The sequence below is a fragment of the Haplochromis burtoni genome, unplaced genomic scaffold (genome assembly GCF_018398535.1).
Source record: "Haplochromis burtoni strain Fernald_Lab_line unplaced genomic scaffold, NCSU_Asbu1 Contig_111, whole genome shotgun sequence".
NCBI classification, from domain to species: Eukaryota; Metazoa; Chordata; class Actinopteri; order Cichliformes; family Cichlidae; genus Haplochromis; species Haplochromis burtoni.
In genome coordinates, this window is record NW_024582472.1 from 709,751 (window position 1) to 781,839 (window position 72,089).

Below are 72,089 nucleotides of genomic sequence, written 5' to 3' on the forward strand. Positions count from 1 at the left end.
GAGATCTCACACAACTTTTGCAAGATCCCGAGTCACTTTTGTGAGATCTCCCAAAACGTAAAACCTTTGCGAGATCTCGGTACAAAATGAAGACTTTACAGCAGAAACACGTCTATGTGTCTATAGTTTTTTGGTCTCTGTAGATGTAAGATGAAAACTGGAACTGTCTACACTGACAAGCCCAATCAAGTGGCTGGGATAGTGAACAGGAACATCTGTGCTGCATATGGACTAGAAGTCTCCCAAAACTGATAAAAGACACCACCAAAAGTAGTTGAGAAAAACAGGGCTAAGGTCCTTTAGGACTTCAAGTTTCAACCAGACATAGTGGTGGCTGAGCCAAGGAGCAGAAGAACAGTTTTGATATATGTGGCAGGAGTGACATCAGGAAGAAGGACAGAGAAAATGCAAAAGTACTAAGAGCTGAAGGAATAACTGGAGCAGATGTGAAGGGTAAAGTGGCCCCAGTGGTATAGTAGGATTAGGAGCTGTAACCCTGAAGTGGCTCCAGTAAATTCCAGGCATAACAGAAGTCTCTATTCAGATGATCACAGTCCTAGGAACAGCTAAGATACTCCTATAAGCCCTCAAACTCCCAGACCTCTGGTAGAGGACCCAAGCCTGAGGAACAGGAGTGAGAGGGAGATATATTTTTAGCTTAACATCCCAACTAAAATCATACTGAATTATTGATACGCCTTGCTAACAAGCTAGCAATCCACTGCTAACCTTAGGTGATAACTGTTGTGTGTTAATTTCTCTTTTTAAAGGTTATGTCTAATCTAAAACCTAGCAAACAACCAAAACAAAATAGTGGTGGCATTTTCAAAGTTAATTTTTCTAAACTTTCTGATTGACCGTAGCTCACTACTGATTAGCCTGAGTTTAATACCTGCAGCAATTATTTTGCAGAGGGTGTATAAATGGTAATGGTAAAGCAACAAAGAGCCTCGGGTGCAGGGTTTTGCAGCAGATGCAACACACTAAAATACACAAACTATACATAAAACCAGCTTTTAAATTTTCAAATAAACATTTATCTATCATCCTTATAACAGTTATGTTAAAATAAAAATGGAAGTGGTTTTCAGAGGTTTTAAAACATGACGATAATGTTAAAAATGAACTAAATAATGGCATTAGGATGTCATTTTACACCATGTTCTTACAGAAATTCAGAACCCATTATGCTTGTTTGCCACAACTACATCAACTGTTTAACATCATTGCACTACAGAACAGAATTCACACTCATGCTCATTTGGAACATGTTCTTGGAATTAAAAGTTTCAAAGATCAATTGCACCAGTGGGCTCATGCTCTGACTTATAGATTATGCATTTGAAATTATTGCCACCCCCATAGAGCCCACTATAATGCCTTAGTGGAATTTTGGAAAACAATTTCAACCTACAATTGAATGAAGTTCTAGATTTGTAATGGGTGAAAGCACACTCATATGGACAACAATGTATCTGGCCATATTGTTTTCACTGTGGCAGTCAAAAAAACAAATGTTTAAAACCAGAGTTTTTAACTTGACCTCATCAGTTTCCACAGCTAAAGGGTTCCTTTCTACATTTTCGTCATGTCCAGCCATGTCAAAGATAAGAACATTTCACAGTCTTTGCTCAAAGTGTTACATTTGAATTTGTAAAGAAGCACTCTAAAGGGTTCAAGAGGCCAGTGTGATTAATGAATGCCCCTTCACTCTTTTAACACATTTCTTTGAAAGGTCATGTAGAATGCTTCTGTTTTCATGGTAAAAAAAAAAAAAACCCTGTAAATTTATCATGTGGTGTCATATTTAATATCTTTATTCTCCACTTTTAGCTAAAGAAGAGACTAAAAAATACATGAAAAAGTTATAAGGAATACATTTCCAACAAAGTTTTTGGAATGCTGTGCTTCAGGAACTACATTAAATACATCTGAAATGGGTGTAAAATACAGAAAGAAAAGAAAAAATCAAAGTAATGAAATAGTGCTTCAGATTTAAACCCATGCTCCATATAATAAAATATTTCTAAATGTCAAGAGGAAAGCAGCAAAATATGATATGGTTTGGATAAAAGACTTCCCACATATAAAACACTGCAAGCTTTTGCATAACACCTACAAGCATTTTCAGAAGTGAGGGTACTGTTAACATCCTCAACACTCTGATATGAAGCTGAAAAATAAGAAACAAAGTGGAGCTCATCTGTGTTGATAATGATTTTGCCCAATGACCTTGACAAACTGCAAACAGCCCATTTCCATGTGCAACGTTGCCCTGGGCTCTTTTTAATCCTCTGTCTTTGGCTCTATAGTGTTGACCCTTTTAGCTGCGCTCAATTTGTTGGTTACAAGGCAATCTCGATCCCCAAAAAGAGTGGGTGTTTTCTTTTCAAGTGAGATATTTTGCATGAAATGTCGCAGCTGAGGTTTTGCCTCACACTGACCAACTGCTCTTTACATATTTTCACTTTCACCCAGGAGCTATGAGGAATCAACCTGAATTTTATGTTGCAGATCACATCAAAAAGAAGGCACTCTTCACATCATAGCCAGTAGGAAAACCCTGGACTTACCTTTCACATATTCAGGCCTTCTTATTTTGATCACCATTTTGCCTGCCCTGCCCACTTCATTTTAAATTCTCTATCATCACTGCACAAGCCACAAAAATGGCACCGTCTGAACTACTAATATTCAACTTAAGTCAGATCTTGTTTTGCCCCCTCAGTTTTATTTTACCCCCTTCCAAATGTAGGTTTTTAGTAACCTATAAAAAACAGGAAAAGCAAAGCACACTAATAAACAAAAAACTGATCAAACAAAAATGAGACACAGTATTGAAGACCTTTTTATGGTCACATATGAAATATATCATGGCTTAACCTAATCAGCTCTCAGATCCTGATGTTGCTAACCTTTTATTTTATTGTTTTCCATTATGTAGTGCCAAAAAAAATTTCCCACCTGTTTGACTAAATTCTTTTTCTTTTGAAATGTGGATTTTGCACATTTGAAGTAATAACATCTCAAGCTTTGAGCAAGCATAAGTTATAGATTAGCATCTCAGATTGTCTGTCTAATTATAATGATCATTTTTTTCGCCTGTCGCCTGTCATTATTCATATAGTGTAGTTGATATTTGCTGAAGAGGTTATGTTTCCAATAACCCTCAGAGAACAACACAAAATGCAGTCAAGCAAATCAAGCAAGAAAGCGTTTTTGTCATGCTTGCATTAAAGTGCAAGCTGAGCTTCAAGGAACAACGTGTCAGGTTTGATTAATTAGCTTTCAGAGATACAACATTAAGTTTGTTATGATAGGAAGTGTGATATGCTTCCACAATGTTTTTTGTCTTTTTTTAAATGAATCTTGTAAAAGAAATACATGATATTTTGACTTCTCAGTGGGCATCACTTTACATTACATGGTTTAAGGTTAGTTTAGTAATTTTTGTTGTAATTTAGGGTTAAAATTCGTTTAAATATCATATTTTGCAGTGTAGTGCTTTTAAACCAACTCTGAAGTCTGTCACTTCTTATAACACAAGATCATCATTTTATTAATTTCCCCTGTAATTTCATAAAACTGCATTTAGAATGGACAAATATCCCCTTATTGATTCTCATTTTGTGAAGCCGCATTCTTTTATGCCAGATTGGTGGACAGCATTAAGAGTCGTGTCCACTTTTTCCTTGACCACACCTAGACACCTCCAGTGTGCTTCCTGAAGAAGCAGCTTGAGGGTAAATCGTGAGTTGCTTGGAAAAGACATATACATTAAACATGCCATCTGTCCTGTCAGTCTCTTCAGTTTGTAATGAAATGTAACACTGACAAGCAGTCAGAGCCAAAGTATAAAAAGAGTGGAGTACATGTGCCTCAAGCAGGGGTGGAAATAATAAAGTCATGATTGTCATTACATTAACAAGCAGAGATGTATATTTCAAAATGTGTATATGCACACTGCCTAAAGAAGTCTCCCCTTTAACCTGAAAACTGTTATTATTAAATATTCTGTGAGTTCTTTTTGTAGCGTTTTAGTAGTGTTAGTGTTTCACAAAAACGTCATGTGTAAATTTAAACATGAAAATTGAAAAAAAGAAACAAGACGAGGAGCTACAAGAACGCACGAGGCGTATCAAGAAGGAACATAATGACAACTGGTTCATGCGGAGATTCCATGAATACATTGCAAAAACAGATTTACTGTAGTAACAAGATAACAAAAAGTATGAAATACTTACTTAATACTTAAACTAAACTAAATTACTTGGTTCCTCTTCCAGTTTTGAATCAGGAGATGGACACTATCTCTACTTTTAAGATTAGGCTTAAAACGTTCCTTTCTGGATCAGGTGACCCTGAATCCTCCTTAGTTATGCTGCAATAGGCATAGGCTGCTGAGGGATTCCCACGATGCTTTGAGTTTTTCTTCTCAGTCACCTTTCTCACTCATCTATAAATGGTATGATTAATTTGTACCATTGATTGTGGGTGTGTTACCCAGCCAAATCTCTTATTATTATGAGTCGTGTATGTATGTGGTAATTTGTGTTGATAGGCCTCTCTGCATTAAATCATACTTGTTATTAATCCCTGTCTCTCTTCCACAGCATGTCTTTTGTCCTGTCTTCCATCTCTTACGCCGACTGGTCACGGCAGATGGCCGCCCCTCCCTGAGCCTGGTTCTGCTGGTGGTTTCTTCCTGTTAAAAGGCAGTTTTTCCTTCCCACTGTCACCAAAGTGCTTGCTCATAGGGGGTCATATGATTGTTGGGTTTTTCTCTGTATGTTTTATTGTAGGGTCTACCTTACAATATAAAGTGCCTTGAAGCGACTGTTGTTGTGATTTGGCGCTGTATAAATAAAATTTAATTTAATTTAACTGAAAAAACACAACTCTGTGATGTTTCCATATGTCTTTTGACATAGGCCTCTACAGCTAACAGTAAGAGGAGCATGGCATGTCAAAATAGCTTACACATTAATGAGAGGCTGAACACTGCTTTGTTATAAGATGATAGATATTATTCACATTACCAGTTTTGTTCTGGTTGATCAGTATATACAGGCCATGGATCAATATAAAGAACTCTACATAGTGACTCTCTGATATTGAACTGTGAATATCTTGATAGAAAACACAAATATTTTAATTAATGTAAGGTTTGGTGATCAAGCAGCTTCCAAAAATGTGTTTCTCAGCAAGAAGTAGACACTACTAAAAATATTGCTATACAAGCAAAAGACAGAGTTCTTGTTTTAAACAAGATTCAAAATGTTGAAAGGATTGGGAGGAACTATGGAAAAACTACAAGACATCCCACATAATTCAACTCAAAACAGCTAGGCTGGAAATGTTGCTCGGGCATCCTAATAGCTTTCTGTGTGACAAACGCTGTGTAAGATTCTATTTGAACCACTATCCACGATCTTATCTAGTGTTTTTCTCGACTTATTGACCACTCAGTGTGCTTTAGATGCAACCCATAATACACCATATTTCGTAAATTTCACCAAGTAGTTTTGATGCCTGGGGCCAATTGAATATTTTGATTGTTTAAAGCCTAATTAAAGCGCATATTTAAAACAAAAGTGTTAAAATGAAATGATTCCAGCTTTTTTAATTAATGGGTTTAAAATTATGGAATACTTGTGTTCATAAACCAATGGATTCAATTATGTGACTATTTCATAAACTGCCGCAGGCTTTTTGTGTGCATGTGTATCTAACTGAGTCATCATACTGTATGCTCACTATACATTGACAAATGTGGCTGCACTCTTCCATGATAATACTCCAACTTCCTCTAAATAGATAGTAAATAGATTCAAATCCTCAGCTCAGGGGATGAATCCACCGCTGTATAATTTCTCAATCAAGTAAAAGGCTGGTTGTTGTTTCAACAGCCCTAAAGAAAGGAGAACATCCCATGGAAAACACAGAATTAAAATCTAAGAGATGTGAATTACAGTTTAGGATTATGCATGCTAAGAACATTGTTACACATGCTTATCTGAGCATAAAAATATTGAAAAATCTACAAAATCTTACACACACATGCAAAGAATAGAATTCTTTCTTTGTGAAGTAAAAGGCTAAGCATCTAAGGATAAGCAGAGGGGGATATATAAAAAGCAACAAATGTAATTTTAACCAGGGAGTCTTAACTCTGGGCAATGTGCTATGTAACTGGGCTAAGCAGGGGCTTTGTACAGTGATCCACATGGTGTGTGGCTTTATAAGAGGGCAGATGGTACCACTCAAGCAGGAAGTGATTGACATAATGACATGGCCGAGCATGGAATGTGGGTGTATGTGTGCACTAAATAAGTGTATGCGTGCCTGTGTATTTCTAAAGATACACCCTTAAAATGAATTCAAAGACATCTCTCTTTTTCTTTACTCAAACCCTGCTGTTCTTGTGTGCGCTTGTGCAGATGCATGCAACATCGAGGCACTTTTTGTTTTGCATGTCGTATGCGTGTCTTATCTACTAATAGGTGATGCAAGGCACAGGCTTGCGTAATGATTGTGCAGTGATCATAACACAAATTACCACATACATACATACACGACTCATAATAATAAGAGATCTGGCTGGGCAACACACACACAATCACAATGATACAAATTAATCATATCATTTATGGCTAGTATTGAAAAATGCAATACAGATGATATTCAACTTAAATAACTTAAACTTCATTTATCTCATTCATCTATAGTCTCATCTTTATCTACTAATGAGTTACACTATGCCTTAAACCAAAAGCTTAATGGCAAGACAACAGGCGGTGATGGATTCCTTTGCTGAATTTACTAAAAACTCTCCATGCTGGTACCACTATTCATCAGAACTGTGACAGAGATCAAAAACAATGGTCTAGTTCCTTCCTATATGAGCACGGATGCAATAAAATTATTTCTAAAACCAGATTAAGATCCTACTCTTCCATTAATAACAGAGTTACTTGCCTCCACCATGAATTAATACTGACATTAAAATTATTGGTAAGGCACGTGCATCTAGATAGGAAACAGTACTCCCCTCCATCGTTCATAATCACCAACAGGATTCATCAAAGGCTGGCATCATAACAACAATGTCAGAAAGCTACTCAATCGCATTAGCCTGTCACAGCTTGTCAATAATGGCGTAGATGGGGAACGTCTGTCATCCATCGGCACTTGTGTGTGTGTATTTGGACTGGTTACCTCGTCTTTCTCTTTTAGCACCCAGTGTTCTTCTTGATGCTTTGGAGGACTCTGGAAGGTGGGGAATGCCTGTCAGTGCATGATGACTGATGATGATAACTCAAGTAATGTCAGCTATATGTCATAAGTTTTTAGTTTTCCTTTCTCTCATTTTGCATCCTTTTCTTTTTCAGTGAAATGTATATCAGGTGAGTGATGCAATATGAACATGTTCAGTATAATCAATACCTACACATGCATGTTGTTTTTATAATTCACGTAAACGTCTGTTATGCTACCCTTTTATAATTTTTGCTGCACTATAGACTTCTTAACATATCTTTAAAAAAATAAAGAAAATTATATTAAAATATCCCAAACACAATTCCTTTAAAAGTAAATACTGAGCTGCCTTGGCAGAAATTTGCCCTCTTGGAGTACTTCTTGTTACTATTATTATTATTTGGATCTTCACTCATAATTCATTGACAAGTGTTGTACTGTGAATATGCTCAGCAATTAAAGCTGGGATATTCTTTCAGTAATATGACTTTATTCCAAATGTTGAAAGAGGTGGCTGAGTGCCCACTGTTCTTCTTGGCATTTGGAAGACTTTGGAGGACTCTGCATGGTGGGGAATGTCTGTTAGTACATGATGACTGATGATGACAAAAGAAGGTAATGTCAGTTATTTTTCATAAGTTTAAGTCTTCTTTTCTCTCATTTTGTATACGTTTTGAAGTGAAATGTATGACAGGTGGTAAAAAATAATATGAACATGTTCCCTTGTAAAGATGCTTGGCTAAGATCTGCAGAAAAGAAGGTGGATTCAAAAAGCAGGAGTTAGAAACTAAGAAACCTCCAAAACTTAAATCAAATCCTATTTTCGTACAGCCTTTACACTAAAACCCAGGAACATTAAAGAAATAATTTGAAAACATTGGCAAATACTTCAAAGAGATCCAAATTTACAAGGGATTTTTAAAGAACCACCAATGATAACTTATAAGAGAAGTAAAAACATTAGAGATAGGTTTGTTAGAGCTTTCTGGGACCCTAAAACTCCAGAAAAAATCTTGATAACTCATAATCTACCAGGTAATTTCAAATGTGGGTTTTTAAAGACCCTATTAGTGGCAACATCATTGACATAAAAGGCTCTATCACCTGCAAAACTAAAAACTCATCTACATGATACAGTGCCCATGCAATAAAATATATATAGGAGAAACATCCCACCCTCTAAAAGAACGAATTATTGAACACAGAAATTCTACTAAGAGGAATGATTTAACCAGTCCTGTTGCAGTCCTTATTGTTGGTAATCATAGTTTTCTCCATTTGTTCACAGTTTAAACCACATTAGCCAGAGGGACACTATTTACAACCCAGTGCCAGAAAAGTAGGTGTGGTAACCTACCTGGCACTGTGTATACTGTCAGCAACTTGAAAAGGCAGCTACACCTTGAATATCTGCCTTTTTTTTAGTAAGTTAACCAGCTAAAAAGTAAAACATGGAGATGGGCTCATGTTAGGATGGTGAGTCCCCGAGAAGTCAATCAGAGGCAAAAACAATAAAGCCCAGGTTTTCCATAGTCAAATCAAAGACAGTGCATCCATCCATCCATCTTCATCCGCTTTATCTGGCACCAGGTCACGGGGGCAGCAGCCTAAGCAGAGAAGCCTAGACCTCCCTCTCCCCAGCCAACTCCTCCAGCTTATCCGGGGGAACACCAAGGCGTTCCCAGGCCAGCCGAGAGATATAATCTCTCCAGTGTGTCCTGGGTCTGCCTCCTCCTGGTGAGACACCTCACCCAGGAGGCACCCAGGAGGCATCCTTGTCAGATGCCCGAACCACCTCAGCTGGCTCCTTTCGATGTGGAGGAGCAGCGGCTCTACTCTGAGCCCCTCCCGGATGGCTGAACTTCTAGTAATGATGAACAGAAGGAGGAGGACACAAGTGGAAGGTTTTGTGAAGTGGTCTGGGAGAAATTATCTGCTTTCTGAATGTGAATAAGTCCAAAGAGATTAACTTTTGAAGGAAGATGGCAGCTACACAAACTGCGTCTATCATGGGACAGCATGTGATGGAGGCTCCTGGGTATCCACATTGACAACAGATTGAAATGGAAGACCAACACTGAGGCTATGGAATGCAGTCTACTTAGATGTGGTCTGCTGAAGGAGCAGCTTGGTACTTGTAACTGATTCCTGTCAGTCACATGATTTATGACATTGCATGCAAACAGTGTTTCCTTATGTGATGCAATCATAATTCATTCAAAGGCCAAAGGATATCAGTGACAAACCTTTATTAATTTTAACGCCTACTGTTATTCTTGCATTTTTGAGTACTCTAGAAGATGGGAATGCCTGCCAACACATGATGAGAGACAATAATAACCCAGGTACTGTCAGTTATGCAAATTATTTATGCAAATGTACCATTTATAAGATTGGGGAAACCTGCAGTCAGCGGAGACTGAAGAAGTCACTTGGGTGAATGACGAAACGTTTCTTCCACAAAACGCTACGTCCAGATGAACAGAATCAACTTTTGGAGATAATGTCAGTTATCTGTCATTCGATTTTAATTATCTTTTCACTCATTTTAAATTATACTCTCCCTTGTAGGTGAAAGTTGTGTTAGGTGGATGACACAATACATAGTCTTCAGTCATTGAATGAGCTTTTTGAGCAGGCAGATTGTAAAGGGAATTTCACAAGAGTACCTCTTTCCTTTAAATATTATTAATCCCACTATACAGTGCTGTGCAACAGTCTCATCCCTCACTTCTTTTAGATTCTGCTTCCAGAGAGCTAGACTTGAGCAGTCTTGAGCAACTCTTCTTCCGGCTTTCTGAAAGTCATTTTTTCTGTGGACATTGACTGCTTTTTCACTCATTTTCAGGTTTGGACAATATGACCTCAAATCAAAATCATGATTAACTTAACATTTTACTTTGATACAATTAATGAACAATTATTATTATTACTGTTATCATCATTTGGCTCTTGTCCTTATATTTGATTGACAAGGCTTGTGCCGTAAATTTGGGACAATATTGACAGAATTTAACGAGATAAAAAAAAAATCAAGAAATAACTAAGATGAGCAGGTTTATGTCATTTATAAGTTGCGAATGTCACTTTTGATTAGTATTTGATTAATTCCGCTCTATTTTTCTTTCAAGCATTGGTTATTGGCCATTTTCACAGGAATTTTCTTTTGATTTCTGCATTTGTTGAGCCACTTAAGTTTGTTTGTTTGTTTATTAAGCCATCCAAGGGATGAACCAGTGTAGTGTCTTCACAAAACAAACAACATAGCAAATTTTAAATTGCATCTTTAGACAGTTTGTTACTTGCAGGTTGTCACAAAAACATCTATTTTGTTCCCATTTCTTTGAATCCACAAAAAATATAAATAATTAGACAGTTTGATAGTGGGAACATTACCATGTTGTATTAAATTAACTGATTTTGCGATTTTAAGGAAAACCGTGGCAATACAATTAGAAGTATTGTCAATGTGTAAGTTAAAGTCAACGACCTAAATGAGCTGAATTCTCCGATTGGAGAATTTATTTTGGAATTCTGCAGGGAATTTAGGAGTTTGGCTGATCGCAATATAACTAACTGAATTTTTGCATACAATTATGAATGATAATTCAAAGAAATGAAATAAACCGGAAGCAGATAATGTTATATATATAATATTTCCAGTTTGGTGCTTTAAACATGGATTTAAGTGCAGAAATACAGTACAAGATAACATGACAATGTGCAGGCAAGTTCTTTTGGTAGGAGACCTCAGGAGAGGTGGAGAGTTTATGTCTCTCAGCTGGCTTCATAGTGCGTCTACCTGAAAGTGCTGGAAGAGGTGGCTGGGAAGAGCGGCATCTGGGAATCTCTGCTTAGATTAGTGTCTCAAAAAAGTCTCAATGATAAGCCTGCAATGTGTTGGTGTTGCAATTGTTTTTTTTTTGTGTTTCAGTCCCCATCATTGCTCATTTTGGTATAAAACTATTTTTGTAAATTATAACTAGTCAGATTTTTCTCATAAAGACAATGTATGATACATTTATTAGCATGTAGACTATGTTTTTTTCAGATGTTGAAACCTGTTAAGTTCAAGATTTCAGGGATAACCATGTTTAGTTTTTGTGTTTCAGTGGCCACTGTAGTTCCTGGAGAAGCATGGGCTGTGGGGAGTTTCTGCAGGATCATGATGAGTCATGATACTTGAGGCAATGCCAAATATATGCCATGAGTTTTTAATGTCATTTTCATTTTAGGGTGACTGTGGCTCAGGTGGTAAAGTGAGTGGTCTACCAACTGGAACTTTGGTAGATTGATCTCTAACTCCCACAGTCCACATGCCAAAGTATCCTTGGGCAAGATACTGAACCACTTTTGTTCCCAATGCATCAATCGGCATTCGAGTGAATGGATATTTGCATGTTTTAGCTTGTTGTTCTCTTTTAGTGCCCACTGTTCTTCTCAGCTCTTTGAGGAGTGGATTGCTGGTATTTAAACTGTTGACAATGGTTTGTTGATCTATCTATCTTTCAAACATATCTCTTATGAATAATATAAAGCCATTTAAAGTCAGTAAGAAAATGTCCATCACAAGGTCGAAGCTGCAATCATTGTATGGCAAACTGATTTTTATATTTATGTGTCTCATTGAGATTAAATATCTCTTTTTCAAGAGAGACCTGATCAAGATGGCAGCAGAAATTGCAACAAATGTAACAGGACAGCTCTATAAAGGCATTTCAAGTAGGACACACATGTACAATAATGCAGAGTTACAAGTACATATGCAAAACAGAACATTTCTTTATTTTATATATAAATTCCTGTTAACCACTGTGTATTTATCAAAAAAGAGGATATTAGACACTGAAAAAAGGAAAGAAAAAAGCACGAAACCCTGGGAATCACTTTTTGGCACATGACCACTTGCATGCTGAGTGATGACGATATCCGAGATAACTAAACCCACCTACAGTTCATTTAAATGCCCGCGCACGGTTCTCTCCGAGCTCGTCACAGTGTCTCCCGTTGCTCTGTATTTATAAAGAGCCCCGGTGAGCAGAAAGGCACAAGCGTGCCTCGTCTCTAGAGAGGCAGAGCGCGTTTCAGCGACTTGGAGACGTCTTTGGATGAAAGAGCTGGGTAGCCGCTGCTGAAGCCGAGAAGCAGGAGCGCAGGAGTTTTAGCCCAAGTTCACCGCAGCAGGTCGTTGTGCCGGCGACCTTAACTCAGGGGTGAGTTCTTGTTTTACTTCACTGTCCTCCCTTTATTTTTTCTTCTGTCTCCGTGGAAAATGGGGCTGTGCATTCCGCTGGTGGACGAAGAGCTTAAGAATAAATGAAGCGCTCTTTAACTAATGTGCAAACCAGTTTTATTTCAATATTATTTGTCATGCACAGCAGTAGATTTGGCAGCCCTTTGCTGCTGTTTTTTATTTTATTTTATTTTTATTTCTGGTAGCAAAAGTGTCACCAGAACTTGTTGCTGAGAAAAATAAACACTATATCCGCGGTCTATGTGAACATTTTACGATTTTCTGTCGAATGTATTCAGTGAGAGGAGCAGTGCAAAATAAAATTATTCTATAGTTTTGAATTTATTCGCCCTTAGATTTTTCAAAAAGTAATAAAGGGCATTTTTAAGCTAGATGTCGCTCTATATTTAATCGATGTCATTTGGTCGTCTTTCCCAGTTAATCTTTGTTTCCCGAGCATTGGCAAGTGTTTTTCTTAGCAACACGCAGTTTCGCTTTTGGACTTGACAACAGAAATCAGACATTCTTGCTTTCACAGCTAGGGGGTATTGGAAAAATGTGTAATTTCGTTCTCGGTTTTTTGTTTTTATTTGTTATTTTTATTTATCTATTAATATTTTACATTAGTATAGGTGTTTTTAATAAACTTCTCATTTGTTCGTTTTGTTGCTTCTGCAAGCAGAGTGGGGACAGTTCCCGAAATAAATCTCACCTGTGTGTTTGTTTGACGCCTTGCCGGATAATCTCTTAATCCGCTAAAACAATGCTGTTCGGTCCATATTATCACCCTAACATTATTTATTATGTGCAGCCTCGATGTTCCCTTTAACAACATGGCACTGAGGTATAAGGGGCCGACCTGTTAAACTAATGCTGCCAGCTACCCAGTTCATTCATTTTCTTCGTGGCAACTAATATGAGCAACATGTGAGCACAACATAAACATTAGTAAAGTTTTTAATACTGTCACTGGCTCCTTGAGAGGAGACGACCTCCGATCCCCCTTTTCTCCCATTGGTTCACGCCATATTGAAAACTTTGGTGTAAAAATGAGTTATAAGTGGGAAGTTTATCCCTTTAAACGGTAAATTATTAGAAATGAGTTATTAAAAATGAAAACATACATGCAAACTTTGCAGAAACAAACTCAACCAGGAGTTACCAAAACATTAAGAATTAAGGAATACCTAACAAGTACTTAATAACTCTGGAATATTATAGTAGATCGTGATTTGAGTCAGATATATGTACGTACACATTTGTCAACGAATACGGGCAAGCTATATGCCACATTGCATACAGCTTAGTAAACAGTTGTTTGCCCACTCTAGATAATAGCATTGTAACCTAGTTAACATTTAGACGACTATGACCACTATGTTGCCTAACAGATAATCGTTCTACCCAAACCAGACAGAGCGGCAATCTCAAAAAAGATTTTAATCCTCATATTCGGAGCACATTTCCATCACTTTCCACGTCTGTTATTGGCAATTTCCTATCTTCGTGGGGTGCAGCTACAAAGGAGGATTAAAGGGCCGCCCAGCCTATAAAAGTTACTCCAGCACCTCAGGAGAGCTAAGCTAATATTTATGGATTAGTGGCAGTTTTTCCCAAGGCTATGAACTGAAGCCATGACCCCGCCCCCCGGAATGTGTGATTTCACTTGTACGGGAGTGGTTGTTTGATGAACTGATTCAACTAAAAGGTTTACATGCCTTTAGTACGGTAAATATTGGGAAACGTGCATATTGTCATGAGAGCTTTGGAGAAGTTGATTTTCTGTCAAGTGGATTTCTGAAAAGTAGGCAAGAGTTCAAAAAACCCTCTCTAGATTTTTTTTAAAGATTTTGTTTTTACCTTCTTTTTTTTTTTGGAATAACCAAAACTGGAATGTGAAGACCGTCAGCGTTCAGAGGGGCGCTGACCTTGGTGCTGAATTATTTCTGCTATGCAGCAGCATGCCTGCCCTTCTTTACTGTCTGCGTAGCGGGCGCACTGAGCAGCTTTACTTGAGTGCCTACTGTACATTTGCAGGCGCCATCACCCACGCGACCAGATGTAACGATTTCAAAGAACAAATGTAGTGGCGTTGTATTAAAGAGGTAAACGCATTATTGTAGCGTCGTGAAGACTGACACGTTTTTTTTAATCATCTGTAAAGTTCATTGGAAGTGCAGAGGCTTAAGCATGTGGTGAAAGACAATGCACTCCAGACTGGTGTGTGTGTGTGTGTGTGTGTGTGTGTGTGTGTGTGTGTGTGTGTGTGTGTGTGTGTGTGTGTGTGTTAATTACTGAAACCTCAAACAAAAGTAAAACCTTAGCTATTACCTTACCTGTGTTTCTAATGGTAAGAGCAGCAATCCTACCATATATAAGTACGCCAATCCTGTGCTTAAGCATGCAAAGTATATGTAAATGATTCATTATATCAAGTACCCCCAGGAAATCATAGAGATCAGAGAAAATATTATTAGATCACTGTCACTGGTGCATCAACTCAATTCCAGAGTATGATGTATTAAGAAAAAGAAATAAGTCCAAATTGTACCAGGTTCTTGTTCAAATGCAGCAGGAAATTTTTCCACTAGAGAAATCAAATATTGACATTCCAAAGTGCAATTAATCTTTCAGTTTTTATATACTCAATATTTGCTTTTTTAAACATTACAGAACATGGCCATGTGATAAGTAGGATAATATGCTTTTCATGTTTATGACAATATTTTGCATCTGTAGCTCAGCAGGACTTAATGATCTGTGTAACATTACCTTGTGAAAGCACTCTGCTTTAATGACTCATATACCCCTCTCTGACTGATGTTAAATTAACACACTGTAAACAAATCATGCTGTCAATGTAATTTCATTCAAAACTAATAGAACTTTTATTTCCCTCCTCCTCTTTCTACTTCTGTTGCTTTCCAGAAATCTTCCTGAGGACACACTTATACACACACAGACAAGCACACACAATTACACACAACAATACACAGGCACCATGCAGGAGTCGGAGCCTACAGTGTGCCAGCTCCAGCCCAACATCATCTCAGTGCGCCTTTTTAAGAGGAAGGTTGGCGGTCTGGGCTTCCTGGTGAAGCAAAGAGTTTCCAAGCCACCTGTCATTGTGTCAGACCTCATCCGTGGTGGAGCAGCTGAGGAGTGTGGCCTGGTGCAAGTGGGCGACATTGTTCTGGCAGTCAACAACAAGCCCCTGGTGGATCTGTCATATGAACGGGCCCTGGAGACACTGAAGAATGTGATGCCTGAGAGCCATGCCGTGCTGATTCTCCGTGGGCCTGAGGGCTTCACCACACACCTGGAGACCACGCTTTCTGGAGATGGGCGCCAGCGTACAGTGAGGGTCACACGCCCTGTGTTACCATCATCAAAGTCCTACGAGCAGTGGTCCCCTCTCAACGCATTGAGCCCTGGGCAACAGCAGCAGGTCAACAAGGATAACCAGCTAAGAGCCATTGAGAACCTCTCCTCTCCATCCATCACCCAGTCCCTCCTACAGAGGGGAGGCATGCAAGGCCAAGACCCCCTGCTGATGAGGGATGGGGGCCGTGGAGCTCTCCTGTGCAACGGGCTGGAGGAAAACAATGAACTGCTCAAGGAGATTGAACCAGTGCTGCGCCTCATCAAAAACAGCAAAAAGGAGATCAATGGAGAAGGCCAGAGGAATGCTGGGAGAAGAGATGCCGAGATTCAAGTGGCCTGGTAATTTGTGATGTGATACAACCTTATTGATCCCTTAGTTAAAGTGTCTTTGTCCACCATCCTCTTCACAGTGAGGGTTGCCGTCAGAGACCAGATAGAATTAGACTCAGGATGCAGTTCAAGGACTCTTAAAGATGGTGGCTATTGGATGACACAAGAACTTGCACCTGGTCTTGTGATTGAAAGTATCCCTGTTCACTCTGCCACCCCGCAGATTCTGAACTACCTGACGCATCTGTGTTAATTAGCTGTAATAGACAGTCTCTCATTCAACTAATATGACTCAGCTTACAGTGCCAAGTAATTATCGTCTGCCTGCTGGTCTCTAGCAAGCCTCACTTAAAATAAAATTGCTCACAACATTTCTCAGGACCAATTCAGTTGGTATTCTTCTACTGCTGAACAAGCTGATTTATGTAGGCTTACAAATACATCCTTTAAACAGTTTGGCAGTTTGTCAAACTTTTGCTTTTTTATAGATGTAAAGCTACTTTTCTTTTTACTTTTTACTTTTTACTTTTACTTTTTTTTTTCTTTTTGCTTGCTGTATGCATTGAGGCTGTTTAACCAGGATTAAAATACACAGCATGTGAGCATTTCCCAGTAGGCAAGTGCTTTATCAGTAATGGATGCGACTTCCTACATTAATCATGGATAATTAATTAGTTAATTAGTTTTCTGTAACATAAAGCTTTACAGAAAAAAAAAGTATTGTCTATCAGTTTGTAAGTGAGCTGCGCTTCTTATGAACAGCCCCTCTTGGATATAGAGTTCAGGTCCTGTGGTATTTATGCATAACAGTAGTTTTGAAAAAGTGCAAAACTGGTAACAATTCTGTTTATTTTACACATTTGACTTTTATTTTATGATTTATTGAGGAAGACTTGGATTTCTTGCAGTTTGTTTAAGTTTTCCCTCTAGATGAGTTTTTCACAAGGCTTCTAAGTCAGGGATAATATAACATCCTCGATTCAGTCTACATGCTCTGCACAGTGTACTGTTATCGGCGTCTCAGTTATCTACCATTGTACTCTCACGACCAATTGAAATCAAATTGAGGCTGCAGTCTCCTTGAATCAATATCTCATTCTTGACCAATCCATGTGCATCCTCCTCTCTTTCATAAATACCCTTTGAGTGATTCATTGCCTTCTTGAGAAACACGTGCTCTGAAAAGACAGAACACAACAAAAGGAAAAACCTCAATGCAAAAACAGCAAAGTGTATGGTTAAACAACCGTACCTAATGCTGCCACCTGTGCTCCCACAAATAGGGATTTAAATACATTTGATTGTGCATGCTGAGATTTGTTCAGCACTGGTAAGAGTCATTTAACTTAATTCTATTTTGCTGTCGGAAAATTATTTCTAAAGAGATGCTGAGGAGAGAAAGGTTAGAGTGATGAATAATACTAATATATTTTTTAATACTAATATTTTTTTAATCTCTGGTCATCTTTTCATTGCAAATTATACCTATTTGCACAGAAAATAAACTCACATTATAGCCAGTGTTGCTTGTTTTCAGAGGAGAAGCAATTACAGTTTCACAATTAAGCATGAGGTTGAGTCAGAGCTAATGACAAATGACACATGCAACTTCTCTCATTGTTTCTGCATGTTTGAACTCCACCTCTGATTTGTGGGGATGAATATGATCTCGCAAATTGCGGCAATAAAGAGATACAGTGTGACAGGGGGTGTGAAAGGGAGAAAGGATGCCTGTGAGAATTTACAATTAGCATGCACGCATGCTTATGGGGGTGGGGAGGGGGAGTGTGAAAGAAAGTAGGAGGCACAATGTGCGTGGGCGCTTTCGATTGGAAGAACGCAAACTTGAAATCACACAAAGACGACTTTGGTCTCATATGGTTTGTAAGAGCGGCAGCTCAGGGATATCCCTTCCCCCCTTTCTCATTCAATCTCTTAGGATTAGATAGTTACAGCTCACAGAGAGCTCTCACTGTTCATATGTTTTTTTCTTTTATCTCTGATGAATAACAGCCGTTCATACTGTAGGGCTATTTACTGAAAGAAAAGCAGATCTGCGGTCAGTCACCTTGATTCACCATCTGTTTATGCATCTCTGTGTCTGATTTTCGATTCAGGAAAACACTTAAATCTGTATTTTCTTACTATTACACACACAAACAGTTTAGGCTGTAGAATTGAACTAGTAATAAACGCATGAATTTCTAAACAAAGACCACATAGGCAAGAGATGCTAAACGGATGTTTTTTGACTACCACTTATTTGCATGAACTTGCAAAGTATTTTCAGTTCAATTTAACAACTTAAAAGTAGCAGAAACACTTTTGAAATGAACTTAAAATCTGTGTTTTCAGTGTAAAAGTTTAGTCACATAAATGTGTCTGACTGAAGCGGTGAGCTCTGCCTGTCTTTGTGCACCCACTATGTTCTGAACAGAGAAATTCCTTCGTGGGTGTGCAGAGCTTTTAAAAATTGTACAGGGTTTCCTTATTTAACAGTATTTTAGAGTGTCTACAGATCTTCTTTTTTTTGTTCGTTCTTTGCAAAACAGAATGCTTGTTTGATGTGTATGTGTATGCATGTCTTGGATGAGGTTTTAAATTAAAATGAAAGATTAGTTTGCACCAGATGCGAGTTTATACACCTGACAGAAAATTGTATCTGACTTCTAGGGACCTTGGCGTGGGAAATGGCACATCCCCACAGCTGGTGCCAGATAATGACAGAATGCTGGAAAACATGCCGGTGGTGCTTAACAATGCTGACACTGACAAGGTAAAGTGAAACAAATTCCCAGCCCTTGAAATGATTTAGAGTGAAAGAAAGCAGGTGTAAGCATAAGTTTTTCATCTATACTTTGATAGATCAAGAATTTGGAAAATAAACCTTTTTGTGTTCCCTGTGTGTTCGAGTCTTCCTGTGCAGGCTTGGTTAGTTCAGCTGTGTAATGCATGTAAATCTGTGACTGCCTTTATGGTTCTGTGCCCTTAAAACAATCATCCACAGTGTTCTATGGTCCCATGCATTCACAAACTGAGCATGCACATCCATGTTCTTTTTACATTGTGCAAAGCCTTTGCTTAAGATCCTATCACCTAGACATTAGATCCAACCATCAGCAAGATTGTGCAGCATTAAACCCAGATTATGCCTTCTACACAGAAGGATCTGGCCACAGGTCTAAATGTCAGCGATAGGGATAGTAATCTGCACATGGTTATCCCACTTCAAGGACCCATCAATGAGACAGGATGGCCTAATGAATGCGTGCAGCTGCTGATCTGTCTCGCACCATCAAATGTGACCCCTCTTAAATTGATCCATCCTCTCAGACCTCCACAAGAGAGAGTGTTAATGTGGATGCTTGAGAGAATATATGTACGAGAGGGTTAGAAAGTGGGAGGGAGGGGAGATATGGATGGTGCTTGATAACAGAGTGGAAATGTTTAATGGAGTAAGAAGCCATATGTCTTTCATTGTCGTGTGTAGTTGCTAAAGTTGAGGAAGCCTATCTGCCTGTGAGAATGTGTGTTTGGGAACTGGAATCAATGTGTGTCCAGTATATGTGCACTTACTCATGCAGCAGGAACCTCCCCTGCAGGCGTTTTGCTAGACACTCATACTAACTTTGATGGCTCCCTGCTTAGTACTTAATGTGACAGACTCAAGTACAACAATAAGTTCATTATAAACACAAAAGTTAAATAGTTTCAGAAAATGGAGATGATTTTTTCCCCTTTTTGAGTACAAAGATTTTAAGTGACACATTGATGCCCTGCAAATTAGTTTTCTCACTTTGGTGAAGGATTTTCCATGTGTCTCTCACTTAAGCTTCTGCATAATTTAATGTGTAATAAGCTGACTGAAAAGGCAAGGTGGTGGGATGTTCTCTCATATTCAACCGTCTAGTGATTTATGGAGTCACCAACTCTGATACTCCACTGAAAACAGAAAATATGCCTCTGTGCTTCCTTTTTTTGCACATTATGGCTTAATCGTCACTGAAGAAGGCATCAGTTGTCAAATCAGAAATGTATTTGTCTTCAAAATCTAAAATATAGAACATATCTCTTCTCTCAAACTCTCAATTTCATTCATTTCTCTATTCATATCTACATCTGTCCTGTGTGCTTCATCTTGATTTCCCATCAGAGGGTTTTGTTTGGGTGGGTGGGGAACTTTACTGCATAACCACATTTACCAGAAAATGATTATGCCCCATTATGAAATCATTTTCATCTAATTAGCTTCAATTATCTTAATTTCTAGCACCATGGATCCTCCCTTCCGACATAACCACACCTTATTCTTGATATTGAGGGCTCATGATGGATAATAGGATTTAAAATAGGAGATAAGTCTGTGTGTAATATCTTGGGGAGGACTGGGTCATTTAAACAGATAAAGCATGATACATGCACCAGCAAATGCTTTTTTGACATTAGGCACTGGAACATATTATTTATGCAGTTTTGCCATTCAAAATACTTGTGGTGCCAACAATATTATCAGTTGAAGACTGTAATAGCAGCTGTTGCTAGCAGATTTTATCAATAAACTGCAGACTTTGGATGGAAATCCAGTTTTCTTTATTTTTTTGTTTTATTCTTCTTTATTTTGTTTTGCTGCTTATCACCCTCAAGTCTAACAAAGACTTCGGCAGACCTTCACTGGATTAAAACAAAACAAGATTAAACCTTTCTTCTATTCCCTCCGATGAGAAATGTTTATGTCTTATCAGACTTAGAGTGCTGATTTATTCATGAAAGTGGCCCGTTTCACATGTTCCCACACCAAACTGGGCAAAAATGCACTTTCATGATGTGGTTTGAGATTCTCACTCCAAACTATGTTTAAATTAACAGATAGCAAAACTTGCAACCAGATTATGGGAAGAGCAAAAGGAAACACCATTCCTTAAGTGTCTTAAGACCACTGGCTATGGTGTGATTATGTTTTAGGTTGTATTATCTTTGCATTTGTAAACAGTGACCATCTTTGTACAGTACATTGGGTCATAACAAGGATGACAATGGGCTAGTCTTAGGCAATCACTTTTTCCCCTTACCTAACTTGAGCTGTTACAATCAAATAAACAAACGCATAAAATAATTCATTTTACCTGGAAGTTAAACATGTAGGGAGAATTATTCTAAAAGGATCTTGATGGCAGAAAAAATCCACATCTATACTGTATTTAGCGATTGTTCAAAGAAACGCGGTTCTCTGAAACTTGCAGATGGCGATAAAAAATAAAAATAAAATGAAATAAATGTAAATGCCAAAGCTATCTTCCAGCCCGTGAGCAACAAGCCTTACATTCAAATGATACACAACTTTTATTTCTTTTTTAAGTCAGAAAGGCTTAATTTTTCCACATCTGAAATACTTTGCCTGTTTGATGTGCATTCTCCTTATGGTACAATGATCTTTCATCTTATCCACAACCTCACGTCATATCTGAGGTGCTCGGCGGGGGTTATTGTTGTTCGAGCATTAAACACACTACTTGTGTGTGTAAAATCAGATTCTATTCAAATTGCTCACTCCTTCCTACAGTTTGAGAGGACATCAAATGACAGTGAGACCCCACAAGTGTGACACTGTCGGTATTCATTGCTCCAGCAAGCATGCGAGCAAGTATTTCAAAAGCTGCACCACTGTTTGACTAACAAAGCTGTGGAAGATGATGAAAGAGCTTCCAAGGTGTGCAATTGATTACTCTGATCTTTGGCAATCATTTGCCGCCTTCTCTAGGAGCTCTTACAGTTGGCTTTGGGGTTAAATTGCAGCCATTCATCAGTCAATAGCTACAGTACTGGAAAACCGTGTGAGCCTAGAGTTAGCTTGCCATCAACCTGCTGTTAAATGCTGATTGCCTTTATTCTGGAGAGAAATGGAGAAAGGAAAGAATGCAGATGGTTTCTGTGCATAGGCCTGAGTGAGAGAGACATAAGCACAATCACAAATCAATATTCCTTGAGAACAAAGGGCTGAGGTTCACTGAGGCAGCCAGTTGAAATGCTTTCAGATATTTCACATAGTATTCTTACGTCAAACTCTCATGTCCAACTTTATGCACTCAAATCCATTTCCTGGCAGTGGGAGGTCTGCGTCACTTTTCAACTTACTTTGGTATGACTCCCAGTTATAAACAATCTATCCAGTTTCCACCAAAAGTATTACCGAGGCCAGAACATATTAGACAGTTAAAGTACAAGGGTCTGAAGAAATGAGTCATGTGTGAATGTCTCTGTGTTTTTTACAGCCTCCAGCTGAGGGCAGGACCTCACCCAGTAAGTCACTGCAGAATGGCAGCCCTTCCAAATGCCCCCGCTTTATAAAGATTAAGAACTGGGAGACTGGCACCATCTACAGTGACACACTCCACCACAGCTCCAGCAAGGTAAGACAATTAAAACTCACCTGAAGAAAAGATCCTTAGGATCACAGAGATCAAGGAGCCTGCTATAGCATCTGTGTTTGTCACAGAAAACCATCCTAGCAAGGGTGAGAAAGATTTGGATGATTCAATTATGTAGTATGCTGTTTCTTCACGTTCTAAATCCCTTTACTGAATAAGAAAGATTAGAACTACTGGCAAAAAGAAACACCTGTATGATGCAATCTTAATGCAATGCAATATTGTGTTTATATTCTTTACTTTTTCTTTTTTTTTTTAGTGTTGAAACCTGCAAGTAATGATGCATTTTTCTAAATCACATCTTCCCATAATCTTCAGCTTGTTGTACTTTTAGACAAATAAACTATATTCGCTTTACAGCTGACATCTCTTAAGCAAAAGAACAAAAGCAAACTCCTAAAAGCTGAAACATGAAAAAGTGTTTGGCTTTTATGCTTGAAAAATGTTTTGAGACTATGTGCAATCAAATGGAGTTCTGTCTCACAAAACAAACTGCTTAATTCTCCCGAAACAACCACAGAGGTTAATAAAGAGTGTATTCATTATTGAATTGAATCACAATGTACTGGGGGTTTTCATTGTCACGAAATATGGTGAATACTGATAACAAGTTTAAAAAGAGAGTGTGCAACAAGATTCTGTAAACACAAAGGTTAATACAAGATTTAATAATTTTATCAGCTATAACAAGAAATATAGTTTTGATTTTGCATTTTTTGACATATCACAAAAGGGGGAAACAGATTGGTTTTCCATGCTGAAACCCTTTGTGTCAGTTTTTGCATTAAGGTACGAGCACAGCTTTTATACTGTAAGCTGACTAACAAAGTTGACAGATGTCTGTGACTTAAATGGTAATCTTGAAGGCACTGATGAACATAAAGTACAGTGTCTTGGTTGACTGAATATGCATTTAGCCTGCAGACTTACCAACACATAATCTGCAAGTCAAGTAGATTGGAAAACAATAGCACAGCATGGCGTCTGCCTTTTCGCTGCTTCTCGCTAACCATTCATACATTAGTAGAATCCTGTCTGAACTGTTGGTGATTCAACTCATTAGAATTAAGCAGGAAATCAGGGGGGTTAGGTAAATCTAGGTGAAGCTTAAGAAACAATTAATTCCTCAGACCGAAAAACAACATATCACTGGCACAGCCTACCGTATTGGGACAGCTCACATGGTCAGATGGTGACTCATGTAGTCATGACTCGATGACTCAGCATTTTCAGAAGAGAGTGCTGGGAAATTAAATACGTAATGTTTAGTGGATATTTTTGTCCAAAATGCTGATACATTCATGAATCAGTAACATGAGTGGCTCAAGAAAACCAATTCATTCATCCCTTTATCAACCATCTGCAGCTGCTTTAATAAACATTAATAGTGAAAGGCATTAAGTGATACATTAGGATTCATAAAATCAGTAGATGTACCTTTAATACTCATCATGAGATGTGAATATTGAACAGAAAATGATGATTTCTGCTTTGAGCTAATGCCTAACCTCAGCATGATAACTGACTCGGAAAGCCATTGTTGAAGCGAGTTTAATGCAGTGTATCATACAGCACTGATTAAATGGCATGATCACAAAGTGTGTCAGTAGTTTTCCAGGTGTGATCATTTCACATAACATTTTCACAGGTGTGATGTGATCAGTAGGCTAACTTGAAGGCAAAAATGCGGCAAATCCAATGGTGCAACAGAGAGTTCACCCTCAGCCACAACAAGTTTTAAAAATTCAAGGAATAAAATAAAAAAGAAAAGAAACTTGTAAAGTAAAAGAAACTTGGCAAACAGGTGGATCTTAGGCCTCTGAAGGTTCTTATCTATATCATATATTCTGATGTTGTCAAGTTGCCTAGAAACCCTATAGCAACGGGCTAAGATTAACCATTTCTATTCACCTGTAACATATCAGAAAAAGTTTTTTTATTTGACAACAATAGCATCACATTCAGAGCCACAAAACTTGAATTACACATGATATATTATGACACCATCACTTTTCCCAGCAAAACCCCACAACTGGACTACAAAACATCTGTATAGTAGAACAGAGCTTGAGCGTCACAGGCGAACCACAATAATTGACAAAAATTATATGATAATGTATTACATTTAAAAAGCTACTATAAATGCTATAAGATCGAAACTGGAGATTATTTTTGTGGTTTTGAGAATTTGTTATCAAGAAATGCTGATTATTGGTTGAAAACAAAGAAACAAAACAAAAGTCTGCACTATTAATGGCTAATCTTTTCTTGCTCCATCAATCTGCTCTGATTCCCTCTCTACGTAGACTCTGGAGCTCTGTGATAACATTGCACTCTTCTTTTCGTCTCCCAAATAAGAAATAATTAATCATTTTTGAGAAGTAATAAATTCAGAAATTCTCTTAATTGTTCAAGGACAAAAGCTGTGCACATATTCAATATAATATTTATCAAAACTCATAATGAGGCACTAATTCTCTCATTATAAAAATGTTAATTGGGTCCATCAATAATGGAGTGTTTGGAAAACTGCAGCAATAAAACCTGTGTTTAATTTTGGTGATCACATGACTACTAGTAATTTCAAAGCAGTAATTATCTTTCCTGTAGTATAAAAATTAACACTGCAATTGACCTTTGAACAGATCATCTTTTCTTACTTCTCACTCGTTGCAATTTGGTGTCTTTGGTTTGCATTCAAAAATATTAACGCCGAATTGGGCAAGTGAACCATGGCTGTGAACTTGATTTAATGAAATCTTTAAATACAATTAATCATCAAGTTTTCAAAGATTAAAATTCCATCTTATGTAAATGAATGAATAAAATATTTTCTTACAAATTGAAAGAAAATAATAACAAAACTTCACAAATAGTTAATGATAAATTTGGAGTTCCTCAAGGTTCAAGTTAGGGTTCTCTGTTGTTTAGCTTTTATGTTCATGATGATAAACTGACATTTGTCCATCTACTTCCCACACGTGTGCTGATGATATGGTTAACATGTCATTAAAAAGTGCCCCTTTCGACATTTTATCTTCTTTTTGTTTTCAGTTTTTTTAGGCTTGTTGTTGTTGTTTTTTACATGGCAGTTTTCAGTACAGTTTTCAAATGATTGTTTCATTTATTAAGTGTCACAAAATCCTGAAATCAGAAACGAGGCTAACACGTTTTAAAATAATGCACATGGGTAGATTTCTGTGACTACACGAAGTCAGTAAAAATATGTGGTTATTTTTCTCCAGACAGTTTATCAGTTTATCAGACAAATTCAATCTAACTGTAGGAGGGAGAAGACAATATTTAAACAACTAGGTGTCATAACAGATCCACTGCTTACATTTAAAGCACAAGTTTTCAAAAATGTGAATGGAGTCCATTTTAAACATATTAGGAGTGATTTAACTACAAAGGGCTCAGAGGTGTACATGAGTGTTATGGTTTTTCTGTCAGATGAAGTATTGTCTTACCAGCTGGACAAGTAGGACCACATTACAGTCAGTAAATACTATTTAGGAGGATTCTGCAAAGATAAAAAATGAAATTCAAATCATAACAGTAAAACTGAAACAAAAATGCTTTTTATTAAAATAGGAACAACATGATTAAACTGACTGCTATTTTACTGGTGTGTTTGCTTCCAGTGAACCATGTTTTCATTTGTCAATGTAAGGGATTTGAGCCTCCATGGAGGCTTATTCAAGTCAGTCTGAAGCCATTGTGCATCTTTTATAACTATTGCTTTCCCTTCCCATCAGAACATTGTTTACTAAGTAGCTGAATATTGCATCACAATAAAACATCTAAGCACAAGAGCTCAAATTCATGTTGGGCTTTCCTAATGTCTAATGATTTCCTAACTGTGACTGTCATGTTTCGAGGGAGCAGTGAACTCAAAAAGACTGTGGAAGCTGCACCAGATGTATTTAAAGCATGCAGACCAAACTGACCACAGTATCAGCATTTCAATACATGCTTCATTCCAGATACAGAATTTGAAACGTTCACGGTGTATCAAACACAGTTGGATAGCACCACCAAAATGAATGCACCCTGACGAAGAAGAAGCACTCCATTCTTGAGCGACATGCTTCCCGCATTTTTGCATCTTTGTGGAGAATGATTCATACAGCAACAGGATAATAAGCCCAAACACACATAAAAAGCTTTGTTAGAGTACAAAGGACAATGAAGACCTGGAAGTGGTGACTATCATGTACTTTACCATTTATAGGGGTATTTAAAGACTGAGAGAAAGCCTGTACCAGATTCAGTGTATCATGTCTTTACTGAGGTCCTATGATGGTTTCCCTTGTTTTCTGCCAGTGTACTTACTGATAAATATAGCTTTATACCATTTCAAATAACAATGTCAGTGTATTTGCAAAAAATCACTTGCTTATCCACTCTGTATGACATCTGCATGATTTCATTCAAATGTCATACTGTTGGTCAAACTATCTAATTGCAAACAGCAGGCACTTGTTGTTGCTTCATGGGAATAAACTATGGCTCAGGACAGGATATTAATTGAATTTTAATTTTTGAAGTTTTGGTTTCCAAAAAACAAAACAGGATGGATAAAGGTATTACTTTTTCCATTCATTTTTCCAACAAAGTTCTTAGGTTTTATGCAATGTAAATGAACCATAACATTTCCTTTTCAACTGTGTCCTTCAGTGTGGCCAAAAATTTCTTTAAATTAAAAAATACATATACTTTTCTTGGGGGTTTTTTTGTTAAAATTGAAATTTCAATATTTATTGAAGTAATATTTACTTTGGTTCTTGTCATAATCAAACAATACTAGGGAATAGTACAACAAGGTCCTGTATATGATAAATAAAGAGTATTTTGAATTCTGAATCATGCATAGCCACTGTGCTACAGTCCAAGACAATAAACATTGAGGTAAAAGGGGGATGTGAAAGATTGGCATACTTAATGCCATAAGACTTGAAATTCATGTGCATCTTTCAGGGATTCAATGTGTCACAAAGCTGATATTGTTATTAATGAAAAACTGTGCTGCAAACCTAATGCAACACATTATCTTTACTGGTGTTCTTGGACTTTAGGACCTAAAACAGTGAGGTGGTAGGGTGGCTCTAATTGGTAAATAAGATAACCTCTAAATAGTTTGAGGATAATACCTCAGAAAGCCTCGGCTATGCAAAGACTATGTAAAAAGTATTTCTTGCTATGCATTTTCCTAAACTGCTCGGTCCACCTATTTTGTTTTCTATTTTGTCATGCAGCTAAAGTTTCCCCCTCTAGTTAGTAAGCCAGTCTACCAAACACAAGGTGAGCTGTGCTGTTTAAGTATTCACCCTTCAAAACACTGCAGCCATTTGTAAACAGCAACCGGCAGCCTAATTACTTTGGTGACTTATCGAACAGGCTGTCACATGCATCCCAATGAATGGTCTGTAATAGCATTTTCAGATTTATTGTATATCACAGACTCTGCTGTATTCGTGGATGATCCGTCTTTTTCGAAAAGGACAGCTGGCTGGCATGAATGCCTAAAGCAGGATGAGGAGCGGACGTGCTGGAGCACAAGTGATTCCTTTGTTTTATTTTTAACATTCTGTGTTTTAATCATCAGTTTTCTTATTCTCCTCTTACCTTCCACATCCATCATCGTACTTTAACCACCACCTTTTTTTGTTTTTTAGTCTTATTTCTGTTGTCTTTTTGTTTTGTTAATTATCTTTTCTTCAACCTCCTTATAATTATACGTACTTTGCTTTTTTTATAGCTCTTCCTGAGTTTCTCTCTCAACTCCTTTTCACATTTTCCCTTTTCTTGATTTACTGTGATGTTGTTTGTGCAGTTCAACAGAATTTTTTTTTTCCTTTTTCTGCTCTTGCTGAGTGACGTCTTGGGTTAGTTGGAAGGGTCAAAGTTTTTGGGGGGCACACTGTTGGTGCATGTCTGAGTGTTTGGATAGTGTAAGTGGGTGGCTCAGTGTAACAAGCCAATTTTAGCACTGCAAGGGTCACTGTCAAATTTCCTCTTCAACTGCACTCCTGTGCTATCATTTCTGTCGTGAGCTTTTGCTCACTCATTCGTTTTCTCTCTAAGCTGGTGACGGCAAACCAAAGTGACAGCTGACTTCAACTTTAATCACATTAAAGTTACCAAACAAGGTTGCTATGAGCAATTTTCTCCTTGCATCTGCCTGTTTCACTGTCTTTCGTTCTTTTTTTTAATCTTTCCTCCTTATTCTGTCTTCCTGTCTCAGCTTAGTGGAACGATACCAATCTATGACTCACCGACTTACTCATTCATTAACATGCGTGCCAGCCATGTGTGAGTGATATTGTGAAAGAAATGTAACAGTTACAATCTTTCTATGCATTAAGTGTCCAGGAATTGTGAAGAAATTATCTTTATTTGAATCAAGTAGAATATGATCATAACCATGATTTAACAAATACCTGGTGAGTGGATGTAATTTACCAAAGCCATGTTGCTTTGTATATTAAAAGGTTAGGAGTAGGTCTTAATAATAATTAAAACAATAACTACAATCTAATGGCAATTATTGGTAAGAAAGTTTTGAGGTAAATGTGCCTGTCAACAGAATTAGCATGTTTTATGGTGTTACTGTCTTGAGTTCTTATAACTGAAATTACGACTGTTTTACACAAAGCCAAAGTTAAAAGACCAAGAAAAGAATTTTAAATGTGCATGCAAAATTACAGTCCTTTAGTTCTGTTTCATATCAAGTAACACAAAATTCTGCCTTTTAATGATGTTCTTAGTTTGTATACAAACACAAAACAAAGATCGATGCTGAACATGTTTTGCGAGTGAGCGGAATGTTTCGAGGAGAGTGAAAGATAAGAAGTAAAAGAAAATAACCACCTGGTTATGCACACAATCAAGATGATTTAAGCCATTAAAAGCTAGGTTCTTGTTTATCAGTTTTGGAAAGTAAGATATATTGATATACAAAACCATAAAATGAAGCCAGTTGTTATTCTCTCCACACTCATGCTTTGTATGTTGACAAATTAAAGGAGGTTAAATTAAAAATAATAATACATTCATCTAAATCCCTCTCTAATCTGTGCATGTTACTTTTCTTTTCAGATGCCAATCTGTTCCGAAAATGTGTGCCTTGGCTCTGTGGTGATGCCCAACCAGCACATCCGCAAACCAGATGAAGTCCGAACTAAAGAAGAGCTTCTTCCACTGGCCACCGATTTCATAGACCAGTACTATACCTCTATCAAAAGGCAAGCAACCTGTGTGATACCTAGACAGAGATTAAGTCTCAGAGCATGTACCAACGCAAACAAAATTCTGTGAAACAGGAGAAATAATAGCAATTTCTTATGATGTTGTGCTGTTTAGGTTATTTGTGTTTTTTTATTCTTATAGTACTATACAGTGTATTCTTTATTCTAGTCAAAACAATATGCAGAACAGAGTAATTCCATACAGGACTGACTGAAACCTAGACAGAGACACATCATTAGGCCAAAAGAAGATATGTACCTGATCTTTTATTTTATGATACCCTGTCCTGTCAACAGGTATGGATCTAAAGCCCATGTGGACAGGCTGGAGGAGGTGACCAAGGAGATAGAAGCTTCAGGAACTTATCAACTCAAAGATACTGAACTGATTTATGGAGCCAAGCATGCCTGGAGAAATGCTGCCAGATGTGTGGGAAGGATTCAGTGGTCCAAACTACAGGTAATTTCAGAATGCCTGAAATCCATGAATGCTGTTGTCTAAGATTTGTGCTGTTAATGTTTTTTTTCTGACAGCTTGTCAATTAATGTAGACAGTTATATAGATGGATACATCTCTGCCAACATTTAGATGTTTTCCTATTATGCACTCATAATACTTCAGACTTCTTGTTTTTATATTTGCTTTTCAGGTTTTTGATGCCAGAGACTGCACAACAGCCCATGGAATGTACAACTACATTTGTAACCACATTAAGTACGCCACCAACAAAGGGAATCTGAGGTAAACACATACATATAGTGCAAAGTGCTCAGCTCTTTTCTCAAGCCTTCTTTTCCTTTATTGTCTTTTCTTTGATTTGGTACTGCTCGCCATGTATTCCTTCCACTGCACTTGTTCCTCTCTCCATGTGTAGCCCCCATCACGCCACTCTTTCTCTGACTACCCTAACTTGACCCACTGTCCCATCTGTCAGTATTCTCTCTTAACGCTGTATCTGACACTATCTGCAGCCTGTCTATCTATTTGTCAGCATCTCAGCACCAATCATTGCCCTGTTGGTAAAGTGCCAGACCTTACTAACAAGCAGTCATTTGTCAGACCTGCAAAGCCTCACTCACTTTCTGCCAAGTCCTAATCACATGTGACACCTCACATTTACTTCTTGGATGATGGATAGCTTCTGACTCATTACTACACTTAGCCTGGCCTAGGGAAGTCAACTCAGATATGCATGCTGAAAAGAGCCAATATAATATCCAGTCCACAGCTCTCTGGATGGCTGGCTTTAATATAAATGGCCACAGATTCAGAAATAGGAATATAATTATCATATGGTGAATTGAAAAAAATAACTTGGTTCTAAATAACTCCAAAAAAATTATCATATAATAGTATCTTATTTTATTTTTATAAAAAATACTGTGCTCTTGTATGATACTCTTGGTCTACATACTGATAATATTATATAAAAAGTAGCACTGTACAAGGTAACAAGGTTTAAAAAGGTTGCAAATAAACAAAACATTTCATGTTTCTGAATATCTACCATTTTTCTAAAAACTCTATATAGTCATAAACTATTTATTAATCCTTTCAATATTAGAAGAGGAAGAGAGCTCACACATTTTAATTACTGGCCTTAAACCTGTCAATTATTCATTAGTAAGGAACTTATGAGCTGTTTAGAAATACTTATTAATAACTGTAATAACTCCTTTACATAATAGTGATAACTTTATAAAGAAAAAGATCATTTTGAAATATATCATTACTTATGAAATGCAGATGTCAAATGGATCTGTGCCAAAATTACTTAACACAGGAAAACATTGTCATATACTGTAAAATTAGCACATGTATGTTAAGTTTTCTTATACAACTCTTGGCTTTATTTAGTTCTACACTTTATATAATTAAAGTAATTGGAAATTAAAAATGCAGACTTTATATTACTGATTATTATTTAATGATTGCATCCTTTGATTAGACCAAGACTGGAACAAAGGTGTACAGATGGTAAAATCAATAAATAAATCAGGTTTCTGTCCTGGACAACACACCCAGTTGTACGGCAAAAAAGCAATAGAAATCATTATCCAAGTCAACAAAACAAACAAGGTGGAAGACTGAGGTGACAGAGGAAGCAAAATCTCAAGAATGCAGAATTTACTCCTGATTATTTAATTTATATCACCTCTTTTTCAACAATAAAGCAACTCCTGTTAAAAGAAGTCAGGTAGGCAGCTAAACTTGAAAAATGAACAAGTAAAACATTGGGGTCACTGGGAGATAATAATATTTTGTTTCTATATGTTACTTTAACAATACAGCTGACACCTTACAAGGCTGTACAAGGCTTAATGTTGTACAGATGATGATTATTAACACAACTGGCACAGATTGACACCAGCTGCTTAGTATTCTCCCCCCACACGACTTACAACCAGCTTAGTAGTATTAACACTTTGACCCAGTCACAGTATTAAACGGTAACAGTATCATGTGGAGCAGGCCAAAGGTAGCTAAGCTTTGGCACTTCTCTGAGTCTTTTGAGATGTTGAAATTCATTTCCTTCAAGTTGATTACTGACACAGTGCTAACCATCTGTTAGGAATGTTGAAAATGTTGAGAAATTTCCAAATATTAATATATTTGGAACTTTTTCCCCTTGACTTCAATATGGACAGAACCATTGAATAATAAAAAAAAATGTTGTGCCTATATTGTATATTAATAACATGTTTTTATTAGCTTATTCTGTTTGTTTTTTGCAGGTCAGCTATCACCATATTTCCTCAGAGGACAGATGGCAAACATGATTTTCGAGTGTGGAACAGTCAGCTGATTCGCTATGCTGGCTACAAACAGCCTGATGGACGGATCCTGGGAGATCCTGCTAATGTTGAATTCACAGAGGTACACATGAGGAGTTGTGCTATTAAATGAGTAAAGTAATGTTTTTTTTTCTTTTATTATCCTATTTGTTTGAAACTTACATGTAGTGTTTGGTCATTAGATTTGCATGCAGCTTGGATGGAAAGCTCCAAAGGGTCGTTTTGATGTTCTGCCCCTTCTGCTGCAAGCCAATGGGAATGACCCTGAGCTGTTTGAGATCCCTGAAGACCTCATTCTTGAGGTGCCAATCACACATCCAAAGTGAGTTATGTCTTTCATCTTGAAAATGCAAAAAAAGAAAAGAAAAGAAAGAAAAAGAAAGAAAAAACATACAGAATCTAGCAAAAATAAGAAGAGAGGGGGCTGCATTAAAAGATCCACCCACTCAACATCTTTTAACAATACTTCTAAAACAATAGGGTGCTTTTAAGCCAAGAACTATGATTGGGTTATCGTCAGTTTCCAACTGTGCTGATTATTCCAAGAAAACACTGCTGCCTGTGCTTTATCTGTTGCTATGCCAGCTTTTGTGGTAACCATGGGGCTTGTTAGTGAAATTTTAACTTTCCCCCTGTTTTTTATTCTTATGTGTTCTATTACTTTTAAGAAAACTTTTTCAACAATAGCCACTGTACACATGCCATAAAAGCCATTGATATTTAAAGTGTTAAGCTGCTGCAGTCCTATAATATGTGCAATCACAGTGAAGAATTAGATATTACATCTACAGAAGTTTTCACACCTTCAAAAAGCTATACAACAGGTTATCAGTGCATCACTGCATGCTACCGAGAATATTTCAGAATCCCTTGATGCACAATTCTCACTGTTAGACTCCCCTAAAATTGGCATCTCTTGCTCCATACCCTGCATCAGCTGGCCTTGAGCCTGGCAGCAGCTTGGCACAGGCCAGGACCACCAACGGTGTCTCATCATTACACAAGATTAGACCCAGCTCTGGAAATAATGCACTGAGAGCAGTGTTATCAATCCCCTTAGAGATTGCAGGGAATGAGTGGTGGGAGGTAGATAGAGGTCCAGCTTGCTCTGTCCAGCACTGACAGTAGATTTCTTTGTGTTAATGCTTGTTTTGGCTGTCGTTCCTTTTTAAATTATGTGTCTCAGGAGTAATTACTCGCGCTCTTGAGGATTTTAGAGACCATTCACATCACTAATGAAGCAATGGACAATATCCTAAATTCAGTAGGGATTATAATGAGTAGAATTATGTGAAATAGCAGCCCTTAGCTATCATGTCCCTGTTTGCTCAGGTATGAGTGGTTTAAAGATCTGGGTCTGAAGTGGTACGGCCTCCCGGCGGTTTCCAACATGCTGCTGGAAATTGGCGGTCTGGAGTTCACGGGCTGCCCCTTCAGTGGCTGGTACATGGGCACAGAGATTGGTGTGAGAGACTTCTGTGACAGCTCACGCTACAACATTCTGGAGGTACAGTGTTGTGCCAAAATACAGTCATGTTCCATTGGAAGAAGAGAAAAGAATTTCAGGCACAGATTGACTGAAGCCATGTGCAGAGAAGAAAGCATGTATTGTGTCACTAAATGAGCCTGTCAGAATGCAGTTCTTCTTCCTCCATGTTTTGTTGCAAATCCTTTAATATAAAAGAAAACTTTGGTACTTTATACTTTAATATGTTTACCAATATATTTTTCTATAGATGGGCAAATTTAATTGTAACCTATTTTGTAATATTTAACAATCAGATCTTCAAATTATTTTAGGGCATGCAGTATAAATATATATGTGACATAGCATATAATTAGGAGACCAGAGTGTTTGCTATTTTTGCATGTATCACATTATTCTGACAAGTGAAGAAAATTTCAGTCAGAGTCGTCCAATTATGAAGAGCACTTCAGGGCACATGGGTGCCAGCTTTGGATTTGTCTGTGCTTGCAGTGATGACGAGGGCCATTTGCTTCAGTACAGCATGACCACAGCACAGCAACTCTACACAGAAATGAAATGCTAAAGTTTATGTCACTAAAATTTTCAGTCTCAGGTATGTCAGGCATTTTTTTTTCTGTATTATATAGGAGGTGGCAAACAAAATGGCCTTAGACACCAGAAAGACATCCTCCCTTTGGAAAGATCAGGCACTCGTGGAGATCAATATTGCTGTCCTTCACAGCTACCAGGTATTGAAATCTGTGATTTGAAGTAAGTAGATTTTTAACTTCTTAAAGTTTTTAGACAGCTCCTTGGAACAACAGCGCCTACAGTTATCTTGGACTCAAAGTGGCTACTGCTGAGCAAATTCCGTGGTGAAGTGTGTTAAGCCATGTTTATAACAATTTGTTGGTGTCAAAATGACTAGATATTTGTGATCAAATTATAGCTTGATACTCCACTGGTTTATTACAAGATGTGCAGCTGTTTGTTTGTTAATAGCACTTGACCATTGTAAGCATTCAGTGTATCCATTTTAATGCACCCATGAATAATAATAAAACACTTATTTGGTTGTGACATAATTCATATCCATCCATCTATGCTACCTATTCTTAGACATGCAAAGTGACCATAGTAGACCATCATTCAGCCACAGAGTCCTTCATGAAGCACATGGAGAATGAGTTTCGGGTGCGAGGCGGCTGTCCTGGGGACTGGGTGTGGATTGTGCCTCCGATGTCAGGAAGCATCACGCCAGTTTTCCATCAAGAAATGCTTAACTACCGCCTCAGCCCTTCTTTTGAGTACCAGGTGAGTAAATCATTCCACATACCACACACCTTGAGATCTCTTTGATTTAAGATCACCTGATTTTTCTTCTCCTATGCAAAAGCCTGATCCATGGAATACCCACGTGTGGAAAGGGGTCAATGGGACACCCACAAAGAAAAGAGCCATTGGATTCAAGAAGCTTGCCAAGTAAGTGTGCTTGGTTTTACTTAATCATTCATTTCTTTTCCCTTTTTTTGTCTTTGCACTGTAAGAGTCAAAGCTAAATTGCAACTCTAAATGTGAAAGATCACAAATGATTTGTATTTGTTAATTTAAGGCTAAGCAGGTATTCACTTTGCAAACAAAAGTTAGACACATGACAAAGACGCTGGCGTGCTCAGCAGTGAAATTCATCCAATCAACCCCTTAAGGAGTAATCAGAATTTTGTCAGTGTTTTGTTTGTGTATACATGCACTTGTGCGCGTGTTCTGCTATTATTATAATTGCCTTGAGGAGATGACAAGCTAGGTAATCACAACTGTCATCCATCCGTAGCTGTCTGCTACAGTGAACCAGCCTATTACTAATTTCAGAGGCTCAATAAGAAACTTTTTTTTCTTTCTATTATTCAGTTGGTCTTCATCTTTGCTGCATCTCATTTGCATTGTCTTTCTCTTCACCTCTGCAGGGCTGTGAAGTTTTCAGCGAAACTCATGGGCCAAGCTATGGCCAAGAGGGTTAAAGCCACTATACTGTTTGCTACAGAGACGGGCAAGTCGCAAGATTATGCCAAAACGCTCTGTGAAATCTTCAAGCACGCCTTTGACGCAAAGGTACCCCTTGCTCCCACCTTGCATCATCATTTCCAAAGGTTGAGAACTAGCTTATGTATCGCTGCTCTAATATCTAATTGAAAAAGGAGGAACGGAAAGACACCCCTCCCCCGAACCCCACTCTCTGGTTGATAAAGCTGAGCAGATGCCAGCTGAGTATAGATGACAAAAGGTCTGAAGAAAGAAAAGCCAATCTTTTGTTACATTTTCCTCTTGTCTCATGCAGTAAAGTGCCGCAGGTTGGAGGCAAGATTTATCCACTAAAGCATAGAACAGGGTAGTAGTTTTAAGACAAAATCCTTCAGTGCCGCTGGGTGTGCAAATCTGTATACAAAAACCAAACAGAAACAAGAGAAAGAAGCTTCTCTCAAACACACACTATGGGATTTTTCCTCCCGGTCCTATCTTTATTTGCTCTTCCTGTTTTCCCAGTGTGATCAATCACACAAGGAGATTCATGCATGAAGATTTGTGCATGTGTGTGTCACTGTGAGTGGGCGTGTGCTGATGGATCGCAGGGCAGATGCAAACGCTTAGGGGGAATCTTGGTTGTTGTGGGGCTAAAGGCTTCTTTCTCTTCACGCCTTTGGTTGTGTGTCTTTGAGGCGTATATGCATGTGAAATGCAAGTGCGGCCTGTGGCAGACAAACACCATCATGCTGAGTGGTATGCATCATGGATGCTCAATGTGTGGCAGCAGCATATTATCATCTCGTTAGAGGCGAGGACAGAGTGGTCATTACAACCTCCTCCTCTGCCAGCGGCTATGTGTTCAGCCTTAATTTACACGCTCAAGTCAGCTGTCATTTGGAGTCTGTGTCTAGGAAACAAGAGTGAGATAAACACTACACCATGTAAGTCGCTAAGCTTCCATCAGTACAACGCTCTTTTTTTTCCTGCAGGTTATGTCTATGGATGAATATGATGTTGTGGACCTGGAGCATGAAACACTGGTTTTAGTGGTGACCAGCACATTTGGGAATGGTGACCCACCTGAGAATGGAGAGGTATTTATGAATACTTAATACTTGTCAGTTATTAAGAGCTCAGCAGACACTTCTAATTGTATGTGTTTGCTCTTTTTTGCTGTAGAAATTTGGAGCCGCCTTAATGGAAATGTGCCACCCAACAACAAACACAGAAGATAGGAAGTGAGTTTGATATCTCAATCCAGCTTTTAATGTTTACTTAAGTAATTATTTTTTGTCTCTTGAGTTAAAAGCCTGTGCGTGCCTCTGCTTTTTTCTTATTCTCTAGGAGCTACAAGGTCCGTTTTAACAGTGTTTCCTCTTACTCTGACACTCGGAAGTCATCCAGCGATGAACCAGAAACCAAAATTAACTTTGAGAGCACCGGACCACTTGCTAATGTCAGGTAAACAAAGCAAACTAAACAAACATAACAGGTGTTTATGTGCAAATCTATCCCTAAATTATCAAACAGGAAAGCAAGGAAATCTGGAAGGAAAACTACAAAAAATGCTTATGCTAAATAGGATAGGCACATGCTATGCTCATAGTCAATGAAATGCTGCAAAAAGAATGGTTAAATGTTGGCTTAATATCCAGGCACATTCACTTTGAAACATCAAATGGGATACATAATACATAAATATGCATTTATCATCTAATCAGTAAAAAATCTTTGAATGTTTGATTAGTTTTAGTTCTTTCTGTTCACCTCTTGTGCAGATAACAGTAGAGCCTTTGTAATGCAGGTAGCAGCATAATTGTAACTGTAATGTGATTACTGAATTTATTACAGTAATGTGTTACATTATTGCATTACTAAAACAATGTAATGTAACACATTAAATAAATTGATTACAGTAATGTATTACTTTTGAACTTGGTCCAATCAGTACTGGTGGTAGGGAATTAGACTGCAGTGTAAAGAAATGAATAGCTCCTTTAGCAAGTTAGCAAGGAAACCCTTTAATGGAGATAAATGATGTCAACTGTCACCATGCCTGGTTTAATAAAATTAGCAAGCTGAATGGGTCCACCAGCAATATCAGATTAACATGTATAAAAAATCATGTGGTTGTCTGAATGCACAAAGTTTAGTGAGCTGTTTTGATAATACACAACTTAATTTTTTTAATCAATATATTAAAACCCCCAGTAGATATTCAGTTAACTGTGTAATACACTGTAAAATACTTTTTATTAAAAAAAATAAAGGTGCAGGTCTGTTATATGGAGCTTATGAAAAGCTATGTTTTAGAGCTACGTTGCTCTCACAAGACACCAACTAAACATCTCATATTGTGGAATATGATGGATTACTTTAGGTTAAATATAATATAAATTATTTAGAATGAGCTCAGATGTAAACATGGAGGAGCAGGAGGTTTCTTCCTGTTAAAAGGGAGCTTTTCCTTCCCACTGTCAGCAGTGCTTGCTCACAGGGGGTCATATGACTGTTGGGGTCTGTTTTCTTTGTATTGTAGGGTCTTTACCTTACAATATAAGCGCCTTGAGGCAACTGTTGTTTTGATTTGGCACTATATATATATAAAATAAAATTGAACTGAATTAAGTTGAGTTCTTCCTCCATTTATGTCTAAATGGAGGGTTTTCCTTGTAGCGTTTCCTCAGTGCATACTCCACATGAGGATGGCTATAAAACTCCTTTCGGATAAAAATCTTATTGCAGCTGACAGTTTGCTGATCAGCTAAGGAAGAAAAGACAACAGAGATTTTGCTCAAACTTGGATCAGATGTGAGCTGACTTCCTCACGGCAAAAAAGTGGAAAGAGATGTTGTCTGCCTTCAAAAAACAAAGTGATCTGTTTCATGTTTATGTCCATCTAAACTCAGACAGGACACGTATTTATAAATACATCAGCTGTTTTCAACTGTTTGACATATTCTGAGAGGAAGGAAAGGGCAAGTTTCTAACATGGACACAGTGGTGGTGGTTTGCAGTTGTGTATGTTTGTGTTTTATTTCTTGTTTTTTTTTTTGTTTTGTTTTTTAACACTACCTGTCTCTCAGTCTCTGTGTTTTCTTCATATATGTGTGTCTCTGTTTAGGTTCTCGGTGTTTGGCCTTGGCTCCAGGGCCTACCCACACTTCTGCGCCTTTGCCCACGCTGTGGACACACTGTTTGAAGAGCTGGGGGGTGAGCGCATCCTACGCATGGGAGAGGGAGATGAGCTGTGTGGCCAGGAGGAGTCATTCAGAACATGGGCCAAGAAAGTTTTTAAGGTTGGTTTCCTGGGCTGAGACCCTTTGGGCGTGGTTAAAGGTGGTGTATTTGGAAAGTGTACATTATGAACCTAGAGTTAAGCTTTATCTCAAGACCGATATGTTAGTTACTTGTCAAGTAGCTGTTCATCCCAGTACAATCCTCTTTCTGTTGTTTTTTTTTTCTTGGAGATTATGTATTATGAATTTCAGGAGCGGGACCACACCTCCAAACACACTCATTCCAGGTGTCCCCCACTTCTGCAAGCTGTTCATTCTCGTTTACGTGCCCCACCCTCCCTCCGTCCTTGTTCTCAATTCTTTAACTTCTTCATTTCTATTTAGTGCATGGGGATCTGCCAGGCCCGGGAGCCATCGCCAGTCCCCTTTGAGGCCTTCCCCAAACCCGAAGCTCAATTCATGTCAAAGCATTCACCTTTACCCACTAAAACGCTGTCAAACCTAAAATGAGGACGTGGGCCCAGCTAGTGAATTTTTATTTCTACAAACAGTGCAACAGATCAGATCAAACTGTCTTCCCACTCCTTTAAAACCGCTGCAACAGTCAAGCTAGCATTTAAAATATTGTGCTTATATATGACCTCGACATTGCGATGACACGTATAATCTTGGAGGGTTCCCAACTCTTTTGTTTATCTTCTCTTTGGCTGCTCGTGAAGGCTGCCTGCGATGTATTCTGTGTTGGTGATGACGTGAACATTGAGAAGGCCAATGACTCCTTGATCAGCAATGATCGCAGCTGGAAGAAGAGCAAGTTCCGCTTGACTTACACGGCCGAGGCCCCAGCCCTCACAGAAGGTGAAAGTTCCTCTTGGTACTTAGTTACAAAATGCTTGTGGCAACTTAATATTAAAGGGGAAAGTTCATCTGTACAAAATACCTGTAATTGATCAGCAGTGTGGTAGTACGGTTATTGATAAAGATGAGTCACTCAGCCTTTACGTGACCTGAAGCTGAGATTTGTGGCACTGGTGTGAGAAAATCAAAATGAGATTATAATAGGATTTTGAGAACTTTTCCCTAGAGGTCTCGAGTTCAAAGTACTGGACCAGATTTGAAGTGGCTCTGTTACTTAATTTCCATAAATTAATTTGGTACTTCAGCACCTTCAAACTGACACAGATTGTGACGTAAGCTTGGGGGTGGGCAGACTGGGACCCATTGACTAGTCTGCTCATTTAGCCCTGGGACCAAAGGGTAGCATTCCAGGACTTATGGCTTGGTCAGAGGATATCAGAGGATATTCCCTTCCTTGTTGAGAGAGATTAAAAGGTTGGGATCTGAAGTGAAATGGCAAATATTTCAGTATAAAGTGAGAAATATCAATAAATTTGTTCTGATTCTTTTTTTGATATTACAACAATTTTACACAATTTGGCAAGATGTGTCTTTGATGTTATTAATGATGTTAATGTTTGTTAATGATATGATTTTTTTGAAGTTCTTCAGTTAGAATTTTTTATGTATTTTGATTTGGTTTATTAGTGCTGTGGAATATAATAATATTTGAAAAAGAATCCATGTATTTATCCATGAATACATAGTATTCAGCATAATATGTCTGTGCAGCAACTTTGCTACAAAATCATTGCATTGTCTTTGCCAAAGTAGAGAGTTGTTTACATTATGCCATTATGTTAAGTTTGGATCCTGACTCTCTGAACTATATAGGGCTGGGCTGATACCCTTTTTGTGCCCTTTCCTTTACCCTTTGTGTACAGATACGGGAGTATCTGTACATAAAGCTTCTTATCAATCTCTCCCAGAAAGAAATCAAAGAAGTATTTTTTTCCAAGAAGAACAGGTCTGTTGATCAATCCATAAATAATGTATTATTTATGTCTGCTAACAGCATTATACAGCATTCACAAGAAGAAAGTTTATGGAGCAAAGATGCTTGAATCTCATAATGTGACAGTTGTTTACATTATGCCATTATGTTAAGATTGGATCCTGACTCTCTGAACTATATGTACAGACATGGGAGTGCCTGTGGATATAGGGCTGGGCTAAAACCCTTTATGTACCCTTACCTTTACCCTTTATATACAGACACTTGCGTGTCTGTACATAAAACTTCTTATCGGTGTCTCCCAGAAAGAAATCAAAGAAGTATTTTTTTTCCAAGAAGAACATGTCTATTAATCAGTCCATAAATCATGTATTATTTGTGTCTGCCAACAGCATTACACAGCATTCACAAGAAGAAAGTTTATGGAGCAAAGATGCTTGAATCTCAAAATTTACAAAGTCCAAAATCAAAGTAAGTATGCATTTACACATGAAACACTTTTCAGACGAAAACACTTTGTCGCATATTTGTACGTTTTATCAAAATTGTAAACTAACGTTCAGTTCGTCTAATGGATTCTTCTGGTGTCCAACTCATTCATTGTTTACAGTGACATTTTAACTAAATGGAACAGACTGAAAATGGTGCAATGTTATTTCCTAAATCTCTGATCCCTTTCATAGTCGCTCCACCATATTTGTGCGGTTACACACAAACAACCACGACAGCCTGCGCTACAAGCCTGGCGACCATCTGGGCATCTTCCCTGGCAACCATGAGGACCTGGTAACAGCTCTCATAGAAAAACTGGAGGATGCTCCACCTGTCAATCAAATCGTCAAAGTGGAGTTCTTGGAGGAGAGAAACACTGCCCTAGGTGGGTATTAGCAAAGTCATGCTACTTTGCGAAAACAGTAGGCATGCAATCACGAGAATGGCATTTTAAAATCTGGGCAGGTTGTCAAAATCCAAATGTAAATAAGAAGTCACAGCAGACATCATGAAGTCACACTTTAGCAGGATATCCATGCCCAGAAATTTTTCAGTGAACTGCATATTGGCAAACAGTTGTGGTGACACCGGGTGACTTAACTGTGATTTTCTCTGTGACTGTGATGCAAGACATTTGCTAAACACAGGATTAGTGCTTATTCAAAATTCATCTCCACAATTCAAGCCCTTGTTGTTAACAACTCTCACTGTATCTAATTTTCTTTCAATTCGAGGATCACATGTTCCATACTGCTGCTTGCATTTTGGTTGTACTTTGCTAATTACAGACAACTAGACAACATATCCAAGGGTGTTGTGTATAACGTGTTAGCAAATGCTTATCACACAGAGAAATGGCTCTGATCTTTGGACTGGTTTGATACTGATTCTCAAGCTAGTTCATTTTCAGTCAACAAATTCCACATTGTCTAGCATTAGATCAAGTAGCAGGGAAACAGCATTGCTAAGAGCTTTTGCAGCAAAAACCTCCCAAAAAACAAGCCAGCAAAAAAACTGCACACACACAGACTGCTCTTATAGTTTGTTACCTCATTTTTTTTCTTTCATCTTACACATATAAAAAACTAGTACATCATATGAATTAACTCAACTTTAACTTTATAATTTTCTGCAGGTGTAATCAGTAACTGGACAAATGAGACCCGTATCCCTCCCTGCACCATCTACCAGGCTTTCCAGTATTTCATGGATATCACGACTCCACCGAGCCCTGTGCTGCTCCAGCAGTTTGCTGCTCTAGCAACCAATGACAAACAAAGAAAGAAACTAGAGATCCTCAGTAAGGTAAATTCACTTAGTTTTCAATGTTACCATTTAATAATAATAATAATGGATTGCATTTATATAGCGCTTTTCAAGGAACCCAAAGTTGGACACCAGAAGAATCCATTAGACAAACTAACTGAACCTTAGTTTACGATTTTGATAAAACGTACAAATATGAGACCAAGTGTTTTCATCTGAAAAGTGTTTCACGTGTAAATGCATATTTACTTTGATTTACACTGACCTTTCAAATGGCTGAGCTGCAGCAGCGCTGAGTGCTTGAACTTGTTTTGTGACCAAACACATAAGGGATTTCCGATGTGTGCATGTGGGCTGTATCCAAAGATATGTTCTCCCATTTCCAATCTGAGATGAAAATGTATGCGTATTTTTAGATCACTTTTCCAAGAACTGTTCTATAAAAAGTCACCATGTGCTTAAGCTTCAACAGTAACCAACACATTCTCTGTGTTTCAAAATAAGAGAATATGGCAGATAGTTTTATGTGTCTCATAGCTGATTTGGTGCTCTTTGCACCAAGAGTACGTACAGTAGGAGTTAGCTGGCGCCAAATTAAAGCCGTTGATCGTTCTAACCCAGAGCCATCCCCCCTTGCAGTGCCTCCCACTATTCACTCTCCATTTTTGTCAATGTGTGGAAAAGGCTGGATGAGGCCAAGCAGTGACTCATATGCTCATACACAGAATTATTGTCACCAAGCAAGAGGGAAAGATGGTAGGCTTCTGAATTCAGAAAGAAGAAATTGTACAGTAGAAACAGCACTGCAGAACATGTTTTAATGAGTTAAATCTCAAGTTCATTCCTTACAGGAATAATTGTTTTGTTTTTTAACATTTCTCTTCTTGTTTTTCCTAGCAATACAAAGCAAACATGTTGCCACGTCTGGCTTATTCTCTTCTTTAAAAAAGTTAATTAAACAAATCTATCAGCTTCTTATATCTGTACAGTCCTATGCCCCCTTCTGTTTATCAAGGTTAAAAAGCCCAGGCCCCAAAGTGCTTATGGTGTTAGAGTTTTGCTAATTATGCATTAGGTGCTTCAAACTGTCTTTTAAGCTCATATTGTGGACCACACCAGTGGGTTCTCAATGGGCATTTTGTCGCTCATTAGCAGCTTGAGAACAAAGCAAAAGTTGGTAACATATCAACGGTTTTTTAGCCTGATGGCAGTGCTCTACTTTCCTCACATCAAAATGTCAGCGATGACACACAGAAACAGTTGGGCAGTGAATGGCGAATAGCTCTGCTTGTGGCTGCCTCCTGCTCCTGAGTGAGAAATGTTTACAGATCCAAAATAGGAAACTATCCTCTTCTTTTCAGTTGCTGTGGGAGTTGCATTGATTTCTTAGTCTGAACGACAATAATTCAATAACTTACCATGACTAAAACTATATCAAAGAAATGTCAGCCGATACCTTTGTACCACATTGTCTTTCTCTGTGACACTCCAGGGATTGCAGGAGTATGAGGAGTGGAAGTGGTACAACAATCCCACACTGGTGGAGGTGCTAGAAGAGTTTCCTTCTATCCAGATGCCCTCCACTTTGCTGCTAACCCAGCTGCCTCTTCTGCAGCCTCGCTACTATTCTATCAGCTCCTCTCCAGACCTGCACCCAGGGGAGATCCATCTCACAGTGGCTGTGGTCTCCTATCGCGCCAGAGGTAAGGCCCTGGTACTTGAACTGCTCTAATTCCTGTCCAAGAATTTAAAAGCTGTGTAGGCGTAGCTTCAGATGCTTAGGTCTTCTCAGCTGCCTGGAGAGGTTAATTTTAGTCTACTCAGAAGACTTTTGATAGTCTGAAGTATTATGCATGTGGGTTTTATCAACATGTCAAGAATGCAAATTATACAGATATCAGGGTAATTAATATATTGCAGTTATTGGTTTATTTTTTCTTCATTTAACTAGAAAGTAGTCTGATATTTAAACATCTTTTTCAGTGATCATGTATTTTAAAGTACTAGACATACTAGACATTTCTCAAACCAGTGCAGGCCTGGTATATATTTCGGTTAAGTCAAGTCTTTGCCATGGATAAAAGGCACAGTGCCATAGCTCCTTCAAGGCTACTGCAAGGATTAAAAAAGAAAAATGAGTCAGACTCTCTGAAAACCTTCTGAAGCTACAAGAGAAATGATTGGAAGTTATCTTAGAATGTAAGTCTGCTTTACAAGGCAGCCAAAACAAAACTGTAAAAACCAGAAACACGCACTGGGAGAAAGACTTTACATATTCTGTTTATAAATATGGCCACAAGCACAAACAGTATACTTCAGTCTACTTCACTGCATCATTTAGGCATGAGGCATTATTTAGGGCACGATTTAAGTGTTGTTTTTAGCACCACTGTGGCAGTATATAATCTCAGCCTGTAAAGTAGTCAGTAAGCATTACTATACCTTTTAACTGCTATCTTCTCCCACCTGTAATGTGCACTTATGTGAACATATTACTATGATTGTATAAGCAACAGCTGAATTACTGTAATTTCCCTTTAGAGGAAGAGCGTGAGGAAGAGGGGAAGATGGCTATAGCCTTGAACACATGTTAGGACCACTCTTTTCCTGTTAGTTTGTACGCTTAAAAAGAGTGGGAGGCAGAGGGGAGAGAAAAAGGTAAAGTGCTTGCTCGGTAATCATCTCTTTCAGATGGAGAGGGACCAATCCATCATGGAGTGTGTTCATCGTGGCTTAACAGGATAGAGAAGGGGGAGATGGTGCCGTGCTTTGTCCGAGGGTAAATATCAAAGTGTTTTTACAAGAAATTTTAAGGCAATGCAATCTAATCTAATCTAATCTATAATCTAATTTGCAAAAGTCTTTAGCCAACCCTTTATTTTGTTATATTTTCTAAGAGAATGGGAAGTAGGTGCAGCAATTTACTGAAGCATGCAAACATACACAGGCAAACAGTATAAAAGCTGGTATATCAGGTACAATTCTAAAGAGCTTAAAAGTCAGTATTTGGTAAGTCTTTTTTTAAGTAAGCCTTCTTGTCATTTCTTCAAATATTCTTCGGGAATAGTTCCGCTGACTTCTTGAAGGACATTCAAAGCTCGTATTTGGATGTTACCCACTTTTTGTGATAATGTCTGTCAAGATGATCCCGCACTGCTTCAAGAATGTTGAGGTTCGTTCTTTGCGGAGGCCGGTCCATGACTGGTGGTGTGTTTTGAGTGTTTTTTCTATCCAGGTGTGTTTTTACTGCATTGACAGTTCGCTTGATTGGTAACAGCTTCATTTTTCAGCATGACAATAGATCCAGACATTTTTCCAGATGGTAAATCTCACAGTACATTTCTACATTTATAATTCCATTAATTTTTACAAGATCCCCAACAACACTGGCTGAAATGCATTTCTTATTGCATTTCTTATTTCTTATAAATACTCTTTATGAGATTTTGATCTTCTTCTGTCCTCTACTTCCGCTAAATGTTTATGGACACACACTATTTCCTGCAGAAATATGCCAATTTTTTGTCTAGGAGCCCTTTGAGAATCATCTTTTTGGTACAAAGGTACAATTTTAGGCAGCCAGTGTTTAAAGAAAAGCTTTAAAAGACCTTTAGAAATCCTGGAGAACTGTTGTTCAAGGCCACATTAAAAAATACAAGAAAGTCTGGTTCCTTGGAAACATTTCATGACACGTGAAAAGGTGATGTTTGACAAAGTAAGCTGATTTGCCAAGATAGGTACCACTCTCTTGTCTGCGTGCATGATATAGAGCTAATATGATTATCAATTCACTCCTTAAGACTAAAAGTGGAAATAAAAATAACCGAAATATTTGCTGTTAAAGTTCTCTAATTAGTACCTTTTATCTTTTTATGTAAAACAACTCATTTTTATCTTACCAGGAGTGTTCTTTGTAAAATTTATAAGTTTACAGTGAATAAACAAACTAAATGTGCCAATTAGTGAGTTTTAGAGGCAATGAAAGGATTAGGGGAATCTTTTTTGTGATCAACATTTTATTGATTTAGAACGGGGTTGGGGGGGGGGGGGGGGGGGGGGGGTACAGACATATACAGCACAACTGTAAACTGCAGTAGCAAAGCAAACATTAGCAAACAAGGCATAGGGACAGCAAAGAAAAGACACAAGAACACAAAGTTAAAACCAATTATTGCCTCTTCCAGGAGATAACTCTGGATGAGAAGATTTTCCAAGCGTCAACAGTCGTGGGTCGAGCTTTATTTAATTTTGCTGTGGTATGTTCAAAACCAATAACACGGATAAGACATCGTCTCCAGAATGATTCCATACAAATGTCAGGACAGAACCATTGCTTTGTGATTAGGGGAATCTTGACATCAAGCTATACTTACCCATATAGCTTGATGTCCCCCAACCGTGGCTCAAGAGTTGGCAGTCTTGTAATCGGAAGGTTACCGGTTCGAGCCCCGGCTCAGACAGTCTCGTTTGTTGTGTCCTTGGGCAAGACACTTCACCTCTGCGCCATGGCCAGAGGGGCCAATGGCACGATATGGCAGCTGTGGCTACAACTGTAGCTTGCCTCCACCAGTGTGTGAATGTGAGAGTGAATGAATAGTGGAATTGTAAAGTGCTTTGAGGATCTTGAAAAGCGCTATATAAATGCAATCCATTATTTTTATTATTAAAATACTCTATTATTCCTTTATTACATTTTATAGGCTCCATGGTAATTTGTTGGATGTTGTTTGTGTGTGTGGCATTATTTTAGTGCACCATCATTCCAGCTTCCCAAGAACAACCAAGCACCTTGCATCCTTGTGGGTCCAGGAACAGGGATTGCCCCATTCAGAAGCTTCTGGCAACAAAGACTATATGACCTTGAACAAAACGGTTGGAATTTTCTTCTCCCTCAATCCATAGAGTTACTTTTGACCAACTTATAAAAAGACTTTGCAATGTATTTTCAGTGCTTATAGATTTATTCTTCAAATTAAAGTGATAATGTAATTTTGACACTTGTACTCTGGATATCACTTCTGCATTTCCATCCAGAGCAACAAAGTAACTCTTACCTCTTATCTTCAAGGGATGAAATCCTGCCCAATGATACTGGTGTTTGGTTGTCGGCAGTCTGAGATGGACCACATCTACAAGGAGGAGACCATACAGGCCAAGAATAAAGGGGTGTTTAAGGAGCTCTACACAGCCTATTCCAGAGAGCCTGGCAAACCAAAGGTACAAGCACTAAACACGAAGGAAGTCGCTTGTAACATCTGTCTCTGGCTTGTTTAGGTAGAAATAAATTCACAAATTTGAGATGGCTGGATAAATACTTCTGTAGATATAGTGTATTTTTACTTACCAATGTCATTCTGCTGATACATTTTCATATATACATTTGTCTTTGTCCTCTTTATGCTCAATGCTTCCTTTGTTGTTGTGATTGATTCTTGCTTTGTTTACAGTTCTGTTACTTTTAGCAGTGACAGTCAATACACGGATTTGAAAAGAAGAACAAAATCCACAGAGCATAATTTTTCTTACTCTGAGGTTGCTTTGTTCCTGCGCATATCAGTCTTTAGGTGGCAGTTTGCAAATTTTACTTTGTGTGTAGTGTCCTGACTCAGTTTTTCTCATTGTTTCCTTTTCTGCTATTTTCACGCTTCACTTCTCCATGCACACTCATCATTTCTTCACTGCCTCTCTGTCAGAAATATGTACAGGATGTACTGCGCGAGCATCTGTCAGAGACGGTGTACCAGTGCCTGAGGCAGGAGGGTGGACACATCTACGTGTGTGGGGATGTGACAATGGCAGGAGATGTTCTCAAGACTGTCCAGCAAATCATCAAGCAGCAGGGCAACATGAGCCTGGAGGATGCTGGCTTCTTTATCAGTAAGCTTCGGGTAAGAGTGGCGGAGTTCTCTCTGCAATATCATCCCTGTTATGTTCACGTTCATACTCCATTCTACCTTACTGAACCATGAAGTAAACTTAATTTAAGGGAGATTCTAGAGTTAGTTAAAATACCTGATCAGCTGTGAAAATACTAAATGTAAGATGCTATCCATCATTGCAAAGGTAATGTTGTTTAAGGACTGTATATGGACATAAGCCCGATCACCCACTGGTATGTGAGGTCCTGTTTTGAAACCTTACCTTTTTTTTTTTTAGCATTTTGGCTCTAAAGTGTAACCATATGTTACCATGTTTTTTGGCTCACTCTGGTGTTTTTGCCACTGCAGGTCCATTTTGTCAATATTGGTCATACTATGATCAGAAAGAAGGGTTATCTGATGTTTGCCCATTGGCTAATGACCTGTGATTGACAAGTGATTAACCAGTGTGTATGCAGTTTCACATTCAGACCCGCCCATCTCTCGTCACACCTGGCTTCAAATTACTCATCTTTATATTTCAAAACATGACTTCAGAAATCGATGGATGACATCATGGTAGCCAGCGTCTTTGGCTAGCCTTTTTCATGGTCATTTCCCATAGAATCCCATTTTAAAAGGTATATCTACAGCCTGCTGAAGAAAATGTATTATTATGCTACCAAACACACACACATATCTGGTAAACAGTTACTCAGCTTTGTCTTGCTACCAATCTGTTGTCGTTAGGATGAGAATCGCTATCACGAGGACATCTTTGGTGTCACCCTGCGCACCTACGAGGTCACCAACCGTATTCGTTCAGAGTCCATAGCCTACATTGAGGAGAGCAAAAAAGACTCAGATGAGTAAGTGTTCTACATTTCCAGTATTTTTTTGTTTCTTTTCATATTTAGTATGTTACAAAACTGTTCTGAAATGTCAGTAAAAGTCAGAAGAATCTTTTCTTTGGTAAAATATTTTTCATGGGTAAAATAAATGACTGATGATTCACTGTGAATTCATGCTAACTTCTAATTAATCATGAGGAAAGGCTTTGTGAAAATCAGTTCTTTATTTAATATTAAGAAAATTTAGAAAATGTATAACATTATCAAAAAAACAAACAAATAAAAAAAACAGAAAAGGATTCATATCAACTATTTTTCTATTGATCATTCACTCATTCACATCCGTACAGTAAAATCAGGACCAATTACCACTGTGGAAAAGCCCATTCATATTTATGTCAATATTGCAACTACAAGAGCAGCTTTATCTCAGAAACATTTGTAAGTCAACTTCAATCTGCAACCTGTAGTTGCTGGCGACAACAATGTGTTGTCATCACTAGCTTCAGATGAAAACAGAGCAGGTAACCATAGAAACCTGTGGAGAAGAGCATTTAAACTAACAGGATTAGAGTGAAAGCGAGTGGCTCTGCTCCATTTCTGTTTTTGTTTCCAGCGTTATTTGTGCATATTCAAGATTAGACACTTCATATACCCTCGCCATAAGAGCAAAACAAGGGCCCTACATAGCCACTATGGCTCATTAACCACCAACAAAATGCATCACAGACGATGGTTCCTGTGTGGATTGTCACTTGAATTTCACATTCGGCCATCAAAGCCCCTGCTTGCTGGATGAGTAATGACTGTAACATCTCTATTTCCATGTCCCTGTTGCTCTTTCTGTCTGTCTGTCTGTCTGCCTGTCTGTCTGTCCTTCGCACTTTTTTTCTCTTCAGGGTTTTCTGCTCGTAGGTTGATGAATCGACAGGCTTTCTGAAAACAACAAGACACAGCACCGCTGGTTTACTAATACTGTGCCAATTTTTGTACTGTAAAAAATGGGTTTGTTTGTGTTCTTTTTTTTATATACCATTTTAATGTTTCTGTTGGGCTCTGCGATCTTGTCTGTAGCAAGTTGGAAATGTTCTGTTCTTTGAGAATCTGTTTTTGCTTGTTGATGATACTTCCAAAAATGATCTAGTGTAATGACCTGCCTCATTGTGAATGCATGACCAAGACAATATATTCAAGAAATATAATATACTCTGTGTTATTGTTACTGTTAAAAGGCTTTTATTGAGGTTTTATATTTGCAAGGAAATGTGTGGCATAGATAGTAAACTTTCATTTCTGTGTGGATTAAGTCAACTTTACTTGTTGGGAAAGTATAAGGACTGCTCAAATATATTTGGACTGTTTTTCATTATCAATATCAATCTCTTTAGTCCTTGACTAAGAAAAAGAAAAGATGTATAGGCATGCAGACAGAGAAACTGAAGGACACGTGCTGCGGACAAATTTAACGTATTGACAGGTATCCCTGAATAATGAAAACATAAATTCTGCCACTGCCTCCATAAACAGATTACCTTGCTCTTCATTGGCAATTCTTCAAAATGCATCAGCCTCTGTGCGAGTGCCATTTTTCTTAGTGTGCTCATTCTGCCATAACATCATAATCTTTTGGGTCCCAGGTGGTGTTTGCTGAAACTGCAGCACTAATGTGCAGGGCAGCCACTAAAGACCAAACGTGAGTCAATATATCTTAAAAATAAACTTCAATGATAAACTATTAACAAAAATATAGGTCTTGAGGGCTTTTTAATTTAACATCTAAATCGTACTATGTTCAATGTGGTATAACGTGTTATAATGTGTTAAATTCTAAATGTCGCGGAGGATTTTTTTTATTTTTCATCAGCTGTTTGGAATAAGCTGTAGAGTAAATGACTAATCGGTGAGTAAATGAATAAGTAACAACTTAAAAGAATTGTTCGATATCATGGAAAATACATTTATTCACTCCAATAGGCTATCTCAGTGGCAGCTGTTTAAAACTTTGTTAAGATGTGTCCTAGATTTTGTTGTGTTTCATTGCAGCAAAGGTTGTCCAACTAAAACACAAGTCTGAAGAGGAAACGTATTTATGGGTACCTGATGTCCAGAATTAAAATGCTGCTGATATCAACAGATTGGTCTAGCAAGGCTGTTTCCCCCATTTCCAGGTCTTCTTACCCCTAATTGCCCATAAATCAAGTTTACTATTTTTACACTTTGGTTTTTGTACAGAATAAACTAATTAAATATAACATGTTACTCAGTGAGCTTTAATCGTGCCGTATTTGCGACCTTTGTAGAGAGCCTGTTTCCAGTCTGTATGCTAAGCTACACTAAATGGTTCTTGGCTGTAGCTTTGTATTTGCTGTAAAAACACAATATTGGTATTGATCTGTTCATTTTATTCTCAGTAAAATAGAAAGAGCCTTTTCCTTAAAACTCAAGTAATCCGTAACAAAACGTTGTTACTGAAGGGGAAAAGATGCTGCCCAGTTCGTATCTGACAGCTGTCAACTTGCTCCACTTATCACCTATTGAGCCTTTAAAATATCTATTTAACAGCATCATATCTCCTCTGCCTCTTGCCTTACATTAACACTTTGCCTACGTTTATGCATTCATCCTTTCAGTTTTTTTCTCTGCATGTTTGTGCTACCTTGTGGCTCACGCGCCACCCCTTCACTGTGACCTGACATCTGCTCAACGGCATCAGCACGCATGTGTGTATGCATGCATATGTGTGCCCTTGAAATTATCATAAGTGTGCGCATCTCTATATACGAGTGGGTGTAAAACATGCATGATCTCAGGTGTGTGTTTTTACATGATTATTCTACTTGTCTGTTACCTTGTCAAACTGCTTCGATTTTTAAAATAAGCATGAGTACCCTGCTCTGAGTCACACAAGCCTGCAGATTTAATGTTACAGATGGTGTTTTGGTAACAGAAAGCTGCCCACATGGCTTTTAGTTTTGATCGCAGCAGTTCGGTTCTATTGTTTTAAGTTCCAGCGAAGTTTCATCCAGAGACAAGAGGCAATCACACTGCCACTGTGGTCATTTGCTGCTTTCCAACGAGTCAGGGTTGTAATTTGAAAATGTATGTGCAGGGGCCACATTGTTTTTTTGATCACCCACTTTGCATTAACCTGTGGCTTTTTCTTGTCAGCTTATGTGTCTTGTTTATTCCCTTTCTTTGTCTTTATTTCAAATTAAAGATAGCTGTCAGCATGACTAATTGATTTCATTGTGATTTTTAAATGTCCCTTCCAGCTGCTGAGAGTACTTTTTTGGTTTTCTAATTTTGCTATGTTATAGTTGGGAGATAATGGGTGGGTCCTATTTTCCCTGCTGTTGTTCATTTTGGATGAATGTCTGCTCTGATTTATTTAAACACATTTAGTTGAACTGGAATGAAAGCTGTCAAGAAAATGTCTGTTGTGTAAAATGTGCAAACAGAAAAGAATATTATATATAGCTTCTATACATATATATAAATATCAAAAGACAAAGTATAAACTATAAAAACTACCACTACAATCTTTTCTAAGAATGTATTTTGATTATGTAAATGAGCACTTTGATTCTGCTTGATTTAAAAGGAACAAAAAAAGGCCTATTCTTTGTCGTGTCTGTCACATCCTTTAGGTATGAGGGTAAAACAGCAGCATTAAACAAATGCATGATACTTTGTCTCCTGTTCATATTTAAAAAGCTCTGTCTCTTTACCAGCACTGTGTCAGTTAGTGAGACTGTTTTGAGCTTGTCTGGCCTGTCTCACGGGGCCCTGGACTGTAACAACTTTGTTGAGAGGTTCTTATTTTTCGGTGTTTGCGTATCGCTGCTGCTATGAACAACTCTGATCCAATCAGCCTCTGCTATAATGACCTTTGTTGTGTACTTAATTGAGGGTATTCCATTTAATGCATCAGCTGCAAGGACTTTGCATTTACTTACAAATAAAGAGAAACATTTACAGAATATGTAAACACATTTGCTTGGTTTGTTTTTCTTGTTTATATAAGAAAGAAAGCAGAGTGGAAAGGTTTATTCAGCCAGTAGAAAGTGTTTAAGGTTGAGGCATTTTAGTTCGGGGGTGAGGTGCTCAGTTTATGAAGCAAACAATCCATTTACTTCCCCCTCCTCCTTTTCCTCCCCCTGTAAATGTTGGTTGTCATGGTTGAAAGAGTCGGCACTCAGAGTACTGAGAGTGCCATGACAACCTGTCAACAAATCAAGCCATCCAAACATGACAAAAGAACTCTGATTGGTGACTTACAGTCAGGTAGTGAAGCCCTAGCCTTTTTAATTACCACAGCAGAGTTTGCCAAGACCTTTAAGTAAGCTCTGTTGCGAGAAGACATAGTGCACCAAATCCTGCTGAAATTCAGTGCAGTGATTGAGCTCACAACGCAAATATTTTACTTGCCGTTTGGATCTAAAAGCACAAAAAAAAGGACAGAAGGAAAAAAGAAAGAAATTACTAAGGAATTTCTGCATAAAGGTAGCAAAATAGTTGTCTTAGTATCAATATTACAGCTATTATCAGTGTCATGCTTCATGGGAAGAAGTTGGCCAAGCAGGTGCTGCTGCCGTCTGTGCTGGAAGACGATGACGCAGAAACAGAAAGTGGGAAGCTGCAGCTGGGGGAGGTAGGAAACCGACTATGCAGCCAAGTTTGCAAACTCTTGAGCAAGGGAAGTGTGAACGACCAGGTAGGTAAGATTGGATTCTTGAGACTGTTCAAAGGCAGAATTTCAAAAAGCTCGAGATTAAATAAGATATAGGAGACGGACTTTGGGTGAGAACTGAAAGCATGTTATAGACCTGTAAGAGCATAAAAGAGCATAATAGGTTTTAGAAATTGAGATCTTAATCAAATCTCTAGGCACGTCTAAGCACTTTCCTTGCCCTGGGCAAGGAAACACAGCCTCAAACGTACAGACTAAAGACCTGCTGCTTCCTTTTATAAACTGCTCTTTTGACCTGTGTACTCACATGAATGTATTTAAAAGGAGGGCCTCAAAGTCATGTCCTTGTGTTTTAATTGCACTTTTGGGTCCCACTGTATGAGAAATTCACTATCAGAGCTGTGCCCGAACATGTGCAGGACCTGTTCTGCTATGCTAACTAATTCTACTTATGTATTCTGGAAATAACAATATAAAGCATCACTGACTGAGACATATGTGAATGTACCATAAGCTTAGGAATAAAAGGAGTGAAAGAGAGCAAAAATAGCTTGTGGTTGAAGAGGTTAAAGAGAGGTGGGAAGAATGGAGTGGGAGGATAGGGAAGTACTTTCAAAGATTATAAAAACAGAAGGATACGATCTTAAAGACACAAGCCCACACTGATGAACTAAACACTGTAGGTATTGGTTTTATTCTCCTGGCAGTAAAATCAATCAACTCTGCTCACACAGGCAGCGTACAACAGACAGGTTTGACGAGTCACGATGTCTTACTTTCTCATTTTCCATCTAGCCAAGAATGAGCCAGACAGAGGTTGATATGCGTGGGCCAAAAGACCAACACTCAAGCCCTGACAGGAACGTGCTAGACGGAGGCATAAGACACGAGGAAGACGAAGAAAAGGAGCCTGAAGTACAGGAGTGCCTGAGCTCTGATGAGGACTATGATACAGATTTGGAGCTCGAAGGTATAATTTAATTTTGGCAACCAAAAGGAGATCAATTGGGTGGGAATGTTACAATATTTTATCATGTTTTGATAGCAAGTCTTAATTTGCTCTTGTTCACACCATGTAAGATAAGGCAAAGCCCTCTTGTCACCCATCTGTTTTTTTTTCCTATCTGCCTTTCCATTTTCTCAAACACCAAATGACTTTTAAAAAAAAAGACACTCCTACATGCACCCACCCACATATGTGGAGTCCTATTCTGCATGTTAATGATTTCATCTCAGTCTTTGTGTCAGGCTTCCTTTTCACCAGAAATGAAAACCATCTGGTATGAATGAGCTTTCCTGACAGGGCAAAATCAACAACAAGGGATATTTCAATGTCCCACTCAAAAGGTCCTTCAATGGGAAAATGTGCAATATCACTCCTTTTTACACAAAAGGTACGGAGCGTGAACGACTGAGACAGAGTGCTGTCTTTATGTTGCAGGTAAGGAGGCGGCATACGATCTGTCGGGGCAGACATGCTACATGACAGCGTGTAAAAAGTTCCGGGTGGTCCCTGCCTCTTATTTCCTGCAGCATATGCAAAATAGCACGCTGGTTATGATGCATCGTGGCCTGGGGCCTCAGGTATAGTAAAAAATAAGGCAACATTTTTAAAATTATTAGAAAGACAAAAAGGCTGATACTTTCATGGAAGGCTTTGGAGTTTGAGTTTCTGGTGACAAAAGAAAAGATTGTCAATAGTGCAGGGGAAGATGATTAATTTCTTTATTCTGTAGCTCTTTTTCTCCCTAAATGTTCCTATTTTATTATTGTTTTAAGAAATATGTTTATTGTTAGTTTCATAAGTAATAATAATGCAATAATGATAATAATAATATTACCAACAAAAACATTTATACATGTTATTAATAAGCGCATCTACAGTATTATGAAAAAAAAAAGTATTGGGCCACCTCTTAAACCTTTAAATGTCATGATGATAGGGAGAATTTTTAAAGTGGTCTTGAACAGTTCTCCAGGGTTTCTGAACGTCTTTCAAAGGCTTTCATTGGACATTGGCTGCTTTTTCATTTTTAGTCCAGTCCTTTTACCTGACCATTTTCAGAAGAATGTTTTTTCTGTGTTTAGTACTGACCTATGAATCACTCAGGCACAATGAATCAATGAAACAGTGAACTCATTTTAAATTTTATCTTTAGGCACTTTGTTGCTATCAGTTGGTTGTAAAATACATTAAGTACAGGAATAAATTAAGTTACCACAGTGATTTAGCCAGGTACAAAGCGAGACACTTTTGTGATACAGAAAAGTCTCACTTTAAATTCCAAGTAGCTTGCAAAACCATTAATCTTAGTTTGTAGTGCACCTGTGAAACTTACCCCTCCTGGAGCTGGGTTCTGCCAAAGGTTTCTTTCTGTTAGTCCTGTAAGTCTAGGCCACTACAAAACCTTCATTTTTGTCAGCTGTGGTTTTTGTGAAGACTGGCTGTGTATCAGGCAGGAGTAGGACCCAAAAGCAGGACATATAAACACAAGGGGTAAACTAAAAGCAGCTTTATTTAACTGAAAGTAGGTACAAAAGTCAGAAAACATGTAAAAACCACATCAATGAGACTTCAGGGGCAATATACTGCAAGGGAGGGCAAAACAATGAGGAACAACACCACAAAAAACAAAGGGAGATTCTGATCATATATACATGTCAGGTAATTAGGATTAGAACACAGCTGAACAGAATCTAGCTAATGAGACAAGGTGGAAGGAGGAGGGTTAGGAGACTATCAAAATAAGACAGGAAGTAACACACAGACTGAGAGCAAGACAGACACGTGAACTTAAATGTAATGGAATGAGTTTCCTCCATTTGTTGATAATGACTTTCACTCTAAGGCTTTGTAATTCTTTTTGGACAAATAAATGTCAATGATTTTGTTTCCCAGCTGTTCTTGACTTTCTTTAAGTCACTGTATGATTTGTTGTTTTTTCTATTTAAGCGATTTATTGATTTGACAGGTGTAGCAGTAATTAGGCAAAGGTATGGCTAAAGAAATTAGACTTAGCTTTTCAAAAAAATCTGTTTTTTCACAGTTTATTCATGAGTTATAAATGGGGCAATTATTTTCTCACTTGGGGCCACGTAGTTTTGGATAATCATCACATAAAAACTGCATTTTGTATCTACGCGGACAAATATGCCAAAAAAAAAAAAACCAACCCCAGAGAGAGAGAGAAAATAAATCAGGAAAGAGCCAGAAAAACAGTGTTAGCATAAAACTAAACTGGTAGTTTGGCTGCAGCTGGCTGTTATTTTCAGTGATAGAAAGTAGTCAACTGGCCACTAGACACTACTGAGGCCCAGCATTTCCCTCAAACCAAAAAGCAGTACCAAGAGAGGAAAAAGCTGAATTTACATTTGCCAGGTGGCCAGGAATACAAAGATGTCCTCTGACCTAACAACATTCTGCCCTACTTCGTGTTGCAATTTAGTTCTACCCAAACAGTAAAATCAGATATTGCGATTTTAAGGTATTTAAAAGAAATAGTATACTGAAGGTAAAAATTTTAACTGCTTTCCATCAGCTTTGTATTCATTATATTCTGTGCAATTTTGGGATTTACAGTAATCAAACTATATTAATATCAGAGTTAGAGTGTTATTACCCCAAAAACCACAAATTAAACTGGAGACTGAAACCAAACCTTATTTAAAAAAAAAAAAAGGGGGGGGGGGGCTATTTCAATAATTGAGTAATCTAAGTAGTTAGAAGTTAGAAATTTAAAATTTAGTTTAATAAATTCAAGTAGTTTTAGAGTTTTGTTCCAAACAGACCGCACCAGAGAAACAGCCACACTTTGTTTAATTAATATAGTCTTTGCAGCACTTTATGATTTCTCCCTTAGTGCATTTCATTTATTAGACCTGTCAATCTACACCCTCAGCAGATATGCCTGGAACATTTCAAAGCAGACAATACAGCTAATTTTTTTCACAGTTTTTAACCTTATCAGGGTCACTGAAAACATTTTTATCTGGTGTTAAAAAGTCAACACATCATTCAACATATTTCTTTCTGGCTTTAAACAGACTTTAAAGAGATGATTTTCAAGCTATTGAGGGTTAGGTACCAAAGAAAATGATGACACCATTATAAAACTGAGGTCATGCTGTATTAAAAACTGATACAGAAGGTTCAGGCCCACCCCCACAATCCTTCTCTTTTTGTGTAGAATGGAAGAATATCTCCCTTTTCTCTCCCTGGCTCACTCATCAGATCAGTTTCACCTGATGGAGGATATTTGAAATGAACCAACTGTGCAAAGGTCCTCACATGCATGTGAAAACATGCGTGTGAGTACCAGCTAGGCATGTTCAAAATGATTATCTTGTAACAGTATTTTAGATTAATCCAGGCTTTTACTCAGTGTTACTAATTCAAAGTCACATGGCTCCTTCAGGATAGATGATCATGAGATCACTAGTAGTCAGTTCTGTGTCCAAGTCCAGCGCAGAGCGAGATTCAAAGATTTCAGTTCTTTTCCAAGGACACGGAACATAAATGGATCATCCCCAACACTCAATCATCTGTCTCCTATTGTGCTGATCCTCCTCCCAACAAAATACTTTAAACCAACCGAGGCAATCAAAACTTCAAAGGTTCACTGTGGTAGCAGTAGTAGTGATGCTACATTGTAAGTTTTATTAATAAAGTAAGCTATTGCTTCTTGGTGAGAAAAACACAAACAAATAAACACCATTGCATTGTTTAGATCATTTTCATTTCCATGCACTGACTGCAGCTTAGATTTTTTGAACAAGATGATGTAGCTGTAGATGATAGTTGATTTAGATGTTGCTTATTAATTTGAAGAGCAAGAGCTTTAGCCAGCCTTAAAGCTAGGTATTGTTGATTTGTCTTCTCTCCACTATTTTGTAAACCTAATGTGCAAAGTTTGCAAGCGTCCTTGGTCAAATTTGTGGTAAAGTTCTTTGCAGCTAACAGATACTTATCAAACAAGCAGGATTTGCATTTCACTGTGATGTTTTTCTTGTCTTAGCTAGTGGTAATGACCATTAAAGTTGCAGTAATGGATTTTTAGATGAGATAATAAAATATGCTATCAGGATTTTTACCTTAAAACATGTACCAAATCTACTCAAAACACATTAACACTAATATTGCTTTTCCTACATGATCTCCATACATTTGATTTATGCAGCAAGCGGTATTGTTAATTGTCACATTTTATCCTAAAGCCCCATTACGCTTTTCCTGCATCCCCTCTACAGTACTTGTTGTTGACAGCATTTGACAGTTCCGTTTGTAACAAGATAATCAATGTTATGACTTACCTGTCAGTTGTTTTCATTTTGTGGATACATAGCTTTGATGCTGTAGTCTGTTATATAGACCTCACCAATACTTACTCCAGTATTTCACCTCTTAAGAAAACAAGCTTCTGTTCTTCTATTTTCATTCTATTGATCTATGCTGATAGAGAAAACCTATTTAATTACATGGTCCTGCTAAACATTAGAGACAAGATTATTATAGTGTCACAACCTGAAATAAACAGATTTGCACTACATTTTGTATTAAACATTAACATTTCCATACATATACACATCATTAAGGTTTCTCTATTATTCTTACAATATACTCATTTAAAAAAAGAAGAAGCACAAAACATTAAACAAAACAAAATTTAAAATTGTATTTTTGTCAATTATGACCCCTATCTATCCCTAGTAATCGATACTAATTATTGTCCTTTTTTTCATAGTAATCAGTGTAAAATACCTCTTTGGTTTTACATATCCGACTGAGGGATGAATACATTCTTTCCAAAACTGAAACTGGTCAGGCAGGGGCTTTCAGCTGCTGCACAGTTTGACATTTTTACAGGCTTGCACTGCTCTATAATGGTGTAAATGAAAGTTATAAAAGATAAATTCATTCCTTAACCAGCTCATTCCGTAGGTTCCAGCACCAGGAACATCATTCAGACAGATTAAATTGGATTTTAAATATGTCTTTATCTGTCAAACACAAAAGGTAAAATCAAAAAGTGTGACTTCCAAAGGTTATCTGTTTTATGTCTAGGAAATTGATACGCTTTTTAAATCTTACAGAAATTTACTTTGCTTGCATTTAAACGTGCTATACCCCGATGAGGCAGATTCTGTCCTATTTATCATCAAGTCGACTCAATTAAGGCTTCATGCACTCAACTTTCTCATTAGCCATGCTAGAAACAATAATTTTCATGTGCTGTGAGTTTCATTTCTGACCTACGCCTCCACATCGCTCCCTTCTGCTTCATTTGTCTTGTACAGGTTTAATATTCCCCTCTCTCTCTCTGCCCACCTGTGTGAGTACATCTTTTAACAGGAATGCAGATAAGAATATATACTGCTGTGAACAAACAGAAGAAATTCACTTTGAGGATGGGTTGGGGGGGGGGTATGGTTGTGTACTTTCAGGGCACCAAAGCACTGGCGGTTCCCCTGGTAACCAACACTTCAATACTGCGGCTGAACCTGCGAGATAATTGGATGGAAGGCATGGGTGGAGCTGCTATAGCTGAGATGTTAAAAGGAAATTGCTACATTACAGGTGGTTTTACTGTGATTTACTGTGGACTCAACACGTTGTGTTCTTTTTTTCTTTGTACTTTTTAATGGCAAAGGTGGGACCCCAACATCAACATATTCAACATGTTCCGCCAATAAATATAAAACACTTACCATCTCAAGTTTCTATCTGTTCTTTCTCATATTGCACTAGTTGTATGTGCAGTTTGGAACATGAGAACACTGTAAGGAGAGGAACACCTATATATGGTTCCTCTACATATCATTATACCGAAGCCTTAAAGTCCCATAAGGTGAAATTTATCCTGTACACAAGATAATTGTAAGAACAAATCATTATACTGTGCAAGAAATTTCAATTTCCTGTAGGAACATGTTACTTTGTTGCAATTTATAATAAGATCTTGTGCAAACAACTTCAGATGCACACAGTCACATATTAGAGACAACACAGCTAATCAAGTTTTAACTCAGGAATGTCACGTTGTTTTTATGTATTTTTTATTTTTATAACATATTATATATTTGTCTGATAATTTCCACATTTTGTCTGATCAGTTCCTAACAACATTTAAATTTACAATAATGGATCACACCGCAGTGGGGAATATATTTCATCACAGTATTACTGAAAGTGCAGTAACTAGTTTACGAATATTCCTCCATTGTTATCTTCTTCAATGCTATGTGTCAACATACTGCAGACCAGCTACCTGAACTTTACCCCCACAAAGGTTGATTATCTCATTAATAAATTTACATCTTCACTGTATATGATTCCAGATACAGTAGAAAATGAAAAAGCATCAAATCACAAGTATTTGATTCTCTGGTATAACTCTCAAAAATGCACCATAAAAGAGATAACTTGTAAGCTGGAGTGGAAATTGTCTCACCAATTTAGAAGATCATCATTTAGCAAATAGTTTGTTGCTCTATAAAAATAAATAAATAAAAAATCCACAAAGCTAGAACATCTTCATCATTGATTGAAAAAATAAGAACATTTGAGTTGGCTTCAGTAATTCCTCCAAATCATCAATGTGTTTTTTTAGATTCCATTCCTACAAGAGTGTTCAAAGAAGTCCTACCATTAACCTTTAATGCTTCAATCTTAAATATGTCTCTATTAAGCTACATATCACGGGCCTTTAAGATGGCAGTAGTTAATAAACCACTATTTAAAAAGCTAATTATAAGCCAAGCTCCAACATTCTTATTCTCTCAGAAATAGTAGAGTAGTTGTAAAAAAGCTAACTGATCATCGGTTGAGGAATGGTTAATTGAAAGAGTTTTAGTCAGGCTTCAGAGCTCATCACAGTACAGAAAGAGCTTTAGTGAATGTTACAAATTATCTTCTTATGGCCTCTGTTAAAGAGTCCTTGGGCCAGGGCATGCGTTACTTGCATGGGAGGAGCATGATTCCCCCAGGGGCCAACAGCCAATCACAATGCTCACCCATTCTCTCCTTGCTGTGGCAATTAAAAGTGTAGTCGGAGAGTAACGCTGCTGCAGGCAAGTTATGGACTTGAGTTGAATCGGACTAAGGCGGGCAAGTAACCACATCCTTACTTGCCAGAGAGTGTGTGTGTTCGATGTGGGCTCGTGGCAAATAAAGTTCTTCCACTCTGACATCATTCCCCGTCTCTGACCGGATTTTATTACCAGGGAACAGTACCGAATCACGTTTCAGAGATAGTGGTCCAGGGCGTCCGCTATAACAAGTGGTCCTCGGAGCCGGATCTGATCCCTGTAATAAAAGTATGGAAGAACAGCATGCCAGGAGACACCAGGCTCTTCCTGCCCATCTTCGAGGAGTGACTATCTCCCCCGGGGGAGATCATCACTTCCCAGATCAGCACACACTCCCCCGCCACGTCGGAGACATGAGGAGGAGCCTGGTGGGGCTCATGGATCTCCTCGGTCTGAATCTCCGGTCACTCAGGATAGTTTCCAGTCTGGATGGGACACCAGGGATCGATGGGAAGAGGACACCGAAATGTTGCAGCAGGAGAATAATAGATTGAGAAGCGAGCAGAAAGCCTTGCTGGAAGCATTGGACCAGTTGCGATTGTAGAATGCAGAGCTGGCTAAGAAAAGTGACCAGAGAATGGGCCAGCTTCACCCCCAGGCTACAAATGAGACAGAGCAGTTAGGTGAGCAACTCAACCACCTCAGCAGTGTTATTACTCAGTTGCAGAGTGCATGTGATACACGACCTCCTCAACAGTTCAAGCGAAGAGACCAGTCTGCCAAGCTGGATCGGCAGGCCAGTCCTGGCCATCACAGTGGAGCAGAGTCTGATGGTGGCAAGAAACTGCATGCAGCTTCAATCCAAGGAGTTAAGGGACACATTCTCCCAGGACTTGATATGACAATGCCAAATGAGGGGGCTCTGCGGGAACCTGTTAGGCAGCCAGATTCAGCTTGTCAGCACCCTTAAGAACATATAGCAACACGCCGGCATTCTCTCGAAAGGTACGCTGTTCATTCCAGACATCTTACCCGTCTCTCGAAGAGGATGGCAGCATCGGTATTGGACACCCAGCACTCTCGACGAAGAAGTTGTGATTACTCACCTGAGGGTTTCACCTTGTCAGAGAGAAAACAGCATGCAGCATCATCGTGTCACCCTCGCAGTTTGGACAGGGATTATTACCGTTTCCCAGAGCTGCCAACTGGAGGTTGGGATTGCCCCCATCAAGAGTATGGGTCGCATTACCAGGCCCCTCCAAGACCTGCGCACTCGGAGTACTATTCGTACTCTAGATCCCGACAGCCGAGCTCGGTGGGGGGTCAGGAGCGCTATTATAGGGGGTCAGCACCTACAATCCCATATTTTGTACACCAAAATCCACAAGAGCTTGCAAGGCTGAGGATCGCATTGGAAAAAAATATCCTCCCAGCTGACGCAACAGAACGGTTTAAATTCCAAATACTGGTAGACCATCTTAAGCTGGAGGAGGCCCTGCTTATTGCTGACTCCTATAGCCATTCTAGGCACACTTATACCAACACAATGGATGCCCTCAACCAGGAGTATGGACAGCCGCATCAACTGGCACTCCAGCGTATAGCAGAGTTAATGGACGGGCCACCTGTTATGTCAGGAGATACCAAGACCTTCAGGATGTTTGCACTAAAGGTAGGCTCCCTGGTCAGCATGCTTGCACAATTAGGAAGGAAAGAAATTGTGGAGCTGGAATTTGGGTCCCACGTGTCAAGGTTGCTTGAAAAACTGCCGCATGATTTGAGGTCCAGCTTCCGTCGATATATTCATCTTCAAACCATCCCCATACCTACACTGACTGACTTCTCACACTGGCTTGAATATGAGCTACAGGTACAAGTCGACATGGCATGGTTCAGCTCAAAGAGAGCAACGTTTCTGATGGCAGAGGACCGGAGGAAGTTTACCGGTAAGACAACCACAATACTGTTGAACACTGAGCCCCAAGAATCTGGTGCCGCTCCAACAGTGGCAGCAGCCAAACACAATGGGAAGAAGTATTGTCCTTATTGCAACAGCGTCGATCACTCTTTAAACAACTGCTCAAATTTCAGACAGCTACACAAAGCACAAAGGCATCACTGGATCAAGAGTAACAACCGGTGCTGGTGCTGTGGGAGGACCCACCATGCTGCAGAATGCGATCTAAAGATGTGCTGTAAGACATGCAACCAACAACATCTCCTTGTCCTCCACAAACTCAATGACAGGTCCGCTAAAAATGTGCAAGGCGCCCAGGCCTCTTCTGCAACAACAGGCTCAGGTACTACACGAGTGGGAGAGGAAGAGTTGTACATTGACAAACCACTAGGAGGATGTAAAGTCCTATTGAAAATCAGTTTTACTGAGGAATGGCGATCGAGTCCTAGAGACTTATGCTGTCTTGGATGACGGGTCTGAGCGGACCATCCTTCTCAGCACCACTGCGCAGCAGTTAGGGTTAAAGGGGCAGCCTGAAGAATTACCGCTGAGAACTGTGAGACAAGATATCCATGTCCTCCAAGGGGAGGCTGTCTCCTTCAGCATTTCTCCTGCCTCCCAGCCAAGACGGACCTTCAAAATCAACCGAGCTTTCACAGCCAAGACACTTGGGCTAGCAGAGCACACTCACCCAGTGGATGCCCTTAAGCGGAAATATCATCATTTCAGGGGTCTGGCGCTGCAAGAAATTGACAACGCTAAACCAGTGTTGCTAATAGGATCAGACCACCCGCATTTGGTCACCCCAGTGGAGCCAGTCCGACTCAGCCCCCCAGGTGGGCCTGCAGGTGTCGAGACACGCCTTGGCTGGACTTTACGTGGGCCAACTCAAGGTGTAGTGCAGCAGTTGAGAGAGCAGCAGTGCTACTTCACCACCTGTCAGTCCCCAGGTGTAGACCTGCTGCGAGATGTAGAAAGACTTTGGCAAATGGATGTGCTACCCTGGCGCAGTACCAAAGTCAGCATCATGGTCACAACAAGACCAAGACGGTATTAAGCTTCTCGAGACTAAAACAGAGAGGGTAGAGATTGGGGGAGTTCAACGGTATGCAACACCACTCCTACGAGCTCCTGACATGCCTACCCTGTCTGCGCCAAAGGAGGCAGTACTCCCTCTGCTCCGCAACACAGAGCGGAGGTTGTTAAAGTCATCAGAGAAGGTCCTTTGCTACACAACTGAGATTCAGAGACTACAACGTGAAGGTTTTGTTGTCAAGCTTGAGCCTGGAGCTGACAACACTCCTGCTAGCTGATATATCCCACACCACATGGTGCAGCATAACGGCAAGAATCGAGTTGTGTTCAATTGCTCATTCCAGTTCCAGGGGCAGAGCCTCAATGACCATCTCCTCCCTGGACCTACTTTGGGGCCAACCCTCCTGGCAGTGCTTTTGAGGTTTCGACAGCACCCCGTCGCCTTCAGCAGCGACATCCGTAGGATGTTCCATCAGGTCCGCCTACTAAAAGAAGACCAGCCACTCCTCCGATTCCTCTGGCGGGACTGTAAACGTGACGACCCCCCTTTTGTATAGGAGTGGAGAGTACTCCCTTTCGGCACCACATGTAGCCCCTGCTGCGCTATCTTTGGGGAAGACGTCCGTGAGACTGTGATGCAATCATTCTATGTCGACAACTGCCTCCGGAGCTTGGCGACAGAGGTAGAAGCTAAAGTACTTGTGGAGAAACTACAGAAGCTTCTGGCTGATGGAGGTTTTGAGTTAAGACAATGGGCCAGTAACCAGCCCTCAATCATCAGCCACCTGCCCCCAGAGCTTAGATCAGACAGCGCTGAGCTCTGGATCACACATGGCAAACCTGATCAGAAAGAAGCTGCACTGGGGCTCCATTGGCACTGCTCATCAGACAGGCTGTACTACAAGCTCCACACTGTTGACCATCCTCAAGTGACCCTGCGCACAGTCTACAAGGTTTTAGCGAGTCAGTATGACTGACTTGGCTACATTGTGCCATACACCACAAGAGCTAAGCTTATCGTTCAGCAGATGTGGGCTTCACGGACTGACTGGGATGACCCCAACCTTCCTAAGGACCTTCTCCAGGCCTGGATTGAATGGGAGCAGGACTACATGGATGTACTATAGATTGGAGGTTTAATAGTCATGTGTTCACAAGATTAAAACAAAAAACAAGCCCAATTAATCTTTAGATGGATATGAAAAGTAAATGAGTCATGTTTACTGAAAAACACTGAAGCCAGTGATACCATGCTGTTATCATCAGCAGGCTATCAATCTCCATTGACCACTTTATCATGTTTATGTGAACGATAAAGATAATCTTTTTCTGTTGAGGCTGGCAGAATTGTTGTAAGTATAAAACTGGTTTAAACAGAACGTTTGACCTGATGACTTATAAAAAGTGAAGGTATCACTCAATACAAGATAATGGTGGAGGTCAGCGTGAATGTCTATAAATGTGCACACTTACAAAATGTTTTACTGAGAGACACAAATGTTGACCTAAGGGTGGTGCTTGAAGAAAACTAGCTTATTGGGATTCATCATTAGAGCAGTCTATCCAGTCTGTTTCAGTAAAAGCCAAAGCATGTTGCAGCTGCTGCTGGTGCTAGATAAAATATTAGGGATCAGGAGAAGAAGTTATAATTCAGTTTCGGGGGGGATAGGAATGCCTGTAATCGTGAACCAAATTGCTGGTCCAGTTGATTTGCTGCAGTTGAAATGCACATTGTCACTATATACTAAATGCATCATTTCTCAGTTACTTTTGTGTTTTGTGTTTTCAGATGGTGATAAGCCATCAAAAAATCCAACTTAATTCATTTTTAATTTAAAAATTAGTTGATTAACTTAAATAGTATGCAATAGCTAGGAAGGTCATTTCAGACACATTGCTGTAGTAGTGATAAGACAGTATCTAAAAACAGTGATTTATTTTTCAGATTCAAAAGCTTTATCAAATGCACTCCCCAGCTAAACCTATCGCATTTAAACTGAATTTTCCTCTACCTCCTCCCAAAGGAAATTTACTCCAAAAATAGAGACAGTATGTGAGAAATATGTGAAATTCAGAAAAAATAAAGCAGAGGAAATGATTCATCTTTTTTTGTGAAATACTGTACTGCAATAATGACAATTACCAAATGCTCAAAAACATTTTGAGAGTGCTATTTGGTCTTTTTGGAACCTTCTTGTGTTTAGTTTACTTGCCACTTTTATTGGTCTCTTTTCACCTTGCATGATGTTTCAATTTGTGTGTCAATCCCAGAGGTGGACCTGTCCAATAACAATCTAGAGGTTTATGGAGCCAAAGCCATAGCTGGTATGCTTAAAGAGAACAGCACCCTGGTGAGACTCATTCTGTCAGGAAACCATTTCACAGACCGGTCCACTGAACACCTCTGCCCAGCGCTGATCACCAACACCAAACTACAGCACCTCGACCTCAGCTACAATGCTCTGGGGGAGAGTGCAGGTAGCAAAGTAATTAGTTTTGTAAAGGTCTCATAGTTTCTATAAGGCTGTAGCCTTTCAAAGATTGAAACAGTACCCATGACTCCAGTTTTTATTAAGATGATATTAAAGATTTGTGCAAGAGATACAGTTTTTCACATATTTTCCATTAACAGCACCAGATAACTGAACTTCAGGACCCAGAAATTATATGTTGCATCAATAAATCGCAAAAGACATTAAGGCAGTGTGGGGAATAGGATGTAAATTCTTTTTCTTTGCTTTTCATCTTAATTTGGGCCTTTAAAAAAATCTGCCCTCTGATTTCCTGATTTCCACGAGAAACCAGCAGCAGAGATTAGAAGGCACAGACAAGATCCATTACTAATGTTGGCCTAAGGTGTATCTGCTAGTTTTAATTTTGGTTAGCCAGATAGGATTAAAGGGTTAACTGGGCAAACTGGAGAGCACAGTCCAAAATATTAGTGTAGACTACTATAATTTCCTATATAATTGTCCTGTAATTTCACTTACAGTGTAGATAAAACCATTGAAAATATAAGGCACACAACTATTTAAATACACTCATTGGTGCATAGTTTCCCTTTCCATCTTTTGAAGATAGTTTTTAAAGACAAGCAAAATAATTTATTTAAGGATTTTATTGCCTAAAATCAACGTTATTCTGTGTTTACTTTTCTTTTTTATCTGTACATAAATGAGTAGAACAAAATTGATATAGGATTTTTAAGGCCAAGAGATAACAATACAGAAAATTGTACATACATATTAGCCAGTATTCGTTTTTCTTTCAGACACACAAAACATAAACAGATTTCCTAGCATTTGTTATCTATAGTTATTTGTCTAGAGTGCCCTCTGTTGGACAAACTATGTAATGCCAATACTCATAACATGGCTAAAGAATGTTTCTCCCACTACTTACTTACTTTTTTTTAATCACACGTTATAAATACTGATATCTGTAGATCAGCAAGTAGTAATATCGGCCTTTGTATCAGCACACCCATAAATTGGTTGGATACCATCAATGATTATTTTCAATATGCCAATAGCTGCTGAAGTCATCATATATGCTATCTTTGCTCTCTTTTCCATTTATAATTAATGTACAATAAAGGCCTGTGAAGTGACTATTACTGCAGATTTATTTAACATTAGGACTATACTGTATGTAAGCATGTAAGCAGAAGGGGGGTGGGAGAGGGGTTCTGCTGTCATAAAAGATTTTGCCATAATGGTGCAGCCTTATCTCCAAGCAGTCATAAGACAGCATGCAGCAGCAGATTGTGGCATTCAAAGGTCAAGCACATTTCGCCTTCATTAAAACCTCTTTCAATTATCATGCGGATGAGCTTTGTGACAGGCACCTTGTGGAAGAATGGCAGACCAGAGCACTGAGCATCTGATATAGATAATTGAAAATAAATCTACATGAGGGAAAGGGGACACCACCAAATCTTATCGCTATGATTCATCCCCACATGCTCTATTCTGTATTCCTCAATGCGTCTGCTGATATGTCAAAGTACATTTTTATGCGTTTTAAGCGCACTCTAGCATGTACCAAAAGTGTACCAGTCAAACACACTGACATTCATGCTATGGCATTATGGCTTTTCCAGCTGAGCACATTATCTTGAGTGATTATTAACCACCGAGTGTCATGCAGTTTTTTATATTTATGGAAAATGTCAGTGACATGATGAGGGGTATATATTTTTGTCCAAGATAGTTATCTCTATAGTCGTCACTCAGTAAAGCGTTAAGGGAATATAGTGGAGATGATACAGTGCTTTGAAGAGCAGAGTTTAAAAAAAAAAAAAAAAAAAACGTTTGTCTGATTATGTATAATAATTCATAAACATGTCTAAACTATCTTGTTACCATTTTTACACATTATATTATATTATATAATGTGTATCTAATATATTACATTAGATACACATTATAATTATTCATGAATAATGAATAAACAGACTCACTATTTCTAAACAAGCCTTTATATGAGGATGAGTACATTTCATTGTTTTAAAAATGCAATAATGCAACTATTTATTTTATCAGATTGCCCTGAATTATTCTTATGTTCATTTTCTATTTTCACAAGGGGAATACCTGGGAGATGCTCTGTCTGAGAACACCGGGCTGAGATCGCTAAACCTGGCATGGAATTGCATTCGACAAAAAGGAGCAGTAATGCTGGCCAATGGTCTTGGGGTAATACACTTGGACATGAATGTGTAAACCCTAGATTAGCTTTCTGACCTTATGCAAGACAAAGAAGATCTAATGGTACAGTGAAAAATAAGACTAAAGTACATTGATTAGTTGAAGCCATCAAATAACAAATTATCCTAAGTTAAAATAGCGGTATGTCAAATGAAAGTGGCTAAAAATATCACATCTGGTGTTAGGCATAAATAATTTACCAGTCAAGTAAAAATATTTAACTTCATGTGCATAACCAAAAAATGTATACTTGAATCTAGTAACCCTCCATTTTCTAACTCCACATCCCAGTTACATCAGATTTTGCACAACTTCCCCTAAAGCTATGAAAGGCTTTATATAACTTCCTCATATCTGCATTTGTAACCAATGAAACCAGTAAAAAACAAAAAAACACAAAACATGAAAGTAAGTCCCTCTTTAAAATGGCCTTGAACTGAAAAATTGGGAATCCAATAAAAGGAAAGTACAAAAAAAGAAAAAGGTTTGTGAACTGTACCTTTGGCCACCCACCTTTGACAATATTTATACATAAAGCAATTTGTTTATCTAAACTGATAATGACTGAAATTTTGGCTAAGTGGAGTGGAAACTCCCAAACCAGGGATACTTATCTGGTAAAAGAATTATAACAACATCATAATGATGCTACACTGACATCAAAACCTATTAAGATTAATAATATGGTAATTGCTAATTGCAGACGACATCTCATATCTTGGCTGACTCCCTTATCCTGCTTTGTGAAGCAGCCCCCCAGGCAGGTATTCATCAAGCATCTCACTGCAAGAGAAGCTATACAGTAGTTTTCCTTTCCCTATCTTATTGACCAACATGGCCAAGTGGACCCTGATCACTGGCAGGTGTGATTGATTCACACCCTGGCAGGGATTTTTAATTCAGAATCCATACTTCACTGTCATTTTTAAAGTAAGATATTTCTTTTGTTGAGATTTAATCTTGTTAGAGAACTTGTTCAAGTTGTCCCTTTAAGTATTGATACATTCTTTTCTGTGTTTCAGGAAAATGTTTTTCTTAGAATGCTGGATCTGTCATTTAATGGCTTTGGGAAAGAAGGAGCCAGTGCTTTAGGACAGGCTCTTAAAGAGAACAATGTTTTAGAAGAGTTAAATATCAGGTATGTGTCTTTGTTGTGTTACTATCGAATGATCAGATTAGTGAGTAGAAATTGAGAGCTCAAGCCATGATCATTTTCACAAATTAGAATTCACAATCTTATCTTTCACATTGTTTATAAACTTCCTGGCGAGTTCAAACTACTCTTCCAGACTGATTCTAATCGATCTTAAATGGTGATTACCCTTTTTCTTAAAGAAAGAAATCAAATAATCCAGTTTCCTCTGCCGTTTGCTTAACTTTTTTAGTAAAACAGAGCTTTCTTTACAAATTCACTTGGATGAATAATGCCATTTAAAAAAGTAACACTTTATGATTGCTTCCCTCACACTCCAACACACACGCTTGTTTTCTGCTTTTGTTTCTCGCCACAGTAACAACCGAATACCCCCTGAAGGAGCGATCCACCTCGCCATGGGCCTCAAAGTAAACAAGACAATCAAATCCCTGAATGTAAGCTGCTGAAAAGAGATTGGTTCTAGCTTCACGAGCAATGGGGGGCATCAGTGGATAAAATAGGATAAATAAATGGATCAGTGTACTTCATTTTAATGTAAATGCTCAAGCTGAATTGTCAGGTGCTCAGCTCAGCTGACTGAAAAAGTTATAGAGAACATGCTAAATTGAGTTAAATTCTGCCAGTCGGATACTGACTGCTTGTACGCTCCTGTGTTCGAAATTTTTCATAGCATATGCAAGTTTTAAAATGTACGCAAACTAATGAACAATCCTTGAAGATTAATCAACTGAAAATTCTTTGATATGAGAAGCATCCAAATATTCCTGAAACAAATTATACTGTGTGTGAAA

General features: G+C 38.4%; 3 protein-coding genes across 3 annotated transcripts in view; all 3 read left to right on the forward strand.

Annotated features, from left to right (window-relative positions):
• The first annotated feature begins 12,219 nt into the window (after positions 1 to 12,219).
• nos1 (nitric oxide synthase 1 (neuronal)) lies at positions 12,220 to 53,714 on the forward strand. The gene is made up of 29 exons (XM_005928872.3): positions 12,220 to 12,473; positions 15,422 to 16,216; positions 18,881 to 18,983; positions 22,477 to 22,614; positions 29,734 to 29,879; positions 30,180 to 30,342; positions 30,533 to 30,624; positions 32,619 to 32,760; positions 32,861 to 33,000; positions 34,011 to 34,185; positions 34,794 to 34,895; positions 35,266 to 35,460; positions 35,543 to 35,628; positions 36,111 to 36,255; positions 37,158 to 37,262; positions 37,348 to 37,406; positions 37,513 to 37,629; positions 39,293 to 39,467; positions 40,127 to 40,265; positions 41,652 to 41,730; positions 41,943 to 42,136; positions 42,887 to 43,056; positions 44,510 to 44,720; positions 45,709 to 45,796; positions 47,768 to 47,889; positions 48,086 to 48,234; positions 48,711 to 48,905; positions 49,626 to 49,744; positions 50,626 to 53,714. The coding sequence occupies exons 2-29, from the start codon at positions 15,495 to 15,497 to the stop codon at positions 50,639 to 50,641; spliced, it is 4,287 nt and encodes a 1,428-aa protein (XP_005928934.1). The 5' UTR covers positions 12,220 to 12,473; positions 15,422 to 15,494; the 3' UTR covers positions 50,642 to 53,714.
• A 93-nt stretch (positions 53,715 to 53,807) lies between these two features.
• Positions 53,808 to 58,065, forward strand: LOC121814969 (leucine-rich repeat-containing protein 74A-like). The gene is made up of 3 exons (XM_042223431.1): positions 53,808 to 54,377; positions 55,212 to 55,386; positions 55,858 to 58,065. Exons 1-3 carry the CDS (start codon positions 54,279 to 54,281, stop codon positions 56,004 to 56,006), a joined length of 423 nt encoding a protein of 140 aa, XP_042079365.1. The 5' UTR covers positions 53,808 to 54,278; the 3' UTR covers positions 56,007 to 58,065.
• Positions 58,066 to 60,839: 2,774 nt separating this feature from the next.
• Positions 60,840 to 72,089, forward strand: part of lrrc74b (leucine rich repeat containing 74B) — a 14,482-nt gene continuing 3,232 nt past the window's right edge. The window contains exons 1-5 of the mRNA XM_014335686.2: positions 60,840 to 60,990; positions 67,705 to 67,911; positions 70,021 to 70,130; positions 71,165 to 71,280; positions 71,654 to 71,732. Coding sequence (XP_014191172.2) covers positions 60,840 to 60,990; positions 67,705 to 67,911; positions 70,021 to 70,130; positions 71,165 to 71,280; positions 71,654 to 71,732 — 663 coding nt within the window. The remainder of the gene's footprint in view (positions 60,991 to 67,704; positions 67,912 to 70,020; positions 70,131 to 71,164; positions 71,281 to 71,653; positions 71,733 to 72,089) is intronic.

Bases quoted from the DNA above. Each gene is read 5' to 3' on its own strand.
- nos1 (XM_005928872.3), top strand. From the start codon at position 15,495: ATGCAGGAGTCGGAGCCTACAGTGTGCCAGCTCCAGCCCAACATCATC. The intron at 41,731-41,942 runs GTAAGTATGCAT...TCCCTTTCATAG, and splicing joins TTACAAAGTCCAAAATCAAA to TCGCTCCACCATATTTGTGC. The intron at 47,890-48,085 runs GTTGGAATTTTC...CTTATCTTCAAG, and splicing joins ATATGACCTTGAACAAAACG to GGATGAAATCCTGCCCAATG.
- LOC121814969 (XM_042223431.1), top strand. From the start codon at position 54,279: ATGCTTCATGGGAAGAAGTTGGCCAAGCAGGTGCTGCTGCCGTCTGTG. The intron at 54,378-55,211 runs GTAGGAAACCGA...TTTTCCATCTAG, and splicing joins GGAAGCTGCAGCTGGGGGAG to CCAAGAATGAGCCAGACAGA. The intron at 55,387-55,857 runs GTATAATTTAAT...TTTATGTTGCAG, and splicing joins TACAGATTTGGAGCTCGAAG to GTAAGGAGGCGGCATACGAT.